The sequence below is a fragment of the Artemia sp. Qi Xiang Cuo genome, chromosome 8 (genome assembly GCF_049724085.1).
Source record: "Artemia sp. Qi Xiang Cuo chromosome 8, ASM4972408v1, whole genome shotgun sequence".
NCBI classification, from domain to species: Eukaryota; Metazoa; Arthropoda; class Branchiopoda; order Anostraca; family Artemiidae; genus Artemia; species Artemia sp. Qi Xiang Cuo.
The window spans coordinates 49,902,654-49,974,742 of record NC_142801.1 but is presented as its reverse complement, the minus strand read 5'-3'; the positions used below and the strand labels follow the sequence as shown (position 1 = coordinate 49,974,742).

The following is a 72,089-nucleotide window of genomic DNA, read 5'->3' as shown; positions in this document are numbered from 1 at the left end:
CTAGGCCCCCTCCCCAAACCCTTTTTTACCAATATCGTCGAAATCCTACACTGGGGGAATTTGCCAGAATTCTTATACAAAATTCTATTCATGTTTTACTTTCTCTTTTCTATCTCAATTTTACACGCGGAGTGGTTAAGAGTAATTGTCCAAGCTAACTTTTCACGCGGGATTGAATTTTATAGAGGATATTTCCGTGGGGGGGGGGGTTCTCCGTGGAGGTAGGGCCAGATCTCCTGGATTTTTTTAAAAAACGATCAAAAATTAAAGTAAAAACAAACAAGTTTTTTCAACTGAAAGTAAGGATCAACATTAAAACTTAAAACGAACAGAAAATATTATGTATCCAAGGGGGCTGTCCCCTCCTCAGCACATTGCTCTTTACGCTTAATTTTAATTTTGTCCCAACTATTTAATAATGACTCCTGAAACACAAGGGCCATTTAATTAGAACAATAAGATGCTTTTTTTTAAGTACTGAATAAATACCCTGCTTCTTTTTCCCAAGCTTATCTGATCCAAAATTTGAGAGAGCCACTTTGATCAGCATAGTTGAAAGGTCAATTAATCATCTGGGGATGAAACGACCCTGCAAGTCCCTGGGAAAAGTGTTGCAAGTTTTGAAATTTGTCCTGTGTTTACATATAGTATTTATTATTGGGAAGTAAAGACATTTTTGGGGGAGGGTGATTTTTCTATGGGGAACATTTTCTGCAGGGGGGGGGGGTTCCAACAGGAGAATTTACCGTGGGGAGGGAAGCTTACAGGGATGAACTTTCAAAGGGAAACTATATTTAAAAGAATTTACCGGAATTCTGATGCAAAATTAATTTTATTTTACCTGCTTTCTTTTGCCAATTCAACATTTGAAGATATTCCGGGGAAATAGCCAAGGTAAAATTTTCAAAGGAGTGGAAGTTGTCAGGTAGATATTGCCATGGTGAGGTGGGTTAATTTTCCACAGGAGAGATTCCCCATGGGGGAACTTCACGTGGGAGAAACCTTCTGTTGAGACAAAAACTTTCCATAGAAGGAAGATTTCCGGCATGATTTTGAAAAACGATTAAAAAAATAAATATTTTTTTTCTAAAGAATATAGACTAAAAATAATTTTCCTGGTGGAATTGTCTGCAAGAAGTGTTTTTATGGGGAATTCTTAGCAGGGATAGAATTGTCTGGGGCAAGAGGGATCTTACGCGGGAGAAACTTTTCTGGGGAGGGGAGACTGTCCATGGAGGAAAAGGTGTATTTTCTGGTGTTATTTGAAAAACCATCAGAAAATAAATAAAAAAACAGATTTTTCTACTAATAGTAATGAGCAGCATTAAAACAAACAGAAATTATCCCATATACGAGGGTGGATCCCCCTCCTTAATACCTTACTCTTTATATTAATTTTAACTTTTTGTACCAATTATTTAAAAACAACTCCTGAAACACAAGAGCCCTTTAATCAGGAGATTTTTCAAAATACAAAAAGAAACTTTGACATGAAGAGCTAGGTATTGAGGAGGGGTTTCCCCCTTATATATGGTAAAATTTATGCTCTTTTAAGCTTTAATGTTGCTCTTTGCTCTTAGTTGAAAACAAAATGATTTATTTTATTAAATCACTGAAAGGCTGAACCAATTTTCAGGAGAAAATATTGATATATTGCTGATTTCAATAGTCAAAAATAGCCAGTAACTCGTTTTACTTTATCCTAAGCCAAAGTAATTCCAAATCAGGATTTATCTAGGCTAATGTTCATTCTTGTAATGGAAGTCTTTTTATTTTATTCAAAATTTGGAAAAAAAAGTGCAAAATACTCCTTAATTGCCGATTTCGTAATTAAATTTTACGAAACCCTAAAGTTAATCTGAACAAAAAACTTGTCAGAAATATCGAAATCGAATGTAAAAATATCGATGTCATTTAATCAAATATCACCCAACACTAACTTTTACCTTTATGGTACTATATGGCTCATTTTTCACTTTACTAAAATGTAAAAAAAGGAGGGGGGGGGGGTCGGGTCAGTTTTTATATATCCTTTGGAAAGCTAATTTGTTGTTTTTTTCTTTTTTTTCAGATGGATAATTTGGATTTTCAACAAAAATATTCTAAGAAGTATTTTTGATTTCTAGATGGGGCAGCCCTATCCTTCCCCTAAAGGCCTGCTTGTGGTTATGCTAAATTTTTTTCATCCTCTTTTCTACATTTCTATAGAAAAAAAACTTCCATTAAAAAACGCATTTTCAAAAACTATTTTCACTGGAAAACAAAAAGATAGCCCTACTCCCCTTGAGTATTGATAAATATATTGTTCTGTCATTTTCTTTATTATCAAACATTTCGTGGTAACGAACTGTAAGTAAGGAGCGACCCGGCTCAATGGTAACCGAAACTCTAGAAAACGGGTTTTTGATATCAATAGATACATCAAAAGAATCAGATTTCAATGCTGATTCCAAATATATAACTTTCATCAAGTTTAGTGCTAACCATCATAAGTTACGCGCCTGAGAAAATTTGGCTGATTTTCAAAAAAAGGAGAAAAGCCCCCCTAAAAGCTATAGAACCTTAATGAAAATCACACCATCATATTCAGCGTATCAGAGAACCCTACTGTAGAGGTTTCAAGCTCCTATCTGCAAAAATGTAAAATTTTCTATTTTTTGCCAGAAGAAAGATCACGGATGCGTGTTTATTTGTTTTTTTTCCTCCAGGGGTGATCGTATCGACCCAGTGTTCCTAGAATATCGTGGGAGGGCTCATTCAAACGTAAATTAAAAGTTTTTGTGCCTTCTTTAAGTGACAAAAAATGGAGGGAAACTAAGCCCCCTCTCACGCTCATTTTTTCCCAAGGTCATCTGATCAAAACTTTTATATAGTCATTTTCTACAGTATGGTCAGAAATATAATAGATATGTATTTTAGGATGACTTAATCCCCCGAAGTCCCCAGGGGGAGGGCTAAAAGTTATGAACTTTACCCAATGTTAACATACAGTATTGGTTATTGGGAAGTATACAGAAGTTTTCAGGAGGTTTTTTTTTCTGGTATTGGGGGAGGGGGGTGGGTGGGTTGGGGTTATGTTGGAGGATCTGTCCATGAAGGAAGTTTTCATGGGGGAAGGGAAATTGCAATGAAGGGGGCGCCGGACTTGCCAGCATTATTTATTGGTTATTGGGAAGTATACGGACATTTTCAGGAAGGATTTTTTTCTGGAGGGGGGGGGGGGCTAAAGAAGGGGGTTACTCTGGATAAACTTTCCGTGGAGGATGTTTCTTTGGGGTAAGGGACATTTCTATGAAGGGGGCGCCGGATTTCCAAGCATCATTTAAAAAACGATAAAATATTAAATGTAAACAAACAAGTTTTTTCAACTGAAAGTAAGAAGCAACATTAGAACTTAAAACGGACAGAAAATATTACGTATGTGAGGGGGTTCTCCCCCAAGTCAATACCTCGTTCTTTACGCTACAGTATTTTTTAGTGCTTTCAAAAGAGCTAAATATTCTAATTAAACGGCCTTTGTGATTCAGGGGTTTGTGAATCAAAATGATTTTTAACTTTTAACGTAAAGAGCGTGGTATTGACTAAGGGGAGAACCCCTTCATATACGTAATAACATATACGTAATAAAAAAAACAATATAAAAAAAAGTGATACGGCTCAATAGTAATCGAAACTTTCAAATACGGAATTTTGATGTCAATAAATGTATCAAAAGAATGTGTTTATAATGCTGATTCTAAATATATAAATTTTATTAAGTTTAGTATTACTCATCAAAGGCTACGAGCCTGAGAAAATTTACCCGATTTTTTAAAGAGGGGGAAACATCCCCAACAAGTGAAAGAATTTTAATGAAAATCACACCGTCAGATTCAGCGTATCAGAAAACCCTATTACATAGGTTTCAAGCTCATATCTGCAAAAATCTGCAACTTTGTATTTTTTGCCAGCAGAAAAGTATACGAATATAGAAGTTAGTTACGTAAGTTAATTTGTAAATTACGTCATAAACAAATTTAGAGACATCCATTTAGCAAAAGAAAATTAAAATTTTTATGCAAATTTTGTTTACTTATTCAATGACGGTGAGCCAAAATAAAAGCTGCATTAAATAAAAAACGATCAGAAATTAAATATAAAAAAACAAGTTTTTAAAACTGAAAGTAAGGAGTAACATTAAAACTTAAAACGAACATAAATTATTCCGTATACGAAAGGGGCTGTCCCTTCCTCAACGCCTCGCTCTTTGCGCTAAAGTTAGAATCTGTCTCACAACTTTATTTTTTAAAACAATAAAAAACTTAAGCGTAAAGAGCGAAGTGTTGAGGAGGGGACAGCCCCTTTCATATATATAATAATTATAGAATATAGAATATATATATATATATATATATATATATATATATATATATATATATATATATATATATATATATATATATATATATATACATAATGTTAAATTTCTACTTACTTTTAATTTCTCTGAGCAGGCTCCTTTTTACTCACAAAAATTTTCAAACTGAGGAGATTCACCTAATCACCTTGGGTGGTTGGCTTTTGTTTTGATTCCGATAGATTCCGAATCATCACAAATCCAAGTGTCATTATAGCTTCATTTTTAGTTGGTAAGATTTGATAAACAGAAAGCTGATTTGGTCGACCTTTAGACGCCAGAAGTGAAGTGTTTGTTTATGAAAATAGGTGACTGCTTGTTTGTCTCTGAGACAGACAAGCAAAATTGTAAATTGTAAAACAGACAAGCAAAAATTGTAAACTGTCATATGTTTACGATAATTTTTTCCCTGAATTCATGGAAAATAAAAAAAAAGTTTTGTTTACCAAATATCATGACTTTTTACTAGTTTTTACTAGATTTCGGGAAATTTACTAGATCTTCTAAATTTACACGATTTTTTTTTTACTTAATCTAGTAAAATCCTACTGACGGTGGCAACACTGTTACAGTTAAAAAACAGATAGGACAATTCTTATTTGTCCTTAGGGCGGTCTTAAGTCACCCACCCGCTCAGGGGGTGGAAAGAGATAACCACCTTCTTGGTTCAACCCAGTGGGAGGAATTTGTCGTCATAAATTCGAAATGTGGTCTGATTTGACAAGCAATTGAAAAGGAAAAATTATATATAATATTTGTGATTTATAGAGCCAATATAAAGAAATAAAAGTTATATTTTTAGAATCAGCAGACAATCAGCTTGTTAATATGTAAAAAAAACCTGAAACACTGAAAGCAAATACACATCAAAATAGGATAATTGGTATTTCCGAAAAGAGGTTCTTGGAGGTAAGTCAATAAACTAATGATTTCAAGCGTTTAATCTAAAATAATTTTAGTAATAACTATATCAATGGATAGCTTAGATTCTTAGCTATTCATTGATATATACAATTCTTCTCAATTCCTCTTTGGTAACAAGATGTGAGGGTTTTAGTTTTACATAATTTTGCTCATCCTTATACTTGTCTTTTACCCTAATTAAATAAAAAAAAATAAGTTTTTTAAACTGAAAGTAAGGAGCGACATTAAAACTTAAAACGAACAGAAATTATTCCGTATATGAAAGGGGCTGTCCCTTCCTCAACGCTTCGCTCTTTACGCTAAAGTTTTTTATTGTTTCAAAAAATAAAGTTGTGAGACAGAGTCAAACTTTAGTGTATAGAGCGAGGCATTGAGGAAGGGACAGCCCCTTTCATATACGGAATAATTTCTGTTCGTTTTAAGTTTTAATGTCGCTCCTTACTTTCAGTTTAAAAAACTTTTTTTTTTTAGTTAATTTCTGATCGTTTTTTAGTTAATGCAGGTTTTATTTTGGCTCACCGTCATTGAATAAGTAAACAAAATTCGCATAAAAATTTTTCTTTTATTTTGCTAAATGGATGTCTCTAAATTTGGTTATAACGTAATTTAAAAATTAACTTACGTAACTAACTTCTATATTCGTATATTTTTCTTCTGGCAGTAAATACAAAGTTGCAGAATTTTGTAGATATGAGCTTTAAACCTATATGATATGATTGTCTGATACGTTGAATCTTACGGTGGGATTTTTCATTAAAATTCGTTCAATTGTAGGGGATGTTTCCCCCCTCCTTAAAAGATCGGGTACATTTTCTCAGGCTCTTAGCCTTTGATGAGTAATACTAAACTTAATAAAATCTATATCTTCAGAATCAGCATTATAAACCCATTCTTTTGATACATTTATTGACATCAAAATTTCTTTTTTAAAAGTTTCGATTAGTATTAAGCCGTATCACTTGTTTTTTTTATTGTTTTTTTTTATTACGTATATGTTCTTACGTATATGAGGGGGTTCTCCCCTTAGTAAATACCACGCTCTTTACGTTAAAAGTAAAAAAAAATTTAATTCACAAACCCCTGAATCACAAAGGCTGTTTAATTAAAATAGATAGCTCTTTTGAAAGCACTAAAAACAAACTGTAGCGTAAAAAGCAAGGTATTGACTTGGGGGAGAACCCCCTCATATAGGTTATAATGTCTGTTCGTTTTAAGTTCTAATGTTGCTTCTTATTTTCAGTTGAAAAAAAACTTTTTTTTAAATTTAATTTCTGATCGTTTTTTAAATACTGCTTGGAAATCCGGCGCCCCCTTCATAGAAATGTCCCTTACCCAAAAGAAACATCCTCCACGGAAAAAATCTCCCGAGTAACCCCCTCCTCCAGCCCCACCCTCTAGAAAAAAATCCTTCCTGGAAATGTCTGTATACTTCCCAATAACCAATAAATAATGCTGGCAAGTCCGGCGCCCCCTTCATGGCACTTTCCCTTCCCCAATGCCCTCTTCCTTCATGGCACGCTCATGCCACCTAACCCCGACCCACCCCTCCCTCCCACTACCAGAAAAAAAACCTCCTGAAAACTTTTGTATACTTCCCAATAACCAATACTATATGTTAACATTGGGTAAAGTTTATAACTTTTAGCCCTCCCCCCGGGGACTTTGGGGGATGAAGTCATCCTAAAAGACATAGTTATCATATTTTCGACCACGCTGAACAAAATGGCTATCTCAAAATTTTGATCGGGTGACTTTGGGAAAAAAATGAGCGTGGGAGGGGGCCTAGTTGCCCTCCATTTTTTGGTCACTTAAAACGGCACTAGAACTTTTAATTTCCGTTCCAATGAGCCCTCCCACGATATTCTAGGACCACTGGGTCGATACGATCACCCCTGGAAAAAAACAACTACCAATAAAAACACATCCGTGATCTTACTTCTGGAAGAAAAATTCCACATTTTTGTAGATAGGAGCTGGAAACCTCTACAGTAGGGTTCTCTGATACGCTGAATATGATGGTGTGATTTTCATTAAGGTTCTATAACCTTTAGGGGATATTTTCCCTTTTTTGAAAATCAGCCAAATTTTCTCAGGCACGTAACTTTTGATAAGTAGCACTAAACTTGATGAAAGTTATATATTTGAAATCAGCATTGAAATCTGATTCTTTTGATGTATCTATTGGTATCAAAATTCCGTTTTCTAGAGTTTCGGTTACCATTGAGCCGGGTCGCTCCTTACTTACAGTTCGTTACCACGAACTGTTTGATAAGGACAGTGAGAACAAAATCTCACTGTTACTGAAATGTACTGTTACAATTGAAGTACCAAGGACATTACAAATCAAATCTTACTGTTACTGTTAGTGTACTGTTACTGTTAAAGTAACAAGGACAGTGAGAACAAAATCTTATTGTTACTGTACTGCTACTATTAAAGTACCAAGGACAGCAAAAACAAAATCTTATTCTTAGTGTACAGTTACTGTTAAAGTAACAAGAACAGTGAGAACCAAATCTCACTGTTACAAAAATGTACTGTTGCTATTAAAGCACCAAGGACAGCAAAAACGGAATCTTACTGTTACTGCTAAAGTAACAAGGACGGTGAGAATGAAATCTCACTGTTACTGTACTGTTATTATCTAAGTACTAAGGACAGCAAAAATAAACCTAGGTACCTCTTATTCCCACTAAGCCCCAAAAAACTAAAGTTTAAACATAGTTCCCAGAGTGAGAAACCCTTAGTTTATACAGCATCTCATATAAGTACCTGGTAATGGCTATCTGATCTTTGCTATACAATCCTTGCTTGTTTTTTTCTGGATTCTAAACAAGTACTAGTTATGTTGATATTCTTCTTGATGATCAGTATAATTGTTTAAAAAAATTCTTATGTTTTAAAGCATTTTAGTGAGATTCTAAGCCAACCATGGACATATTGCTGTCACAAATAACTTTGCTCAAATAAGCTGGTTGAAAACAGATAGAAATATAAATTTTCTTTTTTTATTATTTCAAGACTAGAATATCACAAAACTAAGAATTCACAGTGCTGATTGTATCTTAAGTAAATATAATCCCTGATGGAGTTTTGTTGATACCTGTCTTAAAATAATTTGTCTAAATAAAATATATTGTTAATGGAACAGTAGTGAAAATGGCAGCAACTGTGACTTTAGCTGTTTTGTTTTCTTCTCAAATGGTATTATATTGGTATTAAAATTCCGTTCTTTAAAGTTTTGGTTACTATTGAGCTGGGTCGCTCCTTACTCACAGTTTGGTACCACAAAAACTGTTGATAATTTTAGAGGTTTCGAAGTTAAAAGGTTTCACATCTAAGCTTTGACTTTTTCTTTGTTTATGCAAGGGTATAAAATATACTAAACGCGAGTATAAATCAAAACATATGCAAGGGTAGGTTATCAATTTGTAGAAAAATGTATGTAGAATCTTATGAAAGATAAATTTCAAACAATTAGAAGCCTTACAGGAAAGAAAAAGAAACAAATTTGGCTGAGGTGGAGACTATTTATGTCTTTTATGGTTTATACTTTAAAATATTTCTTTTGCTCTTAGGTCCTACGGCATACCTGTCTCCACAACAAATTAAGCCATCCAGAGCTACAAACAGTCAAAAGAAATTTCAGCTGCTTGAAGAAAAGAAGGAGCAAATGTGAGCTTTTATTGAATATAAGAAGAGCAGAGACAAAAGAAGAGAAAGAGATTTGGAAAGAAGACACCAAGAAAACTTGGAAATGAAAAGAAAATTCTTAGGTGCATTTAAGGAGAAATAAAATACAAGAAAACATACATTTGGTTTGACTTTATAAATCTACGTATTTTTATTTTAATAAACTCATTTTTATCTTTACAAGCCTAACCTTCCGAAATTGAACCATCTAAAGTTTGTTTTTTTTTCTCTCAAATATTGTCAAAATCTCAGGACTTAGTAAACATACTTAACATTATCACAGTTTACTTATAAGTTGGCTACAAAATCATGATTAACTGTTTACTTTAATTTCCATTCTAAAGACAAAGCAGAATTACATTTTACCAGAAAGTTTTTTTTAATACTGAGGTCAAAGAGAGAAACATTTGCAAAGTGTGAAAATAATAGCTGTATATGTGCATAGAATAAAAATATATATGGGAAACCAGTGTATATCCTTTCATTTATCAAACAGAAATGTGTCAAACTGTCAATAAAGCACAAATTGATTTAACTGAAACTTAAGAGATAAGTTACAAATTAGTTACATCAAACTACGAATGAGAAAAAATTAGGGTTTTCTTTTCAAAACCATTTTTTTGGTGAGATTCTAAATGGGTTGTTTAGAGTCCTATTCATGCTGGTGTGAATTGTAAGTGTAGAATCTCTATCACAAATAAAATCACTGTTTCCTTTTATAGATTAATTTGATTGTGAATAAAAGAAGACACTGTAACAATCTTCACTGCGTTTGACATGGGAGCATAAATATTTGAGCAACATCTGAAACTGTTAACAGTGTCCCCAAAAGTATGTTCAACTACAATTCTCGTTTGACAAAGTTTTATTTTTCAACTACAATTCTTGTTTGACAAAGTCTTTTTTTTAGAAAGTGAAAAAGCCGTATTTACTGCAGAGATTACGAATGGTAAATGTTCATCCCAATTTCCATTTTCCTCTCTTGCATGTATCCCCAGTATGTAAGCTAATTCCCGATGTTTGCGTTCAACTTTTCCATTACCGGAGGCCATTTAAGACGAGGTAAACCATCGTTTTACCCCCAGATATTCCGTAATTTTGTCTAATAATTTGGCTCTAAAACATGGCCCATTCTCACGAAGTAAAATTCTAGAAAAAATTCCGTGTTCCAAAAAGAGGCGGTTGACTAAAATTTTCGCAATGGTTTTTGTCTTTTCGTCTTTAATTGGAAAAGCGTATAAATATGATTTGAAATGGTCAACTACGGTTAGTACACACCTGTTCCCTTTCCTAGAAACTTCCTCTGTTTGGGGTACAAGTAAAATTCCTCCTGTACCCCAAACGTCTATTGACATTAATTTTCTTACCCCTGAATGGGTGGGCTATAGGACTATTACGGCCCTCGGGGTCTTTGATGGCAACTTTTGTTTAGCACACTCTTGGCAGCTTTGTTTGAAAGCTTTTACTTTTGAGTACATTTTTGGAAAATAAAAATTTCCTTTTAGCCTCCCAATAGTTTTCGCTTCTCCCATGTGACAGCCAATAGTTGCGTGTGTCATTTGTAAAATTTCTCCTTCCAGTGATTTTGGAATTACTGGAATCATTTTTAAGTCATTTTTTCTATATTCTTGCGATGATCTGTAATATCTTTCCAAAAGATTTTTACTTTCATCTAGATAAAAACTATCTAAGTCCTTCAAAAAATGTTTAAAGTGCTCTGGCAGTTCCGTTCCTTTTGATAAAACGATTTCATCGCTAAACAAAAATCATCCTTATCTTGATGATTCGAAATATTTTCATTAGATAGTGTATCTACCCCTTCCAGTTCGTTCTGGATGGTTGTTATCAAATTCCTTCCGTATCAGGATTTCGTCACAAATAGTCTGGTAAAATGTCTGTACGGCCCTTTATATATATTGTGGCACATGAATATGCTGGCAGACGTAGTATCCACCGTGTCAGCCGTGCTGAAGTATTTCTCATCGTACGTAACCAAACTAATGATTTTTGGTCTACGCGCAAAAAAAATTTCTTTCCAAGTAAAACTGTAGAAAATATTCTGTAAAAACTACAACTAATAGGCATTCTCTTTCAACCGTCGAATACTTTCTTTCTGCCTCCGTCAGCGACCTGCTGGCGTATTGGACTATTGATTCTATTCTTTCCGAATTTATTTTTAATAATATGGCTCCAATTCCGTACCCCGACGCATCTGTTTGTAAACAGAAGTCTTGTGACAAATCTGGTAGTTTAAGTATTGGTGCCTGTAATAATTGCCTTTTTATTTCATCCAGCGCTTGTTTTGCGTCCGTTGGACATTCGAATTTACCTGATTTTTTCAAAAGGTTTGTCAAAGGTTGTGCAATTGTTCCACGATTTTTAATATATCGTCTGAAGTAACATAACAAACCAGAAACTGATCTGCAGCTTTTTTTTATCTTTAGGAGGCTGTAAATTTTCTATGACTGTAAATTTTTCTGGATTTGGTGAAATAGTACCTTGGTTTATCAGATGTCCAAGAAAAACTAGTTTTGTAAGTACTATTTTTAACTTTTCTGGTTTTAATTTTAAGCCTGCTTTTTCGAATTTTCCTAGTATTTTTCCAAGTCCGACTAAGTGGTCTTCGAGGATTTCACTAAACAAGATTATATCATCTAAATAAGCCAAGGTATCTTTTTTTCCTGGTTCTTTATCTTTTAAAACCAAATTCATTAGTCGACTAAAACAATTTGGACTAAATGATAAGCCAAAAGGCATACGTTCAAATGTGAATGTTCTTCCATCGTCTAAGATTACTGTTGCTTTATGCTTTGTTTCTGGATCTAGAGCTATTTGCCAATCTGCTTCTATTAAGTCAAAACTAGTGTAGTATTTTGCACCTCCCAGCGAATCTAAAATCGTATCAATTCTTGGTAATTTCATGACGTCTTTTACAGTGACGGCATTTAGCGCTCTAAATCTATACATAAGTTTGCCCTTTTTGCTCTAGAAGTTGAAGAGTGATAGGCCTTGCGAGAATAGAAAGTAAGGGAAAAAGAGAAGACATTAAGGCATTAATTTAAGGATATAGATATGAAATGAAGACCATGGATAAAATTGCTGAGGATATGGAAGATACAGCATAGAAAAAAGATATTATATTGGAATGCCAAGAAACCATGAGGGAGTAGTCGGTCTGGACTTGTCCCAGATAAAGATAGGAAAGGGCAGTAGCGGTTAAAGGCCTGGACGGGGGAGGGCAGCTGCCCTTCCCCTATTTTTTCTGACATCTGACGTTGAATTCCTTTAATTTTATATTTTGGCTCTCCTTTGGGATACCTTCCCCCCCTCTTAGATTATGAGGTCTAAAACCGCTACTGGGAAAGGTTACTCAATTAGTGATCAAAATGGTGTTTAAGAGGCGTGCACAGAACATTTTGAAAATGTGTTAAACCTCAATAATATTGAAAACAATGACAGTTTTTTAGATAATTGGAAAGTAAATGAAGATTTATTTTGCGCGGGGCCAGGGAGTACTAAAGGGATTTAAATATAATAACACCTTTTTGTTATGTCTTTATTTGAAAATAAAAATATGTCGACACCCAAGTTTTTGTTATCTTATCTTTGAACTATTTTTAACAAGATGCCTATCATAAAATTTTTATAGGATTCATTTGAGGAAATAGGCGTGGTGGGGGGGGGGGTAGGGAGAATCGGTTGCCCTCCGGTAATTAAATGAAAAAATGAGGTCTTTTCTACTGAGATTAAGGAGCAGCATTAAACCTAAAAACGAAACGAAATTATTGTTTCTTCTAAAACAAAAATATACAATGAAACAGGAAATACGTAAAAAATCATCGACATTCAAAACGCGATTTAACCATTCAGTAGAAAGGGTGAGACAGTTGGTCGCTTTACGTTAAATAGGGCAAGGTGTGAAACATCAAAGTAATCATTCTCTGCTAGATGCTGGTTTAAAAGCACAAGTGGCCAGGCAGGAGACAGTGGCATCAATTGTGAATGGGGAGGCTTGTGCTCCTACTATATTCCCCCCTCCAAAGAGGTGTTTTGAAAAGTATATTTTTTTGTGGGGGAGGGAAGCACATTGGCGCTGGCAGGGGGCGTGGCTCCCCCTGGAAATTTGGGACTATAAAGTAATTATAAGGAGACCAAAGGAAACAGAGTAGAATAGGGATATACCATGGAAAAAATGTCTGTTGCCCCATTTTTTGCTGCCTGCCAATAGATTTTGACCCTTAATAAGGAATATATAAGTTCTAATTTATGACTGAGTGACCCCCTTCAAGTTTTTCACAAAAATTTTTTCTATATCATTTGATTGGAGTAACAAAAAATAAAATAAAAATCTTCATAGTCGTGAATGGTAAGTAAATGACGATCGTTGTCAATAACGAAAGTATAAGAGCCTAACTATTGGTGACACTAGATCAAAAAATCAGCTTTTGATGGGGATCCTAAATATGTATTTGTTTATTAGTAATTATTGCAGTTATTAGGACATAAGAAAGTTCGCGTAATTATAGAAAACACAAGGAAAACCATTTAATAAGGGGCAATTTCGATAAAAATATGCCGTCAACTTTTACTTGCATTGCAAGAGCAATTGGATCATTTGAGAGTTATAAAAGGGTTAAAACTGCTTACCAGTTAGGGTAAGTCTGAGGGGGTGGTAACTCTCACGCAACTTAATATAAATGTTGGAATAACATTACTGGTATTAATCGATGGCAACGGTTAGCGATGACAAGAAGATTTTGTGACTTAACTTGGCTGTGTTCTGTTTAATACACAAATACCAATTGAGCAGTGTTGCCAATATAATATATGCTTTAGCATGGGAGATACTAAAAAGTTGAAACTAATTGAGTCGTAGGCACCATGAAAAAATCACGTGAATTGACCTAGCTTTCACTTCTCGGACGTGGTCGCTTTGTAACTAATAAAGTTGTAGATACCAAGAAAAGAATTTTAATATAGAAATTCAGAACAATCCTTAGAAATCAACTAGTGAGATTGTTATGGATTTGAACCATCAAGGACTGCAACCATCAATGACTAACCACCAAGGACATCAACCTCCAAGGGCAATCTCTCCCCAACCTCCAAGAGCTCCCTCTCCCCAACCTCCAAGAAGCTCCCTCCTTCCAACTTTTTCTCAAAATGAAATGTAACACGCTTGCAGCTGTACCAATCGTACTCTGAGCTTGCACATTGAAACGACGTGGCTTTCAAAATGGTACTCCATGTGTGGTTATCGACACTACGCGGCTGCACCATTTGAGAACTACAGTTACATTAATCAAGAATGTAGTGGATTTTAACAAGGATCAATGTTTTGAGTTAGAAATATCTTTTTATTGTGACTGCACGATTTGTAATAGCCACTATCACGAATTCAGTAATTCATATCAGAGTAGTGCAGTAAATTCTGAAATCGTGGAAAATGAAATAGAAGAGGACAATCTGCAAAAAATGAGAAGAAGAATCTTTGATGAAATGGAGAGAAAAAGGGCAGGCTAATCAGTGTCTACAGTGGAAGAGAATGACCAATATCACAAGAAACAATCAGAGGCAACGCTGTAGCGTTGCCTATAGCAAAGGCCATACGGTTCCAATGTTTTATTATTATTATTATTTTTTTCCCAGAGGCGCTTCATATGAAACAGATCGTCGTAGAAACTTCAAAGGAGGCTCATTCGATTGGAAATCGAGAGTTCTAGTGCCCTTTTTAATAGTCGAAAATGATTGGAGAGCACCGCTTTTCAATAATAGTATTATTTCATCGCAAGAACCGGTTCAGTCTACATGTATCTTTAGAGGTCTCAATGTTTCGCTGATTGATTATGCCGACGACATTTTGAACGCGAGTAGAACACTTATAGGCATCGAAGAGACTTTCCGTGTTTTGAGTAAGGAGTATGGTAACATAGGTCTTTCATTCAATCCCCAGAAGAGTGAAGTTCTCGTATTTAATAGCCGCGTTAAAGATAGTGTACCAGTTGATGTTATTTTCGGTATTTATACGATTAAGTCTTCGTCTAAGATTATGTACCTCGGCCTTCCAATTTGTAGCGATCTTAAAGAAACCCGTGATTGCCTTTTTCGTTGTTCGCTGTAAAGGCACGAAGAGCTTATGGATTTCTCGTTTCAACGAAATGCCACTTTAATCGTTTTCTGCTCGCAAGGGTGCAAAACGCTTTTGTTTTGCCGCATGTGATAGCCCTATCTACTTCTACTCCGTTGCGGAAAATATTTACTCCGTTTGATCGCCGCAATATTCGGTCTGTTTTCTACAGATATGGCAAGTATCTGCTTCGTCTTCCAGCTTGGATGAGGAATTCGAATATATCTCTGAAGTATGGTATAGCCGACCCGCTTATAGCTGTACTGAATCGCCGTGTTCGATTTGCAAAGGCGTTTGAACCAAGCCTCTCTTCATTATATCTTGCAATAACTTAAATTTGTCTTTTGTTTGTCGTAGGAATGTTCTTAATCTTGTTTTTCTGTAGTTGAGTTTTCTTCGGATATTTTGTTGTTATTTGATGTTACTTTTTTTTCTTTTCTTGTACTCCATTTACAACATTTTGTATGTTTAATAATGGGTAATAAAAGAATAATAATAATATAAGGTTTTTATAGAAGGCGTTGTTGTAGAAACTTCAAAAAATGTTCACTCGATTGAAAATTCAAAGGGATAGTGCACTTTTTAATAGTCAAAAGTGATTGGAGGGCAACTAACCCCCCCCCCCACGCCCATTATCCCCCCAAACACATCTAATCAAAATTTTGAGATAACCATATTGTTCAGCGTAGTTGATTTACAGATAGAAAATATGTTTTTGAGGAGGACATTCCCCCACAACCCTCAGGGCAAGGGTTTTAAGTTATGCCCTGGGGGCATATAAGGTTTTATAGAAGGCGTTGACGTAGAAAGTTCAAAAAAGGCTCATTCGATTGGAAATTCAAAGGGATAGTGCCCTTTTTAATAGTCGAAAGTCATTGGAGGGCAACCAGCCCCGCCCCCACGCCCATTATTCCCCCAAATACATCGAATCAAAATTTTGAGATAGCTATTTTGTTCAGCGTAGTTGATTTCCCGATAGAAAATGTTTTGAGGAGGACAATCCCCCACAACCCTCACGGCAAGGGTTTAAAGTTATGCCCTGGGGGCATATAAGGTTTTTATAGAAGGCATTGTGGTACAAACTTCAAGAAAGGCTCATTCGATTGGAAATTCAAAGGGATAGTGCCCTTTTTAATGGTCAAAAGTGATTGGAGCGTAACTAGCCCCCCCACGCCCATCATTCCCCCAAACACATCCAATCAAAATTTTGAGATAGCCATTTTATTCAGCGTAGTTAATTTCCAGATATAAAATATGTTTTGAGGATGACAATCCTCCACAACCCTCAGGGCAAGGGTTTTAAGTTATGCCCTGGGGGTATATAAGGCTTTTGTAGAAGGCGTTGTCGTAGAAACTTCAAAAAAGGCTCATTCGATTTGAAATTTAAAAAGCTAGTGCCCATTTTTAATAGTCGAAAGTGGTTGAAGGGCAACTAGCCGTCCCCCCGTAACACGCCCATCATCTCCCCAAACACATCCAATCAAAATTTTGAGACAGCTATTTTGTTCAGCGTAGTTGATTTCCAGATAGAAAATATGTTTTGAAGGAGGACACTCCCCCACAACCCTTAGGGCAAGTGTAAGTTATGCCCTGGGGCATATAAGGTTTTTGTAGAAGGCGTTGCCATCGAAACTTTAAAAAAGGCTCATTCGATTGGTAATTCAAAGGGCTAATGCCCTTTTTAAGTAAAAAGTGATTGGAGGGCAACTAGCCCCCCCCATGCCCATTATTCCCCCAAACACATCCAATCGAAATTTTGAGATAGCCAATTTGTTCAGCGTAGTTGATTTTCAGATAGAAAATATGTTTTTGAGGAGGACACTCCCCCACAACCCTCAAGGCAAGGGTTAAGTTATACGCTGGGGGCATATAAGGTTTTTATAGAAGACAGTGTCGTAGAAACTTCAAAAAAGGCTCATTCGATTGGAAATTCCAAGGGCTAGTAACCTTTTTAATAGTAGAAAGTCATTTGAGGGCAACTAACCCCCCTCTCACGCCCACCTTTTCCCCAAACACATCCAATCAAAATTTTGAGATAACCATTTTATTAAACGTAGTTTTAAGGTCTGGAAATTAGGTCTTTGAGGATGACGACTCTCCCATAGCCGTCAGGGCAAGGGTTGTAATTTCAGGATTCTCCGAATCCTTCATATTATTTTTTAGGGAAGGGATATTCGTATAAACTTTAGAGAGGGCTCATTTGATCTGAAATTGAAAGTTCTTGTTCACTTTTTAAGAGTCAAAAGAGATTGGAGGGCAACTAGCCCCCCCCCTCCTCCACGCCCTAAATGCATCAGATAAAAATTTTGTTAAAAATAGTTGAAAGGTTAAGTAACAAAACTCTGGCATGGACAAAACCCCCCAGGGCCCGGGGGGAGGAAGCGATTCTCGTATAAACTTCAAAGAGGGCTAATTTTATTGGAAATTGGAAGCTCTAGTCTAGCTCTTACGAGTCAAAATCGATCGAAGGGCAAACACCCCCCCCTACGCCCTTTTTCCCCACCCTTCCCTTTGAACTAATTCTGTTTATACCTGAAGGCGCAATGAGAGTTAGAATGTTTTGGTATTAACACACACCTATTAGGGATCTTCTTTACCCCTAACAAGGAAAGAAAGAGAGTGTAAGGTAGTGGGTCATCCAGGGGAGGGGCGCCTCCCCCTAACGTAGTCTAGAGTAATGTAATTTTCTTAATTAACGCAAGATTGCGTTAATTAAACTTGCTCCTAACGCAAGTTTATTGGATCAACATATTTTGCGCCCCCCTCAAAAATCCTGGATCCACCCCTGGTGTAAGGGCACTATAAATTTTAATTTGTAATTCAATGAACCCCGTTCCAAAGTTTATGCGACCACCTCTTCCACATAAAGTGCCCCTGGAAAAATAAATAACTAAATATTCATTGAACCCTTATGGCTCTTTAATTAGGTAATGCTATAGCATTGCTTCTGACCTTAAGAAGTTGAGTAGAAATTTCAGCTTCCATTTTTATGAATATCCGAAATTATCCGAGGGGAATATGTTTGGGGGAGCATTTTCCACGGCTGGGAAATTTCTGCTGGGTGGAATATAACGGGGGGGATTTATCAGCAGGAAAAGAAAATTTTCTTTGAGGAGGGAGGAGTTTCCCAGGGGTGGGTTTTCCAAATGTAAATTATTCAGGGAGGGGACGACTAAACTCATTCGATAATATTCTAAATTTTACATCTGAAAGTAACGGGAATAAAGAATCAATGGAAATGTCGGAGATAGCACTTCAGGTTCCTTTAGACGATTTTGTTCGTGTCTTTTGAAGACATTTTCAAAAGACAGATTAATTTCATTTGTATTACTTTCTCTGTGGCTGCTGAATTATGCATGGAGGGGGAGACTTCCCCCCACCACTGTCTCCGCTAAGGTTTCAGTTTTTATCTCAAGCCTTAAAAATGAGCGCAATGCGATAAAAGTATAACTCAAAATAACATATATAGAATAATATATGCACATAACACGGGACAATTAATCAAAATTGCATATTATGAGTTAAGGTTCACTTAAATGATGGGCCAGGGAGTCACCATTCCATAATATATGAAATCAATCCTGTAATAACTGATAATATAAAGTATTCTTGAGTATTGTAACGTCTTCCACAACTCAAACGGTCCAATATTCTACAGCCCAATGAGTCTGTCTGATCTCCTAAATCGGGAACGGAGGAGATAAGTGAAGTTCCGCCCCGTATTGGATGAGTATCCAACCTCCCCCTCCCCCTCTCCTACTGTCTAAGTTTTCTTCCTTCTGCCAACTACGCCGCCCCCACCTCAAAGACTTTAATAAGGTAGTTTTATATGGGAAGAACCCATAGTAAATATATTATAATTATCCAATTATAAGGTTAAAATACATACTCTGTGATAGATGAAAATTGCTTTGGCACACAAAATCCTATTGAGGTCAATTCCAAACAGTTGTGATCCCTTTGTGTAAGCAAGTGAAATGGTCAAAACACCCTTATTGGAGCTATTTTTTCAATCCATTCATTGTTGCCCTGAACAGCCCAAGTCAAAAGAGGTGTGTAAATTTTTCAAAGAAGAAGCATGTAAATTTGGTATTTACTGCCAGTTCCTACATCCATGCTATAGTTTCTTGCCAAGTCATGTAGTAGTATTGAATGTGTCCTTGATCTTATAAAAATGTGCCCTCATTTTAGATGCTTAGATGAAATTGTAGACTAGTGCATTTTAACCGTGCTGACCTAAGCTCATCAAAAAATGCCTACCTTTGACAACGCAAAACAGCAGAAAATCCAAAACAAACCCTCTTGGGGTCTAGAAAAGAGGGGACACTCTTGGGTTCAAATGCAGGTCCATTTTCCTGGGGAATCCAGCAACCCTTTTCAGTACACCACCCCTCCTATGACACATCTCAGGAGCCTCTGAGACCCCCTCCCTCCTCCTCCCCCACCTATCCATTTTCATCAACGGCCAATCATAAAACCAACAGACAACCAGCCCTGTCCTTATTCTATCCCCTCCCTTTTACCCCTTTCCCTGCAGAAGGAAGAAATTGTTGGTGACTTCAGTTTAAATAATCCTGTTGCTGCCCCAGTCATGATAGGGGGCAAGAAATTCCAAACTATACCTTTTTCCTGGGAGTTTCATGACAAACGTTACGTGTTTCCTTCTTTCCTTTACAGCAACGCCAAAAGTTTAAATCTAGAGAAATTTACTGAACCTCAGACCACAGCTCAAGTGCTTGGCTCATCTGTTATTTGTGTTTCCAAGGTCCATTGGCAAGATCTTAATTTATTGAGGGTTCCTAACTTTTCTTCTTTTATTAAACTTTGTCCTGATGACCATCCTCTTGGGAAAAAAGGAGGAGGAATTATGACACTCGTGCACAAATATTTTAAACCTCAGCTTTTAAATATACCTTTTCTTGAACATAATAATGAAATTATTTGAGTCAAAGCCCAACCTAAGCAACTCTCTAGGCCGCTCTCTGCCGTGGCAGTGTGCATTTTCTATTATTCACCTGGTCAGCCAGCTGCAGCAAGAATAGCTTTTTGGGAAAAGCTGCAGGAATCGACAGATTACGTCCAGAGAACTCACCCATATTTTGGAGTAGTAATGCTAGGAGATGCTAACGAACTCGATAGAAAATCGCTTGCCAGGTGACTTAACCTTAAAACTCTAGTCGATTTCCCAACAACTAAGGGGAATACTTCTCTGGATGTAATCCTGACAAATCTTTCGGAATATTACCAGAATGCAAGTAAACTAGCACTGCGTGGTGGAAGTTATCATTATATGTTACAGTGGAACCCCTTGGAAAAATTAAAAATTAAATATTCAGTCACTGACCATGGCCGATCACTGACCATGGTCTGCTGCAATTTGGCGACTGGATAAATGGAGAAAACTGGGTCGCGGTCTTTTCAGCTAAAGAATTGGATTCCCAAGTAGAAGAATTCCATAATAAGGTAAATTCAAAATTTTTCGAGTGCTTTCCTGAACGTAAGACTAAATTCTGTTCTAGTGATAAACCATACGTAAATTCAAAAATAAAGCAACTGATAAAACATAAATTGCACCTAATATGAAAAGGTCAAGTGAACCAAGCAAAATAGTTGGCAAACCAAATAAAATGGAAAATCAAAAAGGCACAAGCAAATTACTATGAAAATGAATTTGACCATCTTTTGGAGTCCAAGCCGTCGCAGTTTTTCTGTAAAGTAAAAAGTCTGACTGGCAAAAGCTCTCAACCAGTTGACTTCATGAAGGAGTCATGAAATTGACTCCAGTTGACCTCTAGAGAAAACTGCAAATGATTTAAATGCCCATTTTGCTTCAATTGTGCAGTCTTACCCCCCTCTTCCACCCGAGGATCCTCCAGTAAGTTTAACTACTCCTTCAGATGATAATTTAATTGCTGATATTTCATCAGCAATTATAATCCATAAACTCCCTTCATTAAAAAGAACTTCTGTTGCTCCTTTTGACATTCCAGTTGCTCTCATTAAAGCAATTGCTAAAGAATTATCATTTCCCCTTCAGATAATTTTAAGTAATATAACAAAACTGGATATTTTCCAAAGAAATGGAAGAAAGGGTTGATTACTCCCATTCCAAAGAAAGGAGCAGCTAATGATTTCTCTGGTGTCCGGCCGATCACAGTTACTTCAGTTTTTAGCAGAATATACAAAAGCTTTGTTGCCGCATGGCTGAAAAAATATCTTCTGAAAGTAACTGACCAAGAACAATTTGGTAACATCCCTAAGTGTTTGACAGTTCATTACCTCATTAATTTAATTGATTTTATTTTAAAACACCTGGATGAACCTGGAAAATGGATAAATTTAATTGCAATTAATTTCAAAAAGCATTTGACCTTGTTGATCACAAAATCCTTTTAGAAAAAATTGCAGAAAAAAATATACCCAGCTTTAGTATTAAAATCATCAAGAGCTTCTTAACAAATAGAAAACAAACTGTGAAGTATAATGACTAATTTTCCACTTCTCTGCCAGTTTTTGTGGAATTCCACAAGGAACTGTGATCAGGCCACTGGGCTTCCTCCTCATGATAAATGAAATTGCTGCTGAGCTGGAGGACAGATGGAAATACGTTGACGACTTGTCCTTAATGGAAATCGTATCTAAGGATTCGAAGAGCAATGCTGCTGGTTTCATCGACCAAGTTACCTCAGAGGCGGCTGAACTAAATATGGTCATGAATAAAGACAAATGCTCAGTCACTATATTTTCTTTTCTTCAGAATACTCAACTGTGGTTCAAACCTCCTATCGCTTCTGAGCTAATAAGCCATAAAATAACTTTACTTGGTGAGGTGATTTCTTCTGACCTCTCATGGCAGGAGAATACAAAGACAATTGTAAAAAAAAACCTAACAGCACAATCCAAATGCTAAAAACACTGAAAAAATTTCGGGTTTCTAAGGACAAGCTGAAACTAATATTTCACACTTTCATCTGCCCCTTAGTTGAATATGCTTGTCCAGTTTGGCACTTTGCCCTTACCCAGGATGAAATTGATAAAATAGAACAAGTTCAGAAGAGATCACTGCAAATCATTTATGGCGGTTCCCCTCTACCTTACTCCTTTTACTTCAAGGAATTTAAACTTGAATCCCTTTCTTCCCACTGAGGAAAATTATGCCAAAGATTTGGCTCCTCCCTCCTTCAACATCCCATCTACCAATCATTCCTTCCCCCACCTTTTGTCCCTATAAGATCTTGTTCCCCCAGGAAAGTGGCTGAGAAGGTTCCAAAACTAACCCAAGTCCACTGTAACACCATGCGCTACAGTAAAAGCTTTGTGCCAAACTTTGTGAAATATTACAATGATCTCTAGTGTTTTTATTGTTTAGTTTATTTTATCCTGATGAAGTTTTATCAGATAATTTTATTCTCAATCACAAGTGTTTTTATCCTTTAGTTTATTTATCCTGAAAAAGTTTTATCAGACAATTTTATTTTTCTAATTATGACTAAGAGACATCATATTTGGGCTTTGCCCACAAGAGCTATATCTTGTTTTTGAATTAAATGAATAAAATGAATAATAAATCCTCCAACTCCTTTTTAAAAGAACTACATAAAACTATTTTTCCTTTTCATATTTGGTTTCTCTGGCAAACAAGCACACTCATAAATCACCATACCCAAATCTTCCAAAATTTCATCTATATCTCTTGTTTCATCATGTTTCCTCCATTTTAGCCTATTATATTCCCTTCTCCTTTTCTTAAACTGTAAAAACAAACTGCCTTTCTTCCTCTACAGAGCAAGCATTTACCAAATCTAACAACTTTCTCAATTATTTCAGGCCTCAAAAACTCCTCTTTCATCAACTCCAGCTCCTCTTTACTCCATTCACTCTTAAAAACTTCCCTAAAAAACAAACATCCTTTGTAACCCTACTAGCAAGACTATCACCTTTTTATTCCGTGGAACTCTGCTTCCAAGGCAAAGCTTAATCTCAACTGGTAAGTGGTCAGAGGCTACAACCCTAAGAACCTCAACATCAACTGTCAGGGCCTTGAGCTCAATACTAACCAAAACGAAATCAATTATACTAGGGCTTGTCCCCGACAGACAGGTAAAATCACCATCCTCTCCATCCTTCCTTCCATTTTGATTTAAAATGATTCTTGAAAAATAAAAACAAATGCTGACTAATCATAACTTGCAGAAAAATTAAACTTTAATCATATTGTCTTATCAAACATCCAACTTGCTCTAAGATTTCCTACTCTTTTAATGAAGTTACCAGACGTTACATTATAACTGGCATCAGCAGCTTTTAGTCCCTATCTCCCATGTTGAAGCGCCAAGGATCTAAATCTTTTAAGTTTCATATTCCTTTTGGTTCAACACTTAGGTCAACCTAGGTCTATCATAAGGGTCACCTAACAGTTGGCAATTTTGTAGTTCTTTATGCCCACCCTAAACTGCTTTATGCTTGTCTTTCCAGGTATACTAAAATGTATGGAAGGGTAAACAAAACAAAGTTCTGTCACTTTTAGGCCAACCAGCTTCAAGTCAGCTAAAGTATTCTGAGAAGCACACAAGTAAGAGAAGCAAACAAGTAAGAAACGGATTTAGAATTTTTGGGGCTTGTAGCCAAGCCCCAAAAATCCTAAGCTGCCTTGAATTTCTGGGCACTTGTTATCCAAATTGTCTTTTATGCTTGTAAAAGACAAACAAAACACATTAATTTAACCTACTGATATTTCCATAATTATTAAAGTCAAACCCTTTAGTGCCAGGCAGGGGTGTTTATTTAGGATAGGAGCCTTTGTTCCCTCTCCTAAAATTTGAAATTCTTATATTTTTTTTTGTATTTTCAAAGAAAAATACATATTATAGAATTTTCACTAAAAAATTGAAAAAAAGAGAGAAAATACCCCCTAAATTTTTAAATTATATACTTTAGCATCTGATCTACATGTCTAAAACGTCAGTTTGAGGCATCTATGGTTAAAATTAAAAAGATGGGAGAGTACTTGTCTTTACTTTTGTTATGACAGTATGTGTCTATTAGCAATAATCCCTTTCACTGTTTTTCAAAATAAAACCTTAGTTTCTCTAAGCCTCTCCTAGATGATACTTTCCCCTTATATTTAGTTCCTTGTAGTCTAGAAAGACATATAAAAAAACAGGTTATTGTTTTTCAAAATGTGGCTTTGGTTCAAATTTCGATCCAGTTTTTTTTTTGCCAAAGAATGAGCCTTTGCTTGATATTTCAACAACCATGATCACAAGAAAAGTAGTTCAGTTTAATGTTCTTTTTGCAATTGTAAACAAAAAAGAGACTATGTAACTGAAATCTTGCCCAGCTAGGAGATACCTACACTTCCTATCTTCATTCACTTGTTCTTTTCAGTAATCTGGTTATTGCAGTGATTTTCTTTTATCTTGTTTAATGTTATAACAAATAAGAAGACAAAGCTGGATATAAACATTGTTTTCAGTAAAGCAAAAATGACAATAAGGTTTTTAGAAGGTAGAGGGGGCATTAGCCAAACTCCTGTTTATGGTAATTTCTGTTTGTTTTGGGTACTATTATGTGCCCCTCTTTCTGCACGTTTTTTGTGGAAAGTAGCTTTTTTCTCAAAAGATTTTCTTTTGTCAAAAATTTTTTTTTTTTAATTAAACAAAAAGTTGTTGGCACAATGTTTTTTTTTTTTTTTTTTTTTTTTTTGACCAGGTCACTTTGTATAGAAGAGGTTGTTCAAGAAACTTCAAAAAGGGCTCATTCAATCACAAGTTATAACACAGGGTATCTCTGGCCCTCTTAGGGTGGGGACGTACAGGACAATTGGCATGATAAGCCATAACTTTGAAAGATTACTGAATGGGGAGGTCACACTGCACCTACCCCTCCACCAATTATTCTCCCCTCCAAGGAAGCCACATATAGCCCTAGACTATGTAGTTTATTTTATCCTGACGAAGTTTTATCAGGTAATTTTATTCTCAATCTCAAGTGTTTTTATCCTTTAGTTTATTTATTCTGACGAAGTTTTATCAGACAACTTTATTTTGCTAATTGTGACTAAGAGACATCATATTTGGGCTTTGCCCACGAGAGCTATGTCTTGTTATTGAATTAAATGAATAAATAATAAATACATGGGCACCTCGGAAGGCGGAGGAGGATTTGATATACGTTTTCCAGAGGAATTGTCTACGGATTATTTTGGGTTCCAGTTTGACTGTCCGTATTTTAAACAGTAAGCTGCACAAACAATATGGTTCAATCCCGCTTTCTATGGCTATAATGAGAGAAAGGTTGAGGTGGCTAGGGCACATTGTGCGGATGAAGTATGACATTGTCAAAGACCATCCTTTGGAGCCATCCATCTAGGGCCCTAACGAAAAGCAGGTCATACCTGAATGGGAGGAGAGTGCGTGGTTGTGTTGACCTCTGGCGGCTTGGTGCTGCAGTGAATTGTAAGTAGCAGTAAACATTATATACGAATTATATTGTCAACTAGCTGAACCAAGAACAGAAAATGAACCAAGATTTTTTAAAATCATATATTCATATAGATTTTAACTTTCAAGGACTAATACAAAGTTATGAATTTTGAGTATAACAGCATATTAAACATAACATTTACCTGTCGCACTGTACATATTTAAAAATATATAATTCAATGCAAAAAAAAGGAAAACATTATCTATTACATAGAAAGCAAATGCAAGTTTAAGACATCTCTTCCTTGGGATCTCAGTAAGAACAATTCAGCTATATTTGATCAGCAATATACCCATTTAAATAATTGTAATGCTAATCAGCGTAATCTTTAAATTGTGGCAGTTCTAAGACAGAACTTACCGTCTATAAACCTCAAGTGTCTTGGGTTGAAACTTCGCAATATACAGGAGGAACAGTTATCCGTCTTGAAAAGAGAAATCTCTTCAATAGATGCAACAGCCAAGAGTTTATCGCTTAGACTAAAAGTACAACACCGAACTTTGTCATCGAAAGGATCGCAGCAACATTTTAAGAAATTTAAAATAAATTTCTTGTAAATTATTATCTCAATTAATCAGTAGTTGTACCGAACCAATCGTGCTCAAATCCTCCTCAGGGCCATACTGTGGTGTTTCTTTTGTGGATGGTCAAACTTTCTCCACAGTAGAGTGCAGACGGTCTGTTATCATTGTAATATCCTTTCTTGTTTTAGTGTAAAGCTTATTCCAATAGGCAATGCTAAGAAGTCCTCCAAAAAAAGTCTCCCCAGATCCCACCCCAAATACCAGTGAAACTGATACCCATATTGGCGGGTCAAGCTCCCTATCACAAACTTCACATGATAGCTCCAATTCTGAGAATAGGACAATGATCAGTGTAGGGGCCAATGTCACTATAAATGATGATAATAGGTTTCAAGAGGTCCTTTCTAGAAGCTGTAAAAAAAGGAAAAAAATCTCCCCAATCAAAAGCATTTCCCCTCTCCCCGCCCAAGATCCTCCCTCCCAAAACTTAGGAATTTACCTTAAAATTTCTCCTATTACCTCCTTTGAAATAAAAAAGATTACTGCAATAAGAGTTGCAATTTTCAAATTGCTAAAATTAATGTTCTCTCTTAATATTCACCGTGATGGATCTCTGCTAATAGTTGTCCAAAATCAGAAATCAGCAGACACAATAATTAGTCTAAAATCCCGTCTGAATACCCCAATTAATGCAACTAAATGGAACCCAAAACAATCCCCAACAAAAATAGTAGTTTATAATGTTCCCCCAGAAATACCCATTCAGGAGTTAAAAGAAGGGCTCTCAGATAGGGCTGGCAACACAATCCCAGTTGAAGATGTTACCCAACTTGGTAAACCTAACTCAAATGGCCTCAAAACAAGTAGATCCTTCTTATTTACACTGAAGGAAAAAATTAATATCCCAGAAAAGTTATTCCTATTTTGGCAAATCAAACCCCACAAGGAATACAAACCTAAGCCTATCCAGTGTCAGAAGTGTCTCAAGCAGGGACACACAACAAATAAATGAAATGAAATTCTCCTTGAGTGTAGTAATTGTAAAGCATTCCATACTAAAGAGTTGACAACTTGCAACAACACTCCGCCTACATGTATCAATTGCAAAGGCCCACATGAATCTACCAATAAATCACCATGCCCTGCATATAAGAAAAGAGCACTAACACTCCAAATAGCAACAGAGAAGACCATTCCATACACTTTTGCAGCAATGGAAGCAAATGCTGCCCAACAATACCAAAAAAAGCCCGTAATTAAACCAACCAACACCCCTAAGTCAAACGCCCCCAATGCATCAAGTACCCCGTATAAAACACCATCCTCTAAGCCCCCTAGCTCACATCCCTATTACCAAGTCAACAAGCCTCCTTGTCCGGTGAGATGAGGTCAGCCTGGCCCCCCTCCCAAGAAAAAACAAACCAGAAACACTACCAGGAATTTATCCCTTAACTGACAAACAGAAGGATTTTTATAAAAGATACTAGCTTGGGGGGCAGTCCAAGGTTTGCAAGTTTGTTTAAAGGATTTGGTGGTTCGCATTGTCATATGCCCCTTCAAAATCTAGGAAAGCTGCAACTAGGACATTATTTTTTGAGAATGGATTGAGAATTTATTGCATTTGTTAGCAAAATGAAAGCATCTGTTGAGGAGTGGTGTTTCCTGAATCCAGTTTGAGTGTGAGGGATCATATTATTTTTTTCAACAAACCAGGAGTCGGTAATAGATCATTTCCTCCATTATTTTCCCCATCACAGGAGTAATCATTATGGGCCTATAGGACTCAGGGTTATCTTTGGGTTTATTTTTCTTTAGGATTGGTAGGAGGGACAAACATTTCCATATATTGGGGAACATAGAAGATGCCCAAGCGTGATTATAACAATTTAGCAGTTCCTGTGTGTATGAAGGGGTGAGATTCTTTATCCATGTAGGTTGTATATTGTCATAGCTGCCGCTAGTTTTTGTCCTAATATGATGTATTGCATTATTCCTTTCCTGGATTGAAAATGGACTAGTTATATACTCGGATCCTGGGCGTGGTTGGTAACTTGGGTTCATAGAAATTGGGGACATTTTGCTTCGATTATTTGATGTTAGCTTATCAACAAAAAGAGTTGCAAATAGCTTAGCTTTTTCATTATCATTGTCATAATCGGTATTATTATGTATAAGCTCATACAGGAGTGGGTTGGAGGAAGTCCTTTTCCCACACATGTGGCTTATGATTTTATGTATAATTGGCTCATGTGTTTCTCTGAGAGATTTTTTGCAAAATTATTCCTGTAGTTATATTTAGCATTTATTATAGTCCTTTTCAGATTAGATTCTGCTGGTATTTTTTTTAAATATGTAGTAGGTGATGGTTTATTTTATAAATGCTCTTCTAGATGCCTTTTTTGTTATCCATTTATTTTGGAACTTATTTTTCCACCATGCTTTAGGAATATGTTCAGGGAAGGTTTTCTTGGTTGTTGTCCTGGGGATAGCATGATTAGCTGTATTTATTAGTAAAGATGCCAAGACTTCAGCATGTGTGTCAACTGTTGTGTTTGAAATGCATGAATTTTGGGTGAAACTTGTAATTTCATCATTTAGCTTATTTTGGAACATAGACCAATTTGCTTTAGTGTTGATATATTTGGACGTATGTGATAGAGTTTCAGCAGGTTCATTTAGGGAGCAAACTATAGCAAAGTGGTCAGTACATAGACTATCAATTTTATTTATATAAATTTTATTCAAAATATTTAATGACACAATTTGTAGGTCAATTGTAGAGAATCTGCCACTTTTGGGGTTGAAATATGTATTCAGGTTTGGAGGGGTAGCAACAGCTAATTCAATATTATTTCAAGTCATATGCTCAATCAATTTACCAGCTTTATTTGCTGGTTTATTCCCCTATAAAAGGCTGTGGGCATTGAAATCTCCACAAATAATGATATTTTTTAACATATTAGAATTATTTATATAATTAAAGAAATCCATGGCATCTGTAGTTTGGCCATTAGGGTTAAAAAAGCTTATTATGTAGGTTTTTGCATTATTCAGCCAAACACTGATACCAATTGCATCAACATCATTTGCAAAATCTGGAAAATTGATGCCACAGAATTTTATATTATTTTTAACTATTAAAGCTATTCCACCTCCTCTCTGATTCCACCTCTCTTCTCTCTGATAAAGCTATTCCACCTTCTCTCTGATGATCTATCCTTTCTCAGGATAGTATATCCCAGAGACTTAATTTGTTGATTTTGGGTTAAATGAGTTTCCTGGAGGCAGGCAATATTAATGGAATTATTATTCATAAAAGATATTAGTTCATTTAACTTATTTTCTGAGAGTGATCCTATATTCCACTGGAATATTGATGTGTTGTGTAGTTGATTTATTTTTCATATGACTGTGTATCAATGTTCAGCTTTGTTAATAGTAAAGCAAGATCTTTTTTGCTTGAATGAGCATATCATCAGGGATGTAGATTTTTGCATATTCTGCATTGATTTTTGTTTTCTGTAGTTGACATATATTCATGGCCTGAAGTGCATTACAGATTAAAATGAATAGGCATATATTAGGAATTTGCATGTTTGGTTGTGCATCCAATTTTTCAGTTAAGGGATTAATTTATGGGAGTGTTTCTGGTTTGTTTCTTCTTGGGAGGGGGCCCTGGTAGACCGCGTCTCTCCTGACTATGAGACTCATTAACTTAGTGATTCCATCGGATAGGGTTATGAGGTAGGGGGCTTATAGAATGGTGTTTTATACGGGGTACTTGATGCATTGGGGGCGTTTCACTTGGGGGTTTCGGTTGGTTTCATTACGGGCTTTATTTGGTATTGTTGGGCAGCATTTGCTTCCATTGCTGCAAAGGGGTATGGAATGGCCTTCTCTGTTGCTATTTGGAGTGTTAGTGGTCTTTTCTTATATGCAGGGCATAGTGATTTATTGGTAGATTCATGTGGGCCTTTGCAATCGATACATGTAGGCTGAGTGTTGTTGCAAGTTGTCAACTCTTTAGGATGGAATGCTTTACAATTACTACACTCTAGGAGAATTTCATTGCATTTGTTTGTTGTGTGTCCCAGTTTGAGACACTTCTGACACTGGAAAGGCTTTGGTTTGTATTCCTTGTGCGGTTTGATTTGCCCAAATAGGAATAACCTTTCTGGGATATTAAGTTTTTCCTTCAGTGTAAATAAGAAGGATCTACTTGTTCTTAGGCCATTAGAGTTAGGTTTACCAAGTTGGGTAACATCTTCAACTGGGATTGTGTTGCCAGCCCTATCTGAGACCCCATCTTTTAACTCCTGAATGAGTATTTCTGGGGGAACATTATAAACTACTATTTTTGTTGGGGATTGTTTTGGGTTCCATTTAGATGCATTAATCGGGGTATTCAGAAGGGATTTTAGATTAATTATTGTGTTTGCTGATTTCTGATCTTGGACAGCTATTAGCAGAGATCCATCACGGAGAATATTAAGAGAGAACATTGATTTTAGCAATTTGAAAATTGCAACTCTTATTGCAGTAATGTTTTTTATTTCAAAGGGGGTAATAGGAGAAATTTTAAGGTAAATTCCTAAGTTGTGGGAGGGAGGATCTTGGGCAGGGATAGGGGAAATGCTTTTGATTGGGGAGATTTTTTTCCTTTTTTTAGAGCTTCTAGAAAGGACTTCTTGAAGCCCATTATCATCATTTATAGTGACATTAGCCCCTACACTGATCATTGTCCTATTCTCAGAATTGGAGCTATCATGTGAACTTTGTGATAGTGAGCTTGACTAGCCAAGATGGGTAGCAATTTCACTGGTATTTGGGGTGGAATCTGGGGGGACTTTTTTTGGAGGACTTCTAAGCATTGCCTATTGGAATAAGCTTTAAACTAAAACAAGAAAGGATATTACAATGATAACAGACCGTTTGCACTCTAATGTGGGGAAAATTTCACTATCCACAAAAGAAACACCACAGTATGGCCCTGAGGAGGATTTGAGCACGATTGGTTTGGTACAACTAATGATGAATTGAGATAATAATTCACAAGAAATTTATTTTAAATTTCTTAAAATGTTGAGTCTTTTTCCCACAGATGTGGCTTATGACTTTATGTATAATTGGCTCATGTGTTTCTCTGGAGAGATTATTTGCAAAATTATTCCAGTAGTTATATTTAGCATCTATTGTAGTCCTTTTTAGATTAGATTCTGCTTGTAATTTTCTTATATATGTAGTAGGTGATGGTTTTTTAGGAATGTTCTCCTAGCTGCCTTTTTTGTTCTCCATTTATTTTGGCACTCATTGGTCCACCATGCTTTAGGAATTTGTTTGGGGAAGGTTTTCATGGGTGTTGTACTGGGGATAGCATGATAAACTGCATTTATTTGTAAAGATGCCAAAATTTTACCATGTGTGTTAACTGCTGTTTTTGAAATTCATTGATTTTGGTTGAAGCTTGCAATTTCAATATTTAAATTATTTTAGAACATAGGCCAGTTTAGTGAAATGATGATATACTTGGAGGTATGTGCCTATAGGCCCATAATGATTACTCCTGTGATGGGGAAAATAATGGAGAAAATGATCTATTACCGACTCCTCTGGTTTGTTGAAAAAAATAATATGATCCCTCACACTCAAACTGGATTCAGGAAACACCACTCCTCAACAGATACTTTTATTTTGCTAACAAATGCAATAAATGAATCATTCTCAAAAAATAATGTCCTAGTTGCAGCTTTCCTAGATTTTGAAGGGGCATATGACGATGTGAACCACCAAATCCTTTTAAACAAACTTGCAAACCTTGGACTACCCCCCAATCTAGTATCTTTTATAAAATATTTCATAGAATTGCGAAGTTTCATTGTTTGTGTTGGTTCAGCCTCTTCACCCCAAAAGACAATAACCAAAGGCCTTCCTCAGGGAGCAGTCCTTAGTTGCCTCCTCTTTGTCCTATATCTCTGGGTCATGACCCCCCCACCACACGAATCTACAATATGCTGACGATCTGGTGCTATGGTCATCTGGCAACACCTTTGATATAGCACAGTCAAATCTGCAAAAGTCACTTTTACAATTTGAAAAATTCTCTCAACATTCAGATTTACCCATTGCACCTACCAAGTCAAAAATAATCGAATTTCACCGAAAGCGAACCATATTAATGCAAAACTAACTCTAATGGAACAACTATTCCAGAAGATAATCATATTTATTACCTAGGTCTCATGCTTGAACAAAAACTTAATTTCCACCTCCAAATTTCAAACACAATAAAAAAATGCTATAGAAAAACAATTATACTAAAAAGACTTCTTTCCACACCCTTGGGCTGTAAGGAGAAAACCTTACTCCAGTTTTATAAATCATATATAAGACCCCATATTGACTATGAGCTCATCGTCTATGGTGCATGTGCTAAGACCCAGATGCAAAAAATTGAAACAACACAAAATGATATAATACGTCTCATATTTGGTCTTAGGAAACCCAAAAGCACCAATTTTCAGCTTATGGAGTGGATTAACAACAATAAGGGAGAGACGTAGCTTTCTCTTGACAAAACATCATACAGAAACTGAATCAAATAGCTTACACACCCTACATAATTGGTTAAGAAATCCAGCCATGCATGGAGGCATTGCAGATGAGTATGCCAATATTCAGGAGAAGTTCCCAGTACCGGCAAAGTCTATTGCACATACTTTCCCCCAATCCTCCTCATGGAATTGGTCAATTCCCATAATAAATACTGATTTCTCAAAGTGGAATAAGGATTTGACCCCCATTGCTTTTGTCCAGAAAAAAATTTGCTGAACTCAATACAATTACTTATAAAAACCACTTCCAAATATTGGTTGATGGGTCAAAAATGAATGAGAAGGTAGCAAGTGGTGCTTTTCTTCCTCACCTGAAAATTGCAATGGGCGAGAGATTATATAATAATGCATCTATAATGTCTGCAGAGTTAAAAGCCATAATCATGGCATTAGAACACCTTAAGGAAAACCAACCTTTGATTGCCAATTCAAATAATATTATTGTACATTCCGACTCTTTAACAAGCCTTGAGTTGCTGGCCTCAGCTCCTCAGTATAAGTTGGACATTGAAATTTATCTTTGTCTCAGTATTATAGATAATCTTGCTTCAAGTGGCATAAGAACTTATTTTCAGTATATTCCTAGCCACTCTGGTATAAGTGGTAATCATCAGGTTGATGAAATAGCAAAACGTCCTATAAATATTGACCAGCCAATTGGGACACCAATCCGAATTAAAGATATTTATACATGGAGATTATAAAATATCAATTTTAATAAGAAAAATCCTATCCTTTCTCCTATTCCAAATAAGTATTTTTCTAAAATTTATCATAGAATTAGTTATGGGACAAATGGACTAAATTTTCTTGCATTCTCGTATAAGTTTTCTAATTCAAGAGGTTCAATTCCCCTGTCCCCTCTTTGCAGGCATTGTAATATGAATAATGAAACAATTGACCATTGCCTATTTGAATGTAATATGCTGGCGTCTGCACAACACCTTGCTTTGTAAACTGTTAAAATGCTTCAAACACCACAAAATCTCACTATCAGCCAAGAGCCTAGCCAACTATACCTGCACACAGAGCATAGAAATCGACATCTATCATCTTATATTTGAGCTCCTAGAGTCGAAAGATCTACTGAAAGATATCTGAAAATATCTAATAAATAAAAGGCAATTAAGCCAGTGGCTCTGTAGCCCACAGAGTGAGGCAAAAGGAAAAGGTCTAAATAGTATTACTGAAAAGCCCACCTGCTGTTAAATAGAAGAAGAAGAAAGCCATCTATGGAGCTCCAAAGCTGAAAAGAATTATAGGAAGAACTAAATAACTAAGAAAAGACTTAAAACCTTTCATTACAGAATTATAGAATCAAGCAATCAAAGAATCAATCAATATAAATCACATTAAGACAGCAGACATATAGATAGGGTTTTCAGAGCCCAGGGGACAATGTAGGCCTTACCCAGCACTATCACAATATAAACAAGATCATAGTATTGAATAAAAATCTCGGTTTAGTACCCCCTCAGTGGCTGCACATGGAGACAGCTAGCTACGCCACTGTAAAAGTTTAAAACAAGCAAGAGAGCGAGAGAGAGAGCCCTTACGCAACAGGTAGATGATATGGTGCAGGCAATTAATGTTCCTGAATTGCTGAATTCGGCCCAAGTATACAGAGCAGAATTATTTGAAAGACTTAATGTTGAAACGTCCATAACAATATCAGATGGCACTGTGATCTTGTTGTCTGTCTCATCGTCACCAATTATTTTTAATTGGACAGCATCCGCTTCGCGAGTAGAACCCTAAAAAGATAATTTAGAAAATTACAGGAAAATATCCACTGTACAAAAGTACTTTCGTGGCGTTGGATACTTGAGACCTACTTAAAACAACTTAAGTGTTTTTTTACCGCAAAAACGGTAGTAAAAGTAAAAAATTGTGGATATAATATCTGATAGTTTAAAAGATAAAAAAAAAAAACGATTTTAGAAGCACTACACGTAAATTGACGCATAAACTCACAGAAAACCAAGAGACAAGGTTTGTTTTGATACCTCCCACCATACCTGACCACAGAATTTGGCATATGGCATAGTTTTAAAGTTTTTGGCAAGTAAAAACATCAACATTGTCGAAAATCCTAAACAGGAAACTTACAACTTTGGAACTTGAACAACAAGGAAAATCATGTTTTTGCATGGGTAGCACTCATCTCTTTTCTTTTTTTCTGCCTTTTTTTTCTTTGTTGTTGAGCCATTTTGCGAAATCCAAAGGTTCTGCAAAACCCAGGATGAATACAAAAAAGATTTTTAAGCAATAAACACGCAGAGCCGATATATATTAATATATATATATAAAAAAGAAAAGTTGTAATACTTGAATTTCAAAGTTATTTATCAAATTGATTCGCTAATTTCAGATAAATTGGATTTGACGCAAATTGTATTAGCTTCTTAGAAATCTTATAATTGAAACTTAAGACATTTCAACACATCATTGTCGCCGTATTTTTGTTACCTTGGTTTCAACTTTGCTCTTTACTTCTACAAGAACCTTTTTTTTCAGTAAAATATCAATGCTTTCCATGCAAAAAGTGACTTTCCTTGTTGTTCATGGTGGTGGAGCTGCCATTCTGTCAAACCAATAAGGAATTTTCCGCTTCATTTGATTCTTTGTCGACGAGGCAGGCGTTCGATCTGTAAATAATTTGCCATTATGTCGACGTTTATCGTTTTTCGACGACGGAACAAAATTCCGTCGGTTTCGTTGTTGATATTGAAATTGTAAATTCAAGCGGCAATTTCAAACTGGAAGATTTTTTTTAATGATGGCCTGTTTGTGTTCAAGGAAGTTTAGACTGATTTGTGCACAATCAATAAATTAACTATCTTAAAGCTAATAGTGCGTTAATTCAGTATTAAAGCGTTATATTTGAAATCTTTTTCCTCTTTTCCATTTTCCTCCATGCGGGAAATTTGATAAGCCACCAAGGAGCGAAACTCACGGAATTTTATTTCTTAGACTGGTGTTTTGAAAACTCAATTTTGTCAAAGATAAAACTTCATATTTTCGAAAACTTCGTTTTAGTCACATGCTTTGAAATACACCTGTATTTTGGTGGTTTTAAATTCATTTTTTCAATGAAATGTACACCATGTTCCCATGGATTTGGGAGACTGGATTGATTGACCGGGCGTGTCTTCTATAAGTTTTCCAATTGTTAAAACTTCCAGTTTTTGGCGATTTTAAGGCATAAATGAAATCCTTGTTAAACAATCAAAGTGGGTTATTAAGCATGAACATCAAAAACACAATGCCACTTAGCAGCATCGGGGGTAGAGTTACCATAGCAGGGTATGATAAAAGTTAAAGTAAATTAGCTTGCTTCTTTGAAATCAAAAGTCCTGTCTATCTTAACTTTTCTAAGTAGACTTGAAATTCAACTTCATATTATTGGAATTAAATAATGATAAAAATAATAATAATAAGAACACCCCTAAAAGGTACGTACTTCATACGGGAAAACCTTCCTATGTACACCTAATGGACGCATTCTCAATCACAAGGGGTGAACTGGTATCACGCACCACAAATGTCGGTAACAGGTCAAGCCCAGGGTAAGCAAATATTCGTACTTTTTAGTCCCAGTATGTGCCCCTGTGCGCTCCCATCATAGGGCAGCCCTTCTAAAGTTGCCACTAGTTTCATATTTCTGAATTATTTTCTTGAAACTTTATATTACTCTGCGATGATAACTCAGCCCCCCAAAACACAAAAAAAAAATATATATAAATAAATACTATAGATTATCCTACACCATATATTCTACCTATATTTTGGAATATAGGCAGAAAATTTCAAAAACCTTTCTTTGTTCATTGTTTTGAATTGTTATACTTTCCCTTTGGCTGCTCAATTTTACACGAGGGGGAATTTTCCAGGGAGGTAATTTTCTGCAGGGGAAATTTTTAGGGGAAGGGGATTTTCCGAGGAGTTAAATTTTCCGCTGAGGGGAAGGGGGTTGCCTAGAACCGGGTAACAAACCAAATCAGCAGGAGTGATTTTACCTAAAATCACTAAACTTGAATTACAAATTTTACTACCAAATGATAACAATCACTAATAGAATCCTGAATCACTAATTTTATTTGATATCACAAAGCTGACCACTGAGTGATTCATCAGATTATGCTAAAAACAGATTGCCGCAAATGGTGAACTTAACGAATAATTATTTTGTTGCAGAAAGCTGTTTTGATTTTTATCAGCCCCTATGGTTTGGTGAATATTCAGTATTTTTATGTTTTCTCAGTTAGCATTACAGAATCCCTGAGGGGAGGCGATCCCAGTAGTATTCATTACCTGACTGATTTGATAGAGTTTTACATTATTCATGTACATTGCATTGCTGGGTACATGAATGATTGCTATACATAAATAATGGGTATAAATAAATATAAGTAATTGCTATTTATTATTTAGATTGGTGTGTTGGCTGCAGACAGTTCTGTGCAATGGATAGTTGAAGTAATAACAGAATACTATAAACATAATTTGACCACAAGAGTTTGACCCCACAGTAAGAGACATTGTCTTCGATACATTCAATATCAAACTAATCATAATTGATAGATCAAAATTTCAACATCCATCCACATTATAAGCATCTACTAAGATATAGATAGAAAAGGCAAAGAAGAAATAGAAAAATGAAGGACAATAAAACCAAAATAAGCAAAAAATAAATATAAGAAAGAAATTACCAAGTGATCTATGGATGAATCAAGTGCATCTTCCATGCTATTACTGGGAGTATCTACCCGAAGGTAGATTACAAGCAAACAGGGATCACGTTCATTGTCATCCTTATTAAACATTTTGTAGAAACATTTGTGAAAGTCCTGACGGGAGTGCGGAGATATCGATTTTTTCGGTTGCAACCTTTCTACAATAATAATAATAGACCAAGTTAGAAGCAAATAAAAGCAACAGAATGGTTTTTAACGATTAATTTATAACCAATTATATAAGCAAAGACACATAAGCAAACGGTGAATACTTCGACCCTAATTCCGAGAGAAAAAATCCATAATAAGATAGTGAATATTTCGGCCCTATTTCTGAGTCCATAAAGATAAAAACAAGGCAAAAGTTTAGCATATGAAATGAAGTATTTAAGCAAAACCGAAAAAAAAGTCAAAATATGCAAAGGACGAAATCAACTACCTATATCAATAATATATACTTTTTGAGCTTTCGACAGACAATCAGCGAAACCCAGTCAGGAGATTATTTACAAAAGGGTCATGGGAAAACTAATCAAAGTCCATATTATTTCCATAATAAATGTATACAGCTAAGTTTCAACATAAATCACTTTCAGAAAAATATCTTGTTAGTTTCCTTTCATTTAATATCTTGTCATTTCGAGCTATAAAAGCAGGGGTCGGCCGCAACGAGGTGTGCAAAAAAAGTGACTTTAGTTACTTGAGGACACCAAAAAAGTGACAAAAAGTGACTACTCAGAAGCCGTCAGAGCAAAGGCAGATTGATTACACGGATCCCAATTACTACCGTAAGATCATCAATGGCCTATGAGAGCCCAATAAGTTATGGACAGAAAGGCTAAAATCCTTTTTTTTTTCTTCAACTGATTTTATTAATTTACACATACAAAACGATAACTTCGATAAATGTGCGACTTCGATTATGGTACTAGGAACGAAAACTGAACTTCGGTAAAGAAGAAACTGCAGTTATTGAAAAAGAAGCGTCCGCCACGACGAGATATAAGCAATCACTGGACATTATGTCATCACTTCTTTGACTTTTTCGAAAGGCGATCAATTAGTTCGGATTTTCTCTTCAGAACAAGTGCTTCAACCAATTCAGCATGATCTGCCCTTTCCCTTTCTTCGGAGCGAGCTTTTAATGCTGCTTCCAACATACTTTGAGCAAGATCCAGCACACTTTGAGCAAGACCAATGTTCAAGAAGTCCTTCTCTTCCACGGCTTTCTTTATTCGTTGCCCTGCCTCTCTCAGAAGGGTATCGCCTATTCCCTTCTTCTGCTTAACCATCGCTTTTTTTTGTACAATGTCTGACTCTAGGTCCGCTATTTTTTGCTTTTTCCGCGCCATCTCCTAGATTCCTTGTTCAGCAACTTTCTTGTCAGCTTCAAGCTTCTCTCTCTCTCTGATTTTTCCTGTCTTTACTCAAAAAGGTATAGTTCATAGCTGGCTCTAGCTGATCTAGCCAGACAAAGCAGCTTCTTTGTGATTAGCACACGCTTTGGTCTGTTCTCATAGTTACGGAGCACATCCGCAACAAAAACCTTAGCATTCAGCATCCGCTCTTCTGTACACACTTGAAAGCTGGTCATCAGCAGAGCTGAACAAGAAAATCATCTCTACATCTGCACATCCATGAAAGAGTAACAGAGCTGCCTGGACGATCCGACCTAAGGCCTGATATTTGGTTTCACCAGATGGTGTCTTCAGTTCCAGGATCTTTTGCCAATAAATGTCGATTCGAGGACTCTCTGTGGGTGGCGGCACGGGATCTGACTGTAATAACAACCATTCTCCCTGAACTGGGAGGGCTTAGGCAGGCAAGGCTTCGGAAAAACTCGTTGTTCACAGGACATTTTGTCAGCAGGTACTGTACAGCAGCTTTGATATTCTTCCTGATTCTCGGGGAAGAAATTTTCCTGTCTTTCAGAATAACTTTCGAAGAATCCAGGGCAGCCAGGACCCTTTCATTACACAAGGGTTGCTGTAGGTAAACATCTGCAGTACTATCTAAGCCTTCAAAACCACCGAGGATCCGGAGATTGACATCATCAGCCGGCATAATCTGCCCCAAAAGAACTGTGCATAACCGTCTCAGCTCAAAGTGTACCACATGAATTAACGGCTCCTGTCGTTGAAATACACCAGTATAAGCGGTGAAAGTTGCTGCAGAGCTTACAATGAACTCAATTTCAGCTTTCATTGTTTGCTTTTTTTAGCCAACTTACAATTCTGAAATATTTTGCATTTGACATCAGGTACTCCAGACTATTTTTCTTTGGCATGAGTTCTAGGAAATATTCTATGAATGCAGGCAACTGTTCGATCAAGCGGCTTGCTGCTTTCCCTATGGTGAGCCATCTTGTGGGGACGTGCTTGACAAACTTATGCTGAGGAACTTTAACTTTCCGTTGGCACTGGCTGAAATCGTCAGAACGACCTGGCCATCCGCTGAAAAAATGGTAAACAGCGATGATCATATCAGAGCACTCCTCCCGGAGTTCTTGCCGCCCTTTCAGGAATGCATTATGCACTGCATGAATGTTGCAGGTTCCGATATTCAATAGGCCTTTTGAATACCTTTTTCTCTTTTCTGAGTCTACGATTGACCACACTTTCTTATTGACAGCTGGACCATCCCTTGCGAGCATCGGCAATCTCTCAAGTGAAAGTCCTTCATCTTCAATACTCTGCAGGATTTTCTTACTCAGATCTTCACTGCTTGCATGTCCCATATAATACGTCCGAAGATGCTTAGTAGCCACTTCTTTCGTTTCTTTTGACCAGCATCAAACTCTTATTTGGAGCTCCTTTACCTCACCATAGTTCGTTGCTTCATCATATTCCAGCACAAAGTCAGATTTCTGGATGTCTTCAACTAGAATTTCTCAAAAGTACGCATAAATAGCCTCCGTCAGCAAGTATGTAATTTTTTAGCACTTAACAAGAAGCCTTCTGGTACAGCATCGGGGAAAATTGTTCAGAACACCTCGGCAATATGATCACACAAAGCTGCAGCAAAAGAACTAGCAATAGTCCTTAAAACCCCAACTATCTCCGCCCTTGACGCTGCATCTTGCTTGCAGAGCATTTCCAGGTTCTTTCGTGGTACGCTATCGCCACTCTGTGAGTTTGGGTGGTTTCCGGTTGAAGCTGATGCAGCGAGTCTCAACTGACGCTGGTTTAACATGGCAAAAGCATTCTTTTTGTGATCTTGTGCGGCTGCATGTTGAAGAAGGGCCTGGAACACTTTCTGGCAACTGAGTGTCTTTTTACAAACTTTACAATAAAACGAGCTGTTATTGTCACTCCCTTTTGTGGAAGTGACTATCACTTTATGCCCAGCGCCGTCTTCCCTACTGAGCCAGCTCTCAAAAATTTTTGTCTTGCCCATTATTTACAGTAACCTGAAATAAGAATGGGTTTTAGGACGGAATTCAAAAAACACATAAAGCTAATACAAATACAAACTGAAAAAACAAATGAAAACAAGAATTTAATCTTACATTTTGACGTCCTCAGACCTGTGGGCATGCATGCCTTTTTCAGGAAATGGTCTAAAATCAAAGAAACTGGCTAACATTGAAAACATACAGAAGGAATCTTGGCCTAACTGTCCATTTGCTAAGCAACCATGCAAGAATGGATGCTATGTGAGCCAACGGCCTGAAAAGAACCATAGGCAGTTATGGTATGGTATAATTAATTTAATCAATCATATTATTTGCAAATACAAACTGAAAAAACAAATGAAAACAAGAATTTAATCTTACATTTTGACGTTTCAGACCTGTGGGCATGCATGCCTTTTGCAGGAAATGGTCTAAAATCAAAGAAACTGGCTAACACTGAAAACATACAGGAGGAATCTTGGACTTATTTGACTTATTTGCAAGAGCCTAGAATTTAACACACATACACTAACCAAGTTTATCACAGCCATAGACATTGTGCGTCTTGAAATATAGTCCAAACTATCAAAAAAGACTTACCTTTTTCACGAAGTATGTCACAGTCGACATTCAACTATAACATACTGTTTCACCAAAGAAATTGGTCCGAAACGTCGAAAAAAGTAACTTTAGTGACAAAATGACAGAAATAGTGACAAAAAGTGACAGGTCCCAAAAAAAGTGACAAAAGTGACAAACAGTGACTGTGGCCGATCCCCTGTAAAAGTCATGTATGTCCCTTGAACCCAGTCTTTCAGCGTATGATGTGTCCGTTGAATATTTTACCCTTGTCCCTTTTCTGTAGCCTGTCAAAACAACAGAGAATGTAGGCGTTTCATTCGTTTTTATGTCGACAGTACAGCGTTCTGATCCATTCGTCTTGGACATGAACACTGTTTTTCTTTTTCTTTTTTTTTTGACGCACAAACAGCAGTTCAATGGGGACAAATCCTTTTTTTGACAGTGAAACAACAACAAAAACTTCTGGATATTTCAGTTACATATGCAGTGGTCGTCCTCAGAAGTCGTAAGGTGGTATGGTACAGTGGTACGTCGTGAAAAGGCAGTGTTGTCTTCGAAAATACCTACGTTTTTTATGAGACAAAAAAATATTCAGTTCTCTTTCTTTGTCGTTATTTAACTGTCCTCAGAAATGATGAATCAGATATAATATTTTGAAAGCACTTATTTTGAAATTCAATGCTAGAATCAAACGAAGCTTTTATATTAACTAGACTATAAATATCAGTGCTATTGCATTGAGAATGCAGGAACATTTCCAATCCACGTTAGCAATGTGTACACGGGCTTTGCTATTTTAAACCCATTGAAAACCGAGAAAACGGCGACACGTTATTCATTTGAGCTTTATCTCATAAGATAAGAATGTGGGAAACTTATGAGAGTCGAAACTATCGCGAATATCGACAAGAAAAATCGTCAATGCTGTCTGGTATTTAGTGACTTTGTTTGACCAAAAACTCCTACATACCTGTCTTTTCTGGGACCTTAAAATGCAAGAATGGTAAAGAAAGAAGAATTCTGCTTCCATCATGTCCACCATTGATAAATAAACTAGTCCTCTTAACCAATGTGGATTTTTCCAAGCAAACCCAGGCTTAGTACAGAGCCGTACCATCCAAGTGGTTAGCGCGCTGGAATCACATTCCGTGTCTATAAGGTTTGAGTCCTGGCGTCACTGATTATTCAGTTTGGAATGGGGGTCAACGATGTGATTCTGTAAGCTCAGCCAGTCAATCCAGTTGCAAATGAGTACCCTGAGAGAATTGGGGGGAAACATGGGAAACGTCGGATAATTAGACCCAACCACGCATTACATTCGCCGCCAAAAGCAGAGAATCAGGAGATCGGTACCTGCACTACGTGGACCATTGTCTACATGCAAAAATGTTTTTTTTAAAGTTTAACCTAGGCCTACTTTATATAAAATAGATGCTGATTAAAGTAAAAATAATGATTAATTATAATTTGTGCATAAATCTCAGCTTCTATCTTCAATCAGCTTCAACTGGAATCATTTTAAGTAATTTTTTCTATATTCTTGCGATGATCTGTAATATCTTACCAAAAGATTTTTACTTTCATCTAGATAAAAACTATCTAAGTCCTTCAAAAAATGTTCAAAGTGCTCTGGCAGTTCCGTTCCTTTTGATAAAACGATTTCATCGCTAAACAAAAATCATCCTTATCTTGATGATTCGAAATATTTTCATTAGATAGTGTTTCTACCCCTTCCAGTTCGTTCTGGATGGTTGTTATCAAATTTCCTTCCGTATCAGGATTTCGTCACAAATAGTCTGGTAAAATGTCTCTACGGCCCTTTATATATATTGTGGCACATGAATATGCTGGCAGACGTATTATCCACCGTGTCAGCCGTGCTGAAGTATTTCTCATCGTACGTAGCCAAACTAATGATTTTTGGTCTACGCACAAAATAAATTTCTTTCCAAGTAAAACTGTAGAAAATATTCTTTAAAAAATACAACTAATAGGCATTCTCTTTCAACCGTCGAATATTTTCTTTCTGCCTCCGTCAGCGACCTGCTGGCGTATTGGACTATTGATTCTATTCTTTCCGAATTTATTTTTAATAATATGGCTCCGATTCCGTACCCCGACGCCTCTGTTTGTAAACAGAAGTCTTGTGACAAATCTGGTAGTTTAAGCATTGGTGCCTGTAATAATTGCCTTTTTATTTCATTCAGCGCCTGCATTGCGTCCATTGGACATTCGAATTTACCTGATTTTTTCAAAAGGTTTGTCAAAGGTTGTGCTATTGTTGCATAATTTTTAATATATCGTCTGAAATAACATAACAAACCACAAACTGATCTGCAGCTTTTTTTTATCTTTAGGAGGCTGTAAATTTTCTAGGACTGTAAATTTTTCTGGATTTGGTGAAATAGTACCTTGGTTTATCCGATGTCCAAGAAAAATTAGTTTTGTAAGTACTATTTTTAACTTTTCTGGTTTTAATTTTAAGCCTGCTTTTTCGAATTTTCCTAGTATTTTTCCAAGTCCAAATAAGTGGTCTTCGAGGTTTTCACTAAACAAAATTATATCATCTAAATAAGCCAAGGTATCTTTTTTTCCCGGTTCTTTATCTTTTAAAACCAAATTCATTAGTCGACTAAAACAATTTGGACTAAATGATAAGCCAAAAGGCATACGTTCAAATGTGAATGTTCTTCCATCGTCTAAGATTATTGTTGCTTTATGCTTTGTTTCTGGATCTAAAGCTATTTGCCAATATCCTGCTATTAAGTCAAAACTAGTGTAGTATTTTGTACCTCCCAGCGAATCTAAAATCGTATCAATTCTTGTTAATTTCATGACGTCTTTTACAGTGACGGCATTTAGCGCTCTAAATCTATACATAAGTTTGCCCTTTTGCCTCTAGAAGTTTTAAGAGTGATAGACCTTGCGAGAATAGAAAGTAAGGGAAAAAGAGAAGACATTAAGGCATTAATTTAAGGATATAGATATGAAATGAAGACCATGGATAACATTACTGAGGATATGGAAGATACAGCATAGCAAAAAGATATTATATTGGAATGCCAAGAAACCATGAGGGAGTAGTCGGTCTGGACTTGTCCCAGATAAAGATAGGAAAGGGCAGTGACGGTTAAAGGCCTGGACGGGGGGGGGGCAGCTGCCCTTCCCCTATTTTTTCTGACATCTGACGTTGAATTCCTTTAATTTTATATTTTGGCTCTCCTATGGTATACCCCCCCCCCTAGATTATGAGGTATAAAACCGCTACTGGGAAAGGTTACTCAATTAGTGATCAAAATGGTGTTTAAGAGGCGTGCACAGAACATTTTGAAAATGTGTTAAACCTCAATAATATTGAAAACAATGAAAGTTTTTTAGATAATTGGAAAGTAAATGAAGATTTATTTTGCGCGGGGCCAGGGAGTACTAAAGGGATTTAAATATAATAACACCTTTTTGTTATGTCTTTATTTGAAAATAAAAATATGTCGACACCCAAGTTTTTGTTCTCTTATCTTTGAACTATTTTTAACAAGATGCCTATCTTAAAATTTTTATCGGATGCATTTGAGGAAATAGGCGTGGTGGGGGGGGGGGGGTTAGGGATAATCGGTTGCCCTCCGGTAATTAAATGAAAAAATGAGGTCTTTTCTACTGAGATTAAGGAGCAGCATTAAACCTAAAAACGTAACGAAATTATTGTTTCTTCTAAAACAAAAATATACAATGAAACAGGAAATACATAAAAAATCATCGAAATTCAAAACACGATTTAACCATTCAGTAGAAAGGGTGAGACAGTTGGTCGCTTTACGTTAAATAGGGCAAGGTGTGAAACATCAAAGTAATCATTCTCTGCTAGATGCTGGTTTAAAAGCACAAGTGGCCAGGCAGGAGACAGTGGCATCAATTGTGAATGGGGAGGCTTGTGCTCCTACTATATTCCCCCCTCCAAAGAGGTGTTTTGAAAAGTATATTTTTTTGTGGGGGAGGGAAGCACATTGGCGCTGGCAGGGGGCGTGGCTCCCCCTGGAAATTCTCCCAGTAATGGGTTAAATTGCATGGTGATGCAGAACACCATCGCAGGAGGATCCTCTATAGGAGGACAACTGCGGCAGGGCGGAAGATCCAGATCTATGGACAAAGGCCTCTGAAAAAAGCTGCCTCAAACTTTTTGGGGTACCATCGAGACTGGAGACCTTGTGGTCAACTCTATTCTCAATTGAAGAGTGGCGTCCCTCGAGAAAATTATAGCCTAGTAAACGATATAGCAGTTGCACGGGATTCTGACTAATGGACAATTCTTCTGGGCTTGGTATGTTTTAATGGGCGTCTTTGGGCTGAAAAACCTCTTCCTAGCTAATTTATCTATTACGGGTTGCCTCCCCGTAGTAGCATAATATTTGTAGGCATGAATATATAATGAGTCGGAGGTAATAGGCTTGAGATTGTCTGTGCAGGATTTCGACTCTTGTTGATAGAAGAGCATCGCCAAGCGCTGAAAACCATGGTGTGACAAAGATGTGCCCAGGATTGCACAAAGCCTTCAGTCTAGGAGGTCGTAGGGACTTCTTGCTGTCTGGTTCTAAGCCGGCTTAAGCACTTCGGTGTAGACTTGAGAAGATATGTGATCTCCGTCCTGCACTGGTATCCGGGATCATTGCTTTTCCTGAGGCGAAAAAAATTTCAATGATTTAAAGAACATGAAAATTGGAACTTGGAATGTTACGACATTAAAAAATGACTATCGTATCGACATTTTGACTGACGAATTCAGACGATTCGAACTAGATCTATTAGGAGTTTCAGAAACTCATATCCCAGGGGTAGGAAGCATGAAAATAGGTGATATAGAATTTGTTTACTCAGGCAGGAAGGATGGGTTACATAGACAGGGAGTAGGGCTCATGATGAATAAGGAAGCTGCTAAGTCTTGTTTAGGCTGGGAAGGTATTAATAATAGAACACTAATTGCTCATTTTATGACTAGAAAGTTCAAGGTATCAGTTATAGTAGTATACGCCCCTGTAGAACCGACTGATGGAGATACTAGTTACTCAGATGAATTCTACTTACAGTTACAGGAGCAAATAGACAAGGTCCCAGGTAGAAATATGATGTTATTGCTGGGAGATTTTAACGCCCAGGTTGGTAGAAATAAGGATAGATGCTATCCCAGCTTAGGTAAATTTGGTGTAGGAAAAGAAAACAGTAATGGATACAGACTTTTGCAATTTTGTAGGTATAACAATCTAGTTATAACCAATACGGTGTTTGGTCATAAAATGGCTCATAAGCTAACATGGTATTCACGTGATGGTAAGACAGCAAACCTTATTGATTATGTTATAGTAAATCGAAGACTGGTAGGATCAATACAAGATACTAGGGTATATAGGAGTGCTGTTATTGATGTTAAAAGTAAAGATCACCATCTAGTAGTGTCAAGGTTTAATTTAAAGCTGAAATATCGGAAGGGTAATTACCTCCCGGGAAGTTATGATGTTAGTAGACTCCAGGATGAGAATTTGAGAGACACATTCCAGGAACAGTTGAATACTAAACTTGATAGTTTAAGACTTGATAATGTGGAAGATGGTTGGAATAATTTTAGAAAAATAATTTGTGAAGTTGCTGAAGGTGTCTTAGGGAAGAAAGATAGAACTGCAGCTAAGAATATCAGTGAAAAAGCTTTAAGTTTAATACAAAGGAGAAAGGACTTGTACAAGAATTATCTGAGTGATAGATCACATGAAAACAAAAGAAATGTAAAGAAAGTGGAGAAAGCATTGAAATATGAACTAAGGAGGTGTGAAGTGGAGGCCATGGATAAAATTGCCGAGGATTTAGAAGATGCAGCTAGACGGCATAATAGTAAAATATTGTACTGGCACGTTAACAAATTGAGAGGTAGTAGTCAATCCGGACTTGTCCCAGTTAAAGATAGGAATGGGGTGGCAATTAGCGATAAGACAAAAGCTAAAGCGAGATGGGCCGAACATTTTGAGAATTTGCTTAACCGAGGAAGAGTTGCAGGAAAAAATATAGAGGAAAATGAAAAAGTTTGTGATACCTTGGATGTGAAGGAAGATTTGTTTTGTGAGGATGAATTAGAAACAGTACTAAAAGGATTAAAGAATAATAAGGCTCCAGGTGCTGATAGGGTAGTAAATGAGTTTCTTAAATATGGTGGCTCTGAGGTTAGAAATAAGTTATTGAAGATTATGAATATGATTTTTGAAAAAGGGGAAGTACCTAACGATTTTAAGAAAACCTTAATTAAGCCACTTTATAAGAAAGGTGATAAAAGTGAGTGTGGTAATTATCGAGGCATTAGTCTGGTCTCTGTAGGTAGCAAATTACTTAGTAATATGATAATTTTTAGACTGAGAGATGCCGTAGACAAAGATTTAAGAGAAGAGCAGTGCGGTTTTAGAAAAGGTAGAGGATGTGTTGACCAAATTTTCACTCTTTGGTTAATAATTGAGAAGTGCCTAAGTTTTCAAACACCTTTGGTCCTCAGTTTTATAGATTATGAGCAAGCGTTCGATTCTGTTGATAGAGGAGCTTTAGTAAAGGTTTTATCCTTGTATGGTATACCAGACAAATACATTAAAGTGATTAGTGCTATGTACGTTGAAAATGAAATGAAATGAGGTTAGCAGCTGGTTTTGTATTAAATCAGGAGTTAAGCAGGGTTGTGTTCTATCCCCCTTTATATGGATTATTTTGATAGACTTTGTTTTAAGGACCACAGGAAAGGCAATGGGGAGGAAAAAGTCTCCTGGACTTGGATTATGCTGATGATTTAAGCATCCTAGATGAAAGTGTGAGCAAAATGAATGAAGTTTTAGAGGTTTTGCGAGTTCAGGGTGCTAGTATTGGTTTGAAAATTAATGTTAGGAAGACCAAGTCACTAAGGCTAGGAATAAGTGAAGATGAAAAGGTGACGTTGGGTAATGAAAAGATTGATCAGGTGGGCAGTTTCACTTACCTTGGTAGTATTATTAGTAAAGATGGTGGGAGCAGTGAAGATGTTAAAAATAGAATAGCCAAGGCTCAGGGTGTTTTTTCACAGTTAAAAAAAGTCTGGAAGAATAGGAAGATAAGTCTGCAAACCAAGATTAGAATATTACAAGCTACATTGATGACAGTGGTCAAATATGGCTCTGAAGCATGGGTGCTTCGAAAAGTGGATGAAGATTTGTTAGATGTTTTCCAGAGAAATTGCTTAAGGATTGTTCTGGGTACCCGGCTGACTGACCGTATTTCAAACAATAGGCTATACGAAAAATGTGATTCAATACCGCTCTCTAGGGCTATAATGAAAGAAAGGTTGAGGTGGCTAGGGCACGTTGTGCGGATGAAGGATGACAGATTTCCGAAGATTGTTCTTTTCGGCCAACCATCTAGGGCTAAACGGAAAGCAGGTCGTCCCCGTCTGGGTTGGGAGGACGTCATAAGGAAAGATTTAAAGGAAATGGGAACTTCGTGGGCGAGTGTAAAAAGGGAGGCTTTGAATAGATTGGGGTGGAGGAGGAGCGTGCGTAGCTGTGTTGGCCTCAGGCGGCTTGGTGCTGCGATGAGTTGTTAGTAGTAGTAGTAGTAATTTCGATAAAAATATGCCGTCAACTTTTACTTGCATTGCAAGAGCAATTGGATCATTTGAGAGTTATAAAAGGGTTAAAACTGCTTACCAGTTAGGGTAAGTCTGAGGGGGTGGTAACTCTCACGCAACTTAATATAAATGTTGGAATAACATCACTGGTATTAATCGATGGCAACGGTTAGCGATGACAAGAAGATTTTGTGACTTAACTTGGCTGTGTTCTGTTTAATACACAAATACCAATTGAGCAGTGTTGCCAATACAATATATGCTTTAGCATGGGAGATACTAAAAAGTTGAAACTAATTGAGTCGTAGGCACCATGAAAAGATCACGTGAATTGACCTAGCTTTCACTTCTCGGACGTGGTCGCTTTGTAACTAACAAAGTTGTAGATGCCAAGAAAAGAATTTTAATATAGAAATTCAGAACAATCCTTAGAAATCAACTAGTGAGATGGTTATGGATTTGAACCATAAAGGACTGCAACCATCAATGACTAACCACCAAGGACATCAACCTCCAAGGAATCCCTCTCCCCAACCTCCAAGAGCTCCCTCTCCCCAACCTCCAAGAAGCTCCCTCCTTCCAACTTTTTCTCAAAATGAAATGTAACACGCTTGCGGCTGTACCAATCGTACTCTGAGCTTACACATTGAAACGACGTGGCTTTCCAAATGGTACTCCATGTGTGGTTATCGACACTACGCGGCTGCACCATTTGAGAACTACAGTTACATTAATCAAGAATGTAGTGGATTTTAACAAGGATCAATGTTTTGAGTTAGAAATATCTTTTTATTGTGACTGCACGATTTGTAATAGCCACTATCACGAATTCAGTAATTCATATCAGAATAGTGCAGTAAATATTGAAATCGTGGAAAATGAAATAGAAGAGGACAATCTGTAAAAACTGAGAAGAAGAATCTTTGATGAAATGGAGAGAAAAAGGGCAGGCTAATCAGTGTCTACAGTGGAAGAGAATGACCAATATCACAAGAAACAATCAGAGGCAACGCTGTAGCGTTTCCTATAGTAAATGCCATACGGTTCCAATGTTTTATTATTATTATTTTTTTTCCCAGAGACACTTCATATGAAACAGATCGTCGTAGAAACTTCAAAGGAGGCTCATTCGATTGGAAATCGAGAGTTCTAGTGCCCTTTTTAATAGTCGAAAATGATTGGAGAGCAACTAGCCCCCCCACGCCCATCATTCCTCCAAACATATCCAAAAAATTTGACATAGCCATTTTGTTCAGCGTAGTTGATTTCCAGATAGAAAATATATTTTTGAGGATGACACTCCCCTACAACCCTCAGGGCAAGGGTTTTAAGTTATACCCTGGGGGCATATAAGGTTTTTATAGAAGCCGTTGTCGTAGAAACTTCAAAACAGGCTCATTTGTTTGAAAATTCAAAAAGCTAGTGCCCTTTTTAATAATTGAAAGTGATTGGAGGGCAACTAGAACCCCCCCCCCCCCCCCGACGCCCATCATTCCCCCAAACAAATCCAATCAAAATTTTGAGACAGTCATTTTGTTCAGCATAGTTGATTTCCAGATAGAAAATGTGTTTTTGAGGAGGACACTCCCCCACAACCATCAGGGCAAGGGTTTTAAGTTATGCCCTGGGGGCATATCTTAATATGCCCGGGCCGACATGTTGTCGGCCCGGAAACGTGGCGTGGATTTGTCTATTATACGCGCACTGAGGAATATGTATAGTAATTTAAAAGCGTGTGTAAATGTACCTTGTGTTAATGCTTAAACCCTATCTTCTAGTCTTATACCCGTAGAGAAGGGAATACGCCAAGGAGCACTTACTTCACCACCGCTTTTCAATAATAGTGTTATTTCATCGCAAGAACCGGTTCAGTCTACATGTATGTTTAGAGGTCTCAATGTTTTGCTGATTGATTATGCCGACGACATTTTGAACGCGAGTAGAGAACTTATAGGCATCGAAGAGACTTTCCGTGTTTTGAGTAAGGAGTATGGTAACATAGGTCTTTCTTTCAATCCCCAGAAGAGTGAAGTTCTCGTATTTAATAGCCGCGTTAAAGATAGTGTACCAGTTGATGTCATTTTCGATATTTATACGATTAAGTCTTCGTCTAAGATTATGTACCTCAGCCTTCCAATTTGTAACGATCTTAAAGAAACCCGTGATTGCCTTGTTTCATTGTTCGCTGTAAAGACACGCAGAGCTTATGGAATTCTCGTTTCAATGAAGTGCCACTTTAACCGCTTTCTACTTGCAAGGGTGTATAATGCTTTTGTTTTGCCACATGTGCGAGCCCTATCTCCGTTTTGGAAAATATTTACTTCGTCTGATCGCCGCAATATTCGGTCTATTTTCTACAGATATGGCAAGTATCTGCTTCGTCTTCCAGTTTGGATGAGGAATTCGAATATATCTCTGAAGTATGGTATAGCCGACCCACTTATAGTTGTACTGAATCACCGTGTTCCATTTGCAAAGGCGTTTGAACCAAGCCTCTCTTCATTATATGTTGCAATAACTTAAATTTGTCTTTTTTGTTTGTCATAGGAATGTTCTTGTTTTTCTGTAGTTGAGTTTTCTTTGGATATTTTGTTGTTATTTGATGTTACTTTTTTTTCTTTTCTTGTACTCCATTTACAACATTTTGTATGTTTAATAATGGGTAATAAAATCATAATAATAATATAAGGTTTTTATAGAAGGCGTTGTCGTAGAAACTTCAAAAAAAGTTCACTCGATTGAAAATTCAAAGGGATAGTGCACTTTTTAATAGTCAAAAGTGATTGGAGGGCAACTAACCTCCCCCCCCCCGCCCCTCATTCCCCCGAACACATCTAATCAAAATTTTGAGATAGTCATATTGTTCAGCGTAGTTGATTTTCAGATAGAAAATATGTTTTTGAGGAGGACACTCCCCCACAACCCTCAGGGCAAGGGTTTTAAGTTATGCCCTGGGGGACTATAAGGTTTTTATAGAAGGCGTTGACGTAGAAAGTTCAAAAAAGGCTCATTCGATTGGAAATTCCAAGGGATAGTGCCCTTTTTAATAGTCGAAAGTCATTGGAGGGCAACCAGTCCCGCCCACACGCCCATTATTCCCCCAAATACATCCAATCAAAGTTTTGAGATAGCTATTTAGTTCAGCGTAGTTGATTTCCCGATAGAAAATGTTTTGAGGAGGACAATCCCCCACAACCCTCACGGCAAGGGTTTAAAGTTATGCCCTGGGGGCATATAAGGTTTTTATAGAAGGCATTGTGGTACAAACTTCAAGAAAGGCTCATTCGATTGGAAATTCAAAGGGATAGTGCCCTTTTTAATGGTCAAAAGTGATTGGAGCGCAACTAGCTCCCCCACGCCCATCATTCCCCCAAACACATCCAAACAAAATTTTGAGATAGCCATTTTGTTCAGCGTAGTTTATTTCCAGATATAAAATATGTTTTGAGGAGGACAATCCCCCACAACCCTCAGGGCAAGGGTTTTAAGTTATGCCCTGGCGGTATATAAGGTTTTTGTAGAAGGCGTTGTCGTAGAAACTTCAAAAAAGGCTCATTCGATTTGAAATTCAAAAAGCTAGTGCCCATTTTTAATAGTCAAAAGTGATTGGAGGGCAACTTGCGCCCCCCCCCCCTCGTGACACGCCCATCATCCCCCCAAAAACATCCAATGAAAATTTTGAGACAGCTATTTTGTTCAGCGTAGTTGATTTCCAGATAGAAAATATGTTTTGAAGGAGGACACTCCCCCACAACCCTTAGGGCAAGTGTTTTAAGTTATGCCCTGGGGCATATAAGGTTTTGTAGAAGGCGTTGTCATCGAAACTTTAAAAAAGGCTCATTCGATTGGTAATTCAAAGGGCTAGTGCCCTTTTTAAGTAAAAAGTGATTGGAGGGCAACTAGCCCCCCCATGCCCATCATTCCCCCAAACACATCCAATCGAAATGTTTAGATAGCCATTTTGTTCAGCGTAGTTGATTTTCACATAGAAAATATGTTTTTGAGGAGGACACTCCCCCACAACCCCCAAGGCAAGGGTTAAGTTATACGCTGGGGGCATATAAGGTTTTTATAGAAGGCAGTGTCGTAGAAACTTCAAAAAAGGCTCATTCGATTGGAAATTCCAAGGGCTAGTAACCTTTTTAATAGTCGAAAGTGATTTGAGCGCAGCTAACCCCCCTCTTACGCCCACCTTTTCTCCAAACACATCCAATCAAAATTTTGAGACAACCATTTTATTAAACGTAGTTTTAAGGTCTGGAAATTAGGTCTTTGAGGATGACGACTCTCCCATAGCCGTCAGGGCAAGGGTTGTAATTTCAGGATTCTCCGAATCCTTCATATTATTTCTTATGGAAGGGATATTCGGATAAACTTTATAGATGGCTCATTTGATTGGAAATTGAAAAGTTCTTGTTCACTTTTTAAGAGTCAAAAGAGATTGGAGGGCAACTAGCACTCCTCCCTCCTCCACGCCCTAAATGCATCAGATAAAAATTTTGTTAAAAATAGTTGAAAGGTTAAGTAACAAAACTCTGGCGTCGACAAAAACCCCCAGGGCCCGGGGGGAGGAAGCGATTCTCGTATAAACTTCAAAGAGGGCTAATTTTATTGGAAATTGGAAGTTCTAGTCCAGCTCTTACGAGTCAAAATCGATCAAAGGACAAATACCCCCCCCCTACGCCCTTTTTCCCCACCCTTCCCTTTGAACTAATTCTGTTTATACCTGAAGGCGCAATGAGAGTTAGAATGTTTTGGCATTAACACACACCTATTAGCGATCTTCTTTACCCCTAACAAGGAAAGAAAGAGAGTGTAAGGCAGTGGGGAATCCAGGGGAGGGGCGCCTTCCCCTAACGTAGTCTAGAGTAATGTAATTTTCTTAATTAACGCAAGATTGCGTTAATTAAACTTGCTCCTAACGCAAGTTTATCGGATCAACCTATTTTGCCCCCCCCTCAAAAATCCTGGATCCACCCCTGGTGTAAGGGCACTATAAATTTTAATTTGTAATTCAATGAACCCCGTTCCAAAGTTTATGCGACCACCTCTTCCACATAAAGTGCCCCTGGAAAAATAAATAACTAATAATTCATTGAACCCTTATGGCTCTTTAATAAGGTAACGCTATAGCATTGCTTCTGACCTAAGAAGTTGAGTAGAAATTTCAGCTTCCATTTTTATGAATATCAGAAATTATCTGAGGGGAATATGTTTGAGGGAGCATTTTCCACGGCAGGATATTTCTGCTGGGTGGAATTTAACGGGGGGGGGGGGGGATTTATCAGCAGGAAAAGAAAATTTTCTTTGAGGAGGAAGGAATTTCCCAGGGGTGAGTTTTCCAAATGAAAATTATTCAGGGAGGGGATGACTAAACTCATTCGATAATATTCTAAATTTTACATCTGAAAGTAACGGGAATAAAGAATCAATGGAAATGTCGGAGATAGCACTTCAGGTTCCTTTAGACGATTTTGTTCGTGTCTTTTGAAGACATTTTCTAAAGACAGATTAATTTCATTTGTATTACTTTCTCTGTGGCTGCTCAATTATGCATAGAGGGGGGAGACTTCCCCCCACCACTGTCTCCGCTAAGGTTTCAGTTTTTATCTCAAGCCTAAAAATGAGCACAATGCGATAAAAGTATAACTCAAAATAACATATATAGAATAATATATGCACATAACACGGAACAATTAATCAAAATTGCATATTATGAGTTGATGTTCACCCAAATGATGGGCCATTCCACAATCTATGAAATCAATCCTGCAATAACTGAAAATATAAAGTATTTTTGAGTATTTTAACGTCTTCCACAACTCAAATGGTCCAACATTCTACATCCCAATGAGTCTTTCTAATCTCCTAAATCGGGAACAGAAGAGATAAGTGAAGTTTCGCCCCGTATTGGATGAGTCTCCAACCTCACCCTCCCCCTCTCCTACTGTCTACGCTAGTTTTCTTCCTTCAGCCAACTACGCCGCCCCCGCCCCAAAGACTTTAATAAGGTAAAATTTTGTATGGGAAGAACACATAGTAAATATATTATAATTATCCAATTATAAGGTTAAAATACATACTCTGTGATAGATGCAAAATTGCTTTGGCATACAAAATCCTATTGAGGTCAATTCCAAACAGTTGTGATCCCTTTGTGTAAGCAAGTGAAATGGTCAAAACACCCTTATTGGAGCTATTTTTTCAATCCATTCATTGTTGCCCTGAACAGCCCAAGTCAAAAGGGGTGTGTAAATTTTTCAAAGAAGGAGCATGTAAATTTGGTATTCACTGCCAGTTCCTACATCCATGCTATAGTTTCTTGCCAAGTCATGTAGTAGTATTGAATGTGTCCTTGATCATATAGAAATGTGCCCTCATTTTAGATGCTTAGATGAAATTGTAGACTAGTGCATTTTAACCGTACTGACATAAGCTCATCAAAAAATGCCCACTTTTGACAACGCAACAGCAGAAAATCCAAAACAAACCCTCTTGGGGTCTAGAAAAGAGGGGACACTCTTGGGTTCAAACGCAGGTCCACCTTCCTGGGGAATCCAGCAACCCTTTTCAGTACACCACCCCTCCTATGACACATCTCAGGAGCCTCTTAGAACCCTGCCCGCCTCCGCCCCCACCTAGCCCTTTTCATCAACAGTCAATCATAAAATCAACATTCAATCATAAAATCAACAGACAACCAGCCCTGTCCTTATTCTATTCCCCTCCCCTTTACCCCTTTCCCTGCAGAAGGAAGAAATTGTTGGTGACTTCAGTTTAAATAATCCTGTTGCTGCCCCAGTCATGATAGGGGGCAAGAAATTCCAAACTATACCTTTTTCCTGGGAGTTTCATGACAAACGTTACGTGTTTCCTTCTTTCCTTTACAGCAACGCCAAAAGTTTAAATCTAGAGAAATTTACTGAACTTCAGACTACAGCTCAAATGCTTGGCTCATCTGTTATTTGTGTTTCCAAGGTCCATTGGCAAGATCTTAATTTATTGAGGGTTCCTAACTTTTCTTCTTTTATTAAACTTTGTCCTGATGACCATCCTCTTGGGAAAAAAGGAGGAGGAATTATGACACCATTTTAAACCTCAGCTTTTAAATATACCTTTTCTTGAAGATAATGATGAAATTATTTGGGTCTAAGCCCAACCTAAGCAACTCTCTAGGCCACTCTCTGCCGTAGCAGTGTGCGTTTTCTATTTTTCACCTGCTCAGCCAGCTGCAGCAAGAATACCTTTTTGGGAGAAGCTGCAGGAATCAACAGAATACGTCCAAAGAATTCACTCATATTTTGGAATAGTAATGCTTGTAGATACTTACGAGCTCGAAAGAAAATCGCTGGCCAGGTCACTTAACCTTAAAACTCTAGTTGATTTCCCAACAACTAAGGGGAATACTTCTCTCGATGTAATCCTGACAAATCTTTTGGAATATTACCAGAATCCAAGTAAACTAGCACCACTTGGTGGAAGTTATCATTATATGTTACAGTGGAACCCCTTGGAAAAAGTAAAAATTAAATATTCAGACACTGACCATGGCCGATCACTGACCATGGTCTGCTGCAATTTGGCGACTGGATAAATGGAGAAAACTGGGTCGCGGTCTCTTCAGCTAAAAAATTGGATTCCCAAGTAGAAGAATTCCATAATAAGATAAATTAAAAATTTTTCGAGTGCTTTCCTCAACGTAAGACTAAATTCTGTTCTAGTGATAAACCATACGTAAATTCAAAAATAAAGTAACTGATAAAACATAAATTGCACCTAATATGAAAAGGTCAAGTGAACCAAGCAAAACAGTTGGCAAACCAAATAAAATGGAAAATCAAAAAGGCACAAGCAAATTACTATGAAAATGAATTTGACCATCTTTTGGAGCCCAAGCCGTCACAGTTTTTCTGTAAAGTAACAAGTCTGACTGGCAAAAGCTCTCAACCAGTTGACTTCATGAGGGAGTCATGAAATTGACCCCAGTTGACCTCTAGAGAAAACTGCAAATGATTTAAATGCCCATTTTGCTTCAATTGTGCAGTCTTACCCCCTTCTTCTACCTGAGGATCCTCAAGTAAATTTAACTACTTCTTCAGATGATAATTTAATTGCTGATATTTCATCGGCAATTATAATCCATAAACTCCCTTCATTAAAAAGAACTTCTGTTGCTCCTTTTGACATTCCAGTTGCTCTCATTAAAGCAATTGCTAAAGAATTATCATTTCCCCTTCAGATAATTTTAAGTAATATAACAAAACTGGATATTTTCCAAAGAAATGGAAGAAAGGGTTGATTACTCCCATTCCAAAGAAAGGAGCAGCTAATGATTTCTCTGGTGTCCGGCCGATCACAGTTACTTCAGTTTTTAGCAGAATATACAAAAGCTTTGTTGCCGCATGGCTGAAAAAATATCTTCTGAAAGTAACTGACCAAGAACAATTTGGTAACATCCCTAAGTGTTTGACAGTTCATTACCTCATTAATTTAATTGATTTTATTTTAAAACACCTGGATGAACCTGGAAAATGGATAAATTTAATTGCAATTAATTTCAAAAAGCATTTGACCTTGTTAATCACAAAATCCTTTTAGGAAAAATGGCAGAAAAAAATATACCCTGCTTTAGTATTAAAATCATCAAGAGCATTTTAACAAATAGAGAGCAAACTGTGAAGTATAAAGACCAATTTTCCACTTCTCTGCCAGTTTTTTGTGGAATTCCACAAGGAACTGTGATCAGGCCACTGGGCTTCCTCTTCATGATAAATGAAATTGCTGCTGAGCTGGAGGACAGATGGAAATACGTTGACGACTTGTCCTTAAAGGAAATCGTATCTAAGGATTCGAAGAGCAATGCTGCTGGTTTCATCGACCAAGTTACCTCAGAGGGGGCTGAACTAAATATGGTCATGAATAAAGACAAATGCTCAGTCACTATATTTTCTTTTCTTCAGAATACTCAACTGTCTTTCAAACCTCCTATCGCTTCTGAGCTAATAAGCCATAAAATAACTTTACTTGGTGAGGTGATTTCTTCTGACCTCTCATGGCAGGAGAATACAAAGACAATTGTAAAAAAAACCTAACAGCACAATCCAAATGCTAAAAACACTGAAAAATTTCGAGTTTCTAAGGACAAGCTGAAACTAATATTTCACACTTTCATATGCCCCTCAGTTGAATATGCTTGTCCGGTTTGGCACTTTGCCCTTACCCAGGATGAAATTTATAAAATAGAACAAGTTCAGAAGAGATCACTGCAAATGATTTATGGGGGTTCCCCTCTACCTTACTCCTTTTACCTCAAGGAATTTAAACTTGAATCCCTTTCTTCCCACTGAGGAAAATTATGCCAAATATTTGGCTCCTCCCTCCTTCAACATCCCATCTACCAATCATTCCTTCCCCCACCTTTTGTTCCTATAAGATCTTGTTCCCCCAGGGAAGTGGCTGAGAAGGTTCCAAAACTAACCCAAGTCCACTGTAACACCATGCGCTACAGTAAAAGCTTTGGCCAAACTTTGTGAAATATTACAATGATCTCTAGTGTTTTTATTGTTTAGTTTATTTTATCCTGATGAAGTTTTATCAGATAATTTTATTCTCAATCTCAAGTGTTTTTATCCTTTAGTTTATTTACCCTGACAAAGTTTTATCAGACAATTTTATTTTGCTAATTATGACTAAGAGACATCATTTTTGGGCTTTGCCCACAAGAGCTATGTCTTGTTTTTGAATAAAATGAATAATAAATCCTCCAACCCCTTTTTAAAAGAACTACATAAAACTATTTTTCCCTTTCATATTTGGTTTCTCTGGCACACAAGCACACTCATAAATCACCAAAACTAAATCTTCCAAAATTTCATCTATATCTCTTGTTTCATCATATTTCCTCTATTTTAGCCTATTATATTCCCTTCTCCTTTTCTTAAACTGTAAAAACAAACTGCCTTTCTTCCTCTACAGAGCAAGCATTTACCAAATCTAATAACTTTCTCAATTATTTCAGGCCTCAAAAACTCCTCTTTCATCAACTCCAGCTCCTCTTTACTCCATTCACTCTTAAAAACTTCCCTAAAAAACAAACATCCTTTGTAACCCTACTAGCAAGACTATCACCTTTTTATTCCGTGGAACTCTGCTTCCAAGGCAAAGCTTAATCTCAACTGGTAAGTGGTCAGAGGCTACAACCCTAAGAACCTCAACATCAACTGTCAGGGCCTTGAGCTCAATACTAACCAAAACGAAATCAATTATACTAGGGCTTGTCCCCGACAGACAGGTAAAATCACCATCCTCTCCATCCTTCCTTCCATTTTGATTTAAAATGATTCTTGAAAAATAAAAACAAATGCTGACTAATCATAACTTGCAGAAAAATTAAACTTTAATCATATTGTCTTATCAAACATCCAATTTGCTCTGATATTTTCTACTTTTTTAATGAAGTGACCAGACATTACATTGTAACTGGCATCAGCAGCTTTCAGTCCCTATCTCCCATGTTGAACCACCAAGGATCCAAATCTTTTAAGTTTCATATTCCTTTTGGTTCAACACTTAGGTCAACCTAGGTCTATCATAAGGGTCACCTAACAGTTGGCAATTTTGTAGTTCTTTATGCCCACCCTAAACTGCTTCATGCTTGTCTTTCCAGGTATACTAAAATGTACGGAAGGGTAAACAAAGCAAAGTTCTGTTACTTTTAGGCCAACCAGCTTCAAGTCAACTAAACTATTCTGAGAAGCACACAAGTAAGAGAAGCAAACAAGTAAGAGAAGGATTTAGAATTTTTGGGGCTTGTAGCCAAGCCCCAAAAATCCTAAGCTGCCTTGAATTTCTGGGCACTTGTTATCCAAATTGTCTTTTATGCTTGTAAAAGAAAAACAAAAAACATTAATTTAACCTACTGATATTTCCATAATTATTAAAGTCAAACCCTTTAGTGCCAGGCAGGGGTGTTTATTTAGGATAGGAGCCTTTATTCCTTCTCCTAAAATTTGAAATTCTTATATTTTTTTGTATTTTCAAAGAAAAATACATATTATAGAATTTTCACTAAAAAATTGAAAAAAAAGAGAGAAAATACCCCCTAAATTTTTAAATTATATACTTTAGCAACCCTGTGTGTGGAACATTTGTGAATGGATGTCACCAGTGCAATGTCTGATCTACATGTCTAAAACGTCAGTTTGTGGCATCTATGGTTAAAATTAAAAAGATGGGAGAGTACTTGTCTTTACTTTTGTTATGACAGTATGTGTCTATTAGCAATAATCCCTTTCACTGTTTTTCAAAATAAAACCTTAGTTTCTCTAAGCCTCTCCTAGATGATACTTTCCCCTTATATTTAGTTCCTTATAGTCTAGAAAGACATATAAAAAAACAGGTTATTGTTTTTCAAAATGTGGCTTTGGTTCAAATTTCAATCCAGTTTTTTTTTTGCCAAAGAATGAGCCTTTGCTTGATATTTCAACAACCATCATCACAAGAAAAGTAGTTCAGTTTAATGTTTTTTTTTTGTCAATTGTAAACAAAAAAAGAGACTATGTAACTGAAATCTTGCCCAGCTAGGAGATACCTACACTTCCTATCTTCATTCACTTGTTCTTTTCAGTAATCTGGTTATTGCAATGATTTTCTTTTATCTTGTTTAATGTTATAACAAATAAGAAGACAAAGCTGGATATAAAAATTGTTTTCAGTAAAGCAAAAATGACAATAAGGTTTTTAGAAGGTATAGGGGGCATTAGCCCAACTCCTGTTTATGGTAATTTCTGTTTGTTTTGGGTACTATTATGTGCCCCTCTTTCTGCAAGTTTTTTTGGGAAAGTAGCTTTTTTCTCAAAAGATTTTCTTTTGTCATAAAAGTTTTTCTTTTAATTAATCATAAAGATGTTGGCACAATGTTTTTTTTTTGTTTTTTTTTTTGACCAGGTCACTTTGTATAGAAGAGGTTGTTCAAGAAACTTCAAAAATGGCTCATTCAATCACAAGTTATAACGCAGGGTATCTCTGGCCCTCTTAGGGTGGGGAGGTACAGGACAATTGGCATGGTAGCAGCCATAACTTTGAAAGATTACTGAATGGGGAGGTCACACTGCACCCCTCCACCAATTATTCTCCCCTCCAAGGAAGCCACATATAGCCCTAGATGTTTAATACTTCACAAGAAAACACTAAAAATCCTTAGTTCATAGTATGCAGAAATCTCTATGATTCATATTTTTAGGATTGCTTCCATTTTAATCATGCATTTCCAAGTATTGTGCACAGCCTAGGGATATATCTTTCCCCATTAGAGAGGGGGGACAATAGTCATGGCAAAGAACAGTATATTTGGAAAGACTTGGCTACTTATGTATATTTTCGAAGACACAAGATACAGATTTAGATGTGTATTTACCATGGTTTGTCTGAAGATATATTTGAACATTACTAAATATAGATGCCATGACAGCATGTGCCTACTGTAATGCTCTAGAAATAGTTTGTTTCAAATTACAGTAAAAAAAAAAACAACTCAGTTTTAAGGCCAAAAAACATCAGAATTTACAAAACACATTTCTTTCTGCTTTATTACAAAAGATAGACACAGGGAGTGGACAGTAAACTGTGGAATGCAAAATAAACTAAGGCAGATAGTCAGACAAATAAATATATAGAGGTCAAATTTCTCAACTTACAAAAATATTTGTTTTGACTTATCAAAACAAATAAACAATTTTACAGAGAAATTATACAAATATTCACAAGATAATTTACTCACTTGAAAAAAGGAAGAAAAATGAAGGTAAGAGACAAGGAAATATATAAAGGAACAGAAAAAGACAAGAGAAAAAGACAAGAGAATAAGAAAACTTGAAAGGAAGAAAAAACAAAAATTAATGTACATATATATATATAACAGCAAATGTTGCCATGTGGTGGATGTCCTTTTTAGATGGGCGGACATCCACCACATGGCTAATATGGGAGTAAAGTTCATTTGTGTTGCAAATGGATGTTATATTTAGATTGAGGCTGCAATTCTAGGTAAATTTTACACAGTAGGGGGGTGGGGGTATATATTCTGTGAATATATAGGCTCTAAAAAATTCATGAAATTCTTAGACAAACTGGAAAAACCAGCAAAGAAGTGAAGATGAAGGCTCTTTCCCTGCAAAATGTGTTAACTAGGCAAAGATTAGGCCTATTCTACAGAATATGAAGTAGGAATTTTATTCTTGACATGTTTCCTTTTGTCCAGACTCCTAGGCTTAAAATACTAGTTGGCTAATTTAAAGATTTGTATAGGCTATATATACACTGTCAAATTAGCCATCTGGTGGTATACCATCTAGAAATACTAGGCTATTGAAACTTTTCAATAGCCTAGTTTGATAAGAAAAAAGTAGTTTGAAAAGGAGCTAATTTGATAAGAAATTAAAAGTTCTAGCACCATTTTGAAGCATCAACAGACAGAAGAGATCAAGTAGCCCTCCTCCCAAGCACATTCAATGTTGAGACAAATCTAGTCAAAATTTGGTAAAATTCTACTATAGCTACTTTTGGCCATCTTGGAAAGGGGTTAAGTTGGGAAAATGAAACTTTCAGCAATGGGTCTACTGGCTAAAGTGTGTCCCGGGAAGGTATTGGTAAAGTTCTACCAAATCATATTATTGATTTAGAAATAAAGTGAATACACCATTTGATGCCTTTTTTTATGCTGATAACAAATACAATAATCATTTCTATCAGAAATGAATTTCAGCCCCTCCCCCATATATAGACCTAACCCTGAATTGGCATATATAGGGGGGGGGGGGGCTGAAATTAATTTCCAATAGAAATGATTAGGGTAAAAAACCAGTATACAATTGAGCAAAATTGTGAAAACTAAAACCCTCACATCTTGTTACTAAAGAGGAATTGAGAAGGATTGGGTATATTAATGAATAGCTAAAGGTCTAAACTGTGCATCAATATGGTTATTATTCAGATTATTTAAGATCAACCAGTTGAAACTATTGATCTATTTACTTACCGTCAAGGACCTCTTTCTAGAAATACCAATAATCCTATTTTGATGTAGCCTACATATCCTTTTGAAGTTTTAATTTTATTCACATTTTAACAGAAAGCAGATTGTCTTCTAATTCTAAAAACGTAATTTTCGTTGCTTGATATCTGTTCTATATGTAACAAATATTTAAATATAATTTTTCTTTTCAATTGCTTTTCAAAACACAGACCACATTTTCAATTTATGCTGACAAATCATTGGTGAAAATTTGACTAAGAAGGCAGGGTTCTTGTTACTGCCCTCACATTGCTTCATATTGTAGCAAAAAGGGGTGGTCCAAAAACCCATTGCTATTTTTCCAGAATGCCAAAGAAAAGTGGTCTTTCCCAAAAAGAGGTCTTTTACCCTATTATATTCGTAATCAGCATAAAAAAAGGCATTGAATGGTGTATTCACTTTTGTCCTAACTCAATAATATGATTTGGTAGAACTTTACTGGTATTTTGAAGTACCTACCTCTACTCTTTCTCTCTAGAGGGCCCTGAAATATGCCTACATGACAGGTCTATTACCTATTGAAATTTTGACAAAACAATATTTTACATTGATTTTCAGTTGTCAGTTGAAAATGCAATTCCTGTTATTTGAGTAGATTTTAAGCCAAATTTTTAAAAATTTAGGAAATGTATTTACATATCTTTAAAATCTTATAAATTGGGATTGAGCAAACTTGTTAAGCAGCAAACAATTTTGTTTTACTTCATTTAAGCAGAAGATCTATTTTGCAAGGTTTCACTTTTATAACCCACAAATTTCTAAAGGTCATCTAAGGTCAAGACCCTCTAGAGGGAGAAGGAGTTGAGGTAGGTACTTCAAAATACCTTCCCATGACATACTTTAGCTGGTCAAAATATACCAAATCATATTATTGAGTTAGGACTAAAGTGAATACACCATTTGGTGCCTTTTTTTATGCTGATTACAAATATAATAGGCTAAGCATTTCTATCGTAAATTAATTTACGCCCCTACCCCCAAAAAAGGCAAATTTAGGGTTTGTTATAGCGTCTATAGGGGGGGGGGGGCTGAAATTCATTTACGATATAAATTCTTATTATATTCTTAATCATCATAAAAAAAGGCATCAAATGGTATATTCACTTTATTTGAAACTCAATAATATGATTTGGTAAATATTGACCCTTTAGCCTGTAGACCCATCCCTTTAAGTTTCATTTTCCTAACCTAACCCCTATCCAAGATAACCCAAAGTAGGTAAAGTAGAATTTTACCCAAAATTTTGTGACAGCTGTTTTATTCAGAAGAGTAGAATGATCTAGTTACTAATGTCTAGGGATATTGAGTAATAGCATATGCCAACCTCCCAGAATTGTGCTACTGGTTAACTAGGCTATGCTAAACAAAAAGGCGATAGGCCTATAGCCTATATACTTCCATTTTGCCCATCAAGTTAATTTAATTGGATTCTTCAGAAGTTGATTTTCAGAGCTTGTATATTTTCGAAAATTAAATAGGTCTCAAACTAATTTAGCAAACTGCAATAATATTTGCATAGACTATCTGGCCAAATAATTGTCTGCATGCCAATAACTGCTAGTGGAACTCCAGTAGCCTACCTATTTTCAGCTTCACAACTTTGCTCAATCAGAGCGAATTACCTAATTAGTCTATATATAATATTCAACAAAGTTTACCAGACAGCAAATTTTCAGGTCCCTAATGAGGGACCTGAAAATAATTTGCACCAACCCTGCTTCAAATGGCGGGCAGGATGTGACTACGGGAGTGATGATTATGACCAAAATTAACTCAGTTCTTAGCCACGTTTTCAGGCCAGTGGGTTCGAACACGGGCTGTTCTCAGTTCTCGTCTTGTTTCTAGTTTTTCGTCTAGTTTCAGCAGGTTCGAAGCTTCAGCCAGAGTTGCCACGGGTAGTACCAAAGTACTACTTTTAGTACTTTTTGATCAAAGTAGAACTTCTTGAATACTTTCTGCAAAAGCAGTACTTTTTCAATACTTTTTGTCAAAAGTAGTACTTTAGACCGAAAAGGGCAATTTTACAAGCATATTAGAAATAATAACCAACAATGATAACCAAGATAACCAACTAGATTTTATTTATTGTTAAATTTCAATAAAAACCGATCTTAATAAATCCAGCTTCTTAAAAAGACCCAAAAAATCATTTTAATTGCTCCCTTCCCGTTTAATTTTTTAGAGTGACTTGGTCTCAGTCTCACTTTCTCCAGCCTTAAATTTGCATCGCTCCAACATGAAGATTTGAGGAATTCTGAGTGAAAAAATTTTTTTTTTGTTTTTATTTTATCAAACAAAAAATATTTCAATCATTGTTTTCAGTTCCTATACGAAACATCAGTTATTTTACATAAAATGCCTTTTTTCCGTTTGTAATTTGAATCATAACTCCCAACCAAAAGAAAGCAAGAAATAAAAGAAGATTATTTCTTCAACCACACAATTCAACACCTAGGATGTTAGCCTATAGCTGTTTTGATGGGTTTCACAGGTCCAGACGTACAAATAATTTTTAGGGGAGGAGGTCAAACAATAAAGAAAAAGTTAAACTCATTTTCAAAATGAACTAAAAAGTAGAGAATTATTTTTTTTCTCAAGAATATATGAATGTATATGAACACGAGGGGCACAGAAAGCATTGGATTTTACATAACATAAACACCAAATTTATCTAGGTTTTAAATGCATAAACGAAAAGTCGATGAATTGAGGAAAACAAGTGAAAAAGATCAGATTATGCAAAAACGAATCGATTTTTGCCCGGGATTTTCACTTATGTTTATAGATTATGGAAAAAAAAAATATTTTCAAATTTTTAATTTTCTAGTTAAAAAAAAAAAATATCGTGGCTCATCCAAGATTAAAACCTATGTTAACACAGCATTAGGAAGTGCTCTTACCGTTGTGCTTTACTGATAAAAGTGGAAAGTAACTGAACATACGGGAGTGGTTGAAAAAAATTCACAAATTAAAAAAAATTGTGGTACAAAGAAATAAATGGAAGATTGAACAAAAAGATCAGTGAGTTAATAAAAACGAACTGCAAATGATTTAATTAAAAAAATTAGGGGGGATAATAAAAATCCTATAATTTAATAAGGAAATGCCGAGAAATTCGACGAAATTTACGTTTTCAGGTGCTTGGGGCCCCAGCCCAACCTAAATGGTCCCTAAGAATCAGTCTTTAAGTAAACTTTAAGCCTACCTTAACAGATACAAGAGTGTTTATTTTCTCCATAAAAATGGGCACTAGTCTAGTTGTCTTTTTCTAATGCCAAATATTTAGTGATTGTCCTTTCCTGAAGAAAACACGCTAAACACACAAAAGCAGCACCATTCAGTTCTTTATTTTATACTATTTCCAAATATCATGGCCCCTTTTCTGAAAATACACCCACCCCCCTGATGGTCCGGGATATAGCCCTGGGAATATATTAAAAAAATCAACCAATCAAATTCTCACTTTACAATATGATCACATGTAAGAATAATACAAGAAAGAATGTCATCACAAGATTCGACACAACAATGAAATGTATTTATACAGTTATATATGGTACCTCAGAATGGTAAGGGGGCATAATGTCAAAAAAGTGACCATGACGCTTGGAACAAGCCTAGCATGAAATTGAAAATTCTGGCTCAACTACCCCAGTTTTAATATTTTCTTTAAATTAGCCCCTGAAACAGCTTTGTCAGGAAGCAAATAATCTCCAAGAGCAATATTGTGCAGCGAATATTCAACAAATTTTGAAATTTAGGATCTAGAAGTTTCTTTGTCTCTTTTATTTTTCTTTCTTCCTCTCTTAGATACCTCTTTTAGAGAAGCAAATACCCATAAAAACTAAACTTGTGCTGCAAAGGGCCCCTGCTTGTCCCCCTTAGTTACGCCACTGGTTTGATATATGGACAACCGGTTAGAGTCACTGCTCTTATAAAAATTCTCTATCTAGCTAATGAATCTGGAGACGAAGCCAATAAATCTGAAGCTAGTGCCAGCGACTGTGAAGAAACTGCAAATGACATTGAAGGTGAAGAGAATGAACAATTAAATGTGATAAAACGACGAATCAGCAGAAACAAACCACCAAAGCCAGTGAAAATACAGAAATTCAGTACAAAATGGATAGAAGATAAAAACTTTCAGGTCTGGCTGCAAAGATATCCAAGGGATAGGACAAAATCTTGGTGTAGGTTTTGCGAAAAGATCATTACTGGTGGCCTATCCATTTTACGTAGACATTCACTGAGGGAAAGTCACATATCCAAAGTTGTTAGTATGAAGAACCAAGTGCGTATTGCTGATGACCAAACCAATGAGTTTACTTTATCAGGAGCAGCAAAGGAAAGAGAACTAATTAGCCAACAGGTGACAGCTTTAGAGTTGGCAATGTCAGCCTGGGTAGCATCAAAATCCAAGGAAATGAGTATTATGGACAGCTTGCCCGAATTGCTGAAAAAATGTATCCCTGATTCATCAGTAGTAAAGCTTCTTGCATGTGAAAGAACTAAAACCACTGGACCAATCAAAAACGTAATTGCCCCATACGCCATCAGCCAGCTGAGCTCAAGATTGGAAAAATTGCTCTTTTCGCTTATGGTTGACGAAAGCACTGATAAGTGTGGGACAAAATACTTAGTCATCATCGTTCGCTACTATGACAACACTACATGCGGAATCAAGGAAGACTTTTTGGCCATTCCAGAAGTTGGGGATACAACAGCAATGGAAATTAAAAACTTGATCTATAAGACTTTAAGTGAGAAGAAGATGACAATAAAGAACTGCATAAGATTTGCATCTGATAATGCAAATGTGAGGCTTGGGAAGAACAACGGCCTTGCAGCCCTCATAAAGAAAGATATTCCCTGGCTGGCTATTTTCGGATGCATCTGTCACAGTTTTGAACTATGCTCTGCTAGTGCTTGTGAGCTGTTACCTACATAAATCTTCATATTCAGAAATAATATATACCCGTACTTATCTAATTGTGCCAAACGACTCCGTGAGTATAAGGAATTCCAAAAGTTCTGTGAAGTAGCCGAGTATGCACTCCTGTACCCATCTGCAACTCGCTGGCTAGCGTTTGAGGCCGTCTCTCAGAGGCTGGTGGAACAGTGGACTGCTCTGACGTTGTTTTTCGCCTTACCTGCGAATGAAGGTCGGGATCAAACGGCAGCGAAGCTTTATACAGCTTTGATCGATCCCGAAGTCAAGCTTTATTATCTTTTTCTGAATTTTGTTCTTCCTATTATAAACGGCCTGAATCTGGAATTCCAGAGTGCAGAAGTGAAAGTTCACAAACTTTTAAAAAGCGTGGGTAATACTTTCTCCGAACTGGCAAGAAATTATATCAAAGACGAGCTTTTGGCCATACGTTCAGTCTTCGAAATAGATTTTTCAAACCCAAGAAACTTCAAAGCTATGGAGACGGATATGCATTTTGGAGCCGAATTTGAGCTCTTTGCAATTGATCAGATTTAAAGTCGGAAACTTCAAGACAGACAGCTAGCTGCGACAAAGAAAAATTTCCTTGCGTTTTATATCAAGCTGTGCTCTGAAATGAAGCGAAGAGTAAACAGTGAAGACCCCTTGCTTCGAATGCTAGACTGGTTATCTCCAGAAACTGCTTTATCCGGATCAGTTCCTTCTATAATACCTCTTTTCTGCATATTCAAGGACTGTTTCAATGGTTTGCTGGAAGTTCAAGCCCTAAACAGAGAATGGAGGCAATTACCATTGTTGAAGAAAGAGCTAGGGGAAGGGAAAGTGTCAGTTTTGGAATTTTGGAATTCAGTGTCCGCCCTCAAAAATGGTGCTGGGGACTCTGCTTTTGTTCACCTACCTATATTCATAAAGGGTATTATGTCGTTGCCTCATAGCAGTGCTTCGGCCGAACGTCAGATTTCGCTGTTAAAGCAAGTTCGGACCCCTCCCCCCTCCGGACGAGACTATTGCCCAAAACAATATCCGAGCTTATGCATATCAGGATGGAAGTACTGAATCCAGAGACTTGTGACATTCCAACAGAGCTGGTCAGGAGTGCGAGGAAGTGGAAGCGTGAGCTTAAATAATATTTTATTAATGTAAAGTTCTGTAAATAAAATTCTCTTACTGAACTGTTAGGGTGACGCCTTTAGCGCGTTGCCCCCGTTTAGTCCCATTTAGGCAAAATGAGACAGAAAATGATAGTGTGGACTGCTTTTCCAGAAAAAGTGCCAAAAAGGAGACAATAAGTTATAAATAAAAGTAGCTTTTAAATGTAGTAGCTCTTAAACAGAAAAAAGGTTAATTGTCTAACTGATGCTTAATTTTTTTTTTTCAGATTTTGACTAAGAAAAAAACAGGCTCGATACGGATAACTGATAAACTTGTACAGATTTGTTTAAAAAAACCGCACATCTTGACTACTTTTCCTGCTTCCAGTTTTCTGTCCTATTTTCCCAGAAAACGGATAGTCTGGACGCCCTATTACCCTACTAGGCAATTACGGACCGTTCATAGTGAACATCCAGAAATAACTTTGATGATTTTGATTGTAGTTGCTTCCCATGTCAGTGGCCCTTTTTTTGCCATATCGGAAGTCAGGGTTCGACTAGCTATACAGAAATAAAAAAAAAAAATTAATCGATCTTATAGAATAAGCAAAATAGAAACACCGGTGCTAAACTGCCGCGTGTTTGACGTCGCGACACACGCGGCAAATTTTTAGGCAGGGAGTAAGTACTTTTCTGTCGTGGTAGTACTTTTGAGCTATCCTGGCTAGTACCAGTAGTTTTATTGAAGTGGCAACCCTGGCTTCAACCCCGTGTTTGATGCACAACGGTAAGTTAATTTCTTAGCTACCTGAATGGGCCATTAATATAAACCTGGCAATTTTTTTCACTAGCCACTTAGACCTATTTTTTAGAAACAAACTTTTAAATTTTAGGTCACTATGGGTTGTTTTGAGCCCATTTAAGCGTTCAAAATGTACCCCAATTTCCCCCGACGTAAGAACTTAAAAAAGGTATCAACTGATGTATTCACTTCTATCCTTGCTAAATTATGTCGAAAACTGCAAATTTACTTATTTTCTTTACATTTTTCCAAATGTCACTCTTCTTCAAATAAATGTAATGTTAAAGAAGTACCATCAACAAAATGAAGAAATCGAAACTAGATAGATTACATCTGTTATATGTTGGTCTATTTTATGAGTGAAATGCATATGTTGTATGTTTTGGTGATATTGGCTATTCCTACAAAGCAACATTTCGAGGCTATTTGTCTTGATATTTCCTTTTTTTGCTTAAAATGTTTCTTATCTTTTCAAAAGTAGCCTACACAATAAACCTTACAAAAAAAACTCATTATCTAACTATCATGATAATATAGAAAATGTCAACATGAATTCTGTATTGATTGAAACACTGTACTAAGTATTAGCGTATGACCATATTCAAACTTTCCCACGAATATGTTCTGGTAATCCATAGTAAGCAAGTTCTATGTTAGGGCAATACAGAAGTATTCAGGGAGTCAGGTGGTATTATTATTTGTTTTTTGGGAAGCAGTTAGGTACAAAAATTTACAGCCCACCCCCCTTGCAGTCCCTGACAGAAGGGTCCTGAAACAAATCATAACTTTTGGTTTTGACTATGAATTTTAGTGCTGTCTGCTAAACTTGTGGTTAATAGTTCTCGGAAATTAAAACACAAGTTACTTTAATAATGAAGATAAAAGACGCTTTCTCCAAATAAGTGTGAATTAGGAAAGTTTTCTTTCAAGATATTTTTCCTAAAGCGGCTTTCACAAGCGTGTCTAGCTAGAATCCCATGTCTAGACACGTGTCTAGCCAGAATCCAATGTCTAGGCAATGACTGTTCACATGTAAAATTCGGTGCTTAGCTAAAACTACAAATTTAGTTTCAAATTGTCATTTCTAGCCAATCAACAGATCTAATGGGGGGGGGGTTTGTAAGAATGAGTGTGCTTTTTGGTGGTGGGGGGGGGGGTTAATAATAAGTTATTTGTTCTTATATTTTCAGGTGTTTGCTCATATGGAAGTCTCAATTAATTAATTCAATGGGGGAAATACAGTTAACTCTTAGTTGACGGTTTGCGTGTGGCATGCCTGAGTGGAGGCGGAACTTCGTGTGTGGGGAGCTTAAATTAACGGTTCAAATAGGGGGCTTATATTAACGGCCATACTGAGTCGAAATCAGATTGAAAAGCTTCAGGTTCCCTTGAGAGCGAGTGGAGCCACAAGGACTATCTACTTTGAGAAATACTAACATAGAGAGGATAAAATAAGAAAGTAATGTATTTATTTTTACTCACATAATCGTCACAGAGCTTGGTGGTAATATCAAAGACACATTGAAGTACAAGACACTAATACAAAATTGTCATCTAGGGTAATACAACGCAAAAGTTAATTCACTGGTAATAATTTTTCTCAAAAGTTTATTCTAAATAGACTGCAAAATAAACTCACATAAGACAATTCACAAGAAATTCATAGTAGTGTCTCCCAGGCTAGACTCGTGTAAGACTAACTCCAAAATTGCTAATTTCTAACTATCTACTCTTCCCAATTTTGCCTGAGGTTACGTTTAGGCATTACTAAAAAATACTTTACACTCATTTTATTGGTTCCACTATTTGTTCTATATTACTATTGGATGGGTATACACCAATGGGCTACCTGGGTTTAATTAAAATTTACGACTTTTAAGATATCACTTTGGAATTTTTCTAACAAAGCAAAGTTTTACATTGTAACTTTAATTACAATTTATAACTTTTAAGATATCACTTTGGAATTTTTTCGGAACGAACAACGATTTACACTGTAACATTTTACTAGCAGGGGGTTACTTAATTTCCAGAAGATTTATAATTTTTTTATGTGAAAGTTGGTAAAGGATAATACGATTTAA

At 36.6% G+C, this 72,089-nt stretch overlaps 1 protein-coding gene across 1 annotated transcript; it reads right to left on the bottom strand.

Moving 5' to 3' along the window:
* Positions 1 to 33,510: 33,510 nt before the first annotated feature.
* On the bottom strand, positions 33,511 to 65,110 carry LOC148949513 (uncharacterized). Its single transcript, XM_089093002.1, has 3 exons — positions 64,823 to 65,110; positions 37,476 to 37,657; positions 33,511 to 34,514 (listed from the first exon to the last, which is right to left on the bottom strand). The coding sequence occupies exons 2-3, from the start codon at positions 37,587 to 37,589 to the stop codon at positions 34,224 to 34,226; spliced, it is 405 nt and encodes a 134-aa protein (XP_088949128.1). The 5' UTR covers positions 37,590 to 37,657; positions 64,823 to 65,110; the 3' UTR covers positions 33,511 to 34,223.
* Positions 65,111 to 72,089: the final 6,979 nt, after the last annotated feature.

Excerpts from the sequence above, each read along its gene's own strand:
- LOC148949513 (XM_089093002.1), bottom strand. The coding sequence starts at position 37,589 with ATGTTTAATAAGGATGACAATGAACGTGATCCCTGTTTGCTTGTAATC. Across the intron at positions 34,515-37,475 it reads ATTCATCCATAGATCACTTG|GGTTCTACTCGCGAAGCGGA; the intron begins GTAATTTCTTTC and ends TTATCTTTTTAG.